The sequence below is a fragment of the Rhinichthys klamathensis genome, unplaced genomic scaffold (assembly GCF_029890125.1).
Source record: "Rhinichthys klamathensis goyatoka isolate OS25496 unplaced genomic scaffold, OSU_Roscu_1.1 h1tg000358l_1, whole genome shotgun sequence".
Taxonomy (NCBI): Eukaryota; Metazoa; Chordata; class Actinopteri; order Cypriniformes; family Leuciscidae; genus Rhinichthys; species Rhinichthys klamathensis.
Window position 1 is genome coordinate 1,776,188 of NW_026606867.1, and position 72,089 is coordinate 1,848,276.

The 72,089-nt window shown below is 38.8% G+C and overlaps 4 protein-coding genes and 1 long non-coding RNA gene across 5 annotated transcripts; all 5 read left to right on the forward strand.

Moving 5' to 3' along the window:
* The first annotated feature begins 10,525 nt into the window (after positions 1 to 10,525).
* Positions 10,526 to 20,110, forward strand: LOC130069237 (interferon-induced GTP-binding protein Mx). Its single transcript, XM_056232998.1, has 11 exons — positions 10,526 to 10,758; positions 11,074 to 11,211; positions 11,351 to 11,505; positions 11,754 to 11,892; positions 12,006 to 12,204; positions 12,520 to 12,598; positions 13,208 to 13,330; positions 13,429 to 13,567; positions 14,173 to 14,331; positions 14,496 to 14,785; positions 19,824 to 20,110. Exons 1-11 carry the CDS (start codon positions 10,536 to 10,538, stop codon positions 20,055 to 20,057), a joined length of 1,878 nt encoding a protein of 625 aa, XP_056088973.1. The 5' UTR covers positions 10,526 to 10,535; the 3' UTR covers positions 20,058 to 20,110.
* A 682-nt stretch (positions 20,111 to 20,792) lies between these two features.
* Positions 20,793 to 26,989, forward strand: gatd3 (glutamine amidotransferase class 1 domain containing 3). The gene is made up of 7 exons (XM_056233013.1): positions 20,793 to 20,920; positions 23,000 to 23,052; positions 23,574 to 23,687; positions 23,842 to 23,961; positions 24,742 to 24,834; positions 26,257 to 26,413; positions 26,760 to 26,989. The coding sequence occupies exons 1-7, from the start codon at positions 20,798 to 20,800 to the stop codon at positions 26,886 to 26,888; spliced, it is 789 nt and encodes a 262-aa protein (XP_056088988.1). The 5' UTR covers positions 20,793 to 20,797; the 3' UTR covers positions 26,889 to 26,989.
* An 18,064-nt stretch (positions 26,990 to 45,053) lies between these two features.
* LOC130069250 (uncharacterized) lies at positions 45,054 to 49,578 on the forward strand. Its single transcript, XR_008803745.1, has 3 exons — positions 45,054 to 45,216; positions 47,462 to 47,799; positions 49,375 to 49,578. It is a non-coding gene; the product is annotated as an uncharacterized LOC130069250 (long non-coding RNA).
* Positions 49,579 to 53,563: 3,985 nt separating this feature from the next.
* On the forward strand, positions 53,564 to 55,018 carry olig2 (oligodendrocyte lineage transcription factor 2). Its single transcript, XM_056232975.1, has 2 exons — positions 53,564 to 53,674; positions 54,162 to 55,018. Exon 2 carries the CDS (start codon positions 54,202 to 54,204, stop codon positions 55,015 to 55,017), a length of 816 nt encoding a protein of 271 aa, XP_056088950.1. The 5' UTR covers positions 53,564 to 53,674; positions 54,162 to 54,201; the 3' UTR covers position 55,018.
* Positions 55,019 to 69,945: 14,927 nt separating this feature from the next.
* On the forward strand, positions 69,946 to 71,306 carry olig1 (oligodendrocyte transcription factor 1). Its single transcript, XM_056232976.1, has 2 exons — positions 69,946 to 70,034; positions 70,453 to 71,306. The coding sequence occupies exon 2, from the start codon at positions 70,454 to 70,456 to the stop codon at positions 71,159 to 71,161; it is 708 nt and encodes a 235-aa protein (XP_056088951.1). The 5' UTR covers positions 69,946 to 70,034; position 70,453; the 3' UTR covers positions 71,162 to 71,306.
* The last annotated feature ends 783 nt before the right edge of the window (positions 71,307 to 72,089 follow it).

Here is a 72,089-nt window from a genome sequence, read left to right on the forward strand (position 1 = left end):
GCCTCAAGAGTAACTCACGGGCTCTGCCACGTGAGGATGGCGTGGACCTTGGGCCGACGTCAGCGCCTCAACAGAACCCGCGAATGGAGATCTCTGCCGTCTCCCGGTCCGCGGCTCGAAGGCGGCAGACTGGGGAGAGGCAGGAGACACAAGGTCGTCGCTACGTGTAACGGCCAGCCTTGCACGAAGGATCTGATGGGAAGCTCCTCACAGGCGGGACATCCCGATCCCTCGAGTGCCGCCTCTGCGTGGTCCCGACCCAGGCACAGCACACAAGTTGTGTGCGTCCGGGGATTCAAAGGGTCCACCACACGGGCGACAAAGAGACATAATATAATCCACCGGAACGCGAGAGGGGAATTAAAACTCCTTAATATACTCCGCTCTGAATGCGTACATCAACGGTGAAAACAGACTCGAGTGAAGAAAAAAGATTCTGAGGTTTTTGGCGCCCTCCGTCACCTATATTGAGCAGTGTCAGCCAATCAGGTGATGGCGGGACCGCCATTGGCTATTTGCAAGCAAAAGAGTTATTCTATCAGACTTCATGATTCGAGGAAAATGGATTTCCCCATACGTAATGTCGAGAGACCGACTCGATAAGGGAACTATATTAATGGAGTAATGTAGGGAATGGTGAATGGGGGATAGCCAGGGGCGATTTCGAACACAGCATTTAAGTCTATTCCTCACAGTCACATTATAACCGTTACCCCTTTTTGGCTTAAGTTATATATCAGAGTAGGAATGGTAAGACTTGATATTGGCTTAGGTATAGATAAAAAAACTAGTTTGCTTTGGTTTACACAGCTATATTTCTGAAGAATCAGACACAAACTTTACGCTTATAATGTATTCACTAACCCAAAATCTCAAAGGTTTACATCATACAAAAACAAAACAAAACCCAATAATAAACAAGGTAGAAAACAGTAAAACACCAGTTACACCAGTCATCACACAAGAAAAGTTAAGGGTTGAGGGAATCTGGACTGGAAAAGTAACTGATTAACTTTTCTTATGGTGGAGACGACAAGGCTTGGTAATGGAGGAAATGTCCTTGCAAAGGTCAGTACTGTTAATTTGATAATCCCAATATTGTAGATAGAAAAGGTGTCCTCCTGCCCTCCACAAGTGCAATCCAAACCCTCCAGTGTTCACGTTAAACGTCCAAGCGTCATAATCCAGTCACCAAACCACCAAGCAGAAAGTTAGGTGAAGCAAGTACTTTCACCCATACAAGATTGCACCGGAATAAAAAGGTCCATTGATTGACCAAAAAGGAAACACATTCCTCAATCATAGGACCTTATAAATTCAAACGGAATAGCCCAAGAAAGCCATTGCTTCCAAGGGGGTAATCCATCGACCGGAAGTTGAAGCCGGCCGGGTGCCGCCATGTTGTAGCAGAACTTCACTTGCGTTAGCATTTCCATTGACTCCCATTCATTTTGGCGTCACTTTGACAGCGAATAACTTTACATCTGAGGCGTTTAAAGAGTCCATTTGTCCATTATTTATTTCTAAAGAAACACGACGATGTATAAAGTGCTCCATTACCTTCTATGTTACATTATGGCCCGGTAGAAACAGTTTTAGTAAAAATAGGCTAACGATTGCGTCATAACCACTCGACTCTCTGTCGTGCTTTACAGAAATTACCGTACAGACAGGAGGAGAAGCTCGCAGGCAATCGGGGGGACGTCCCGTCAAGAGAGAAGCCCATAGATAATGAGTCCATAAAAGCAACGGAATACTTACTCCTGCTCACTCACGCCAAAGAACTCTTTGCTCAAGTTCCCCGTCTCTGCAAGATTAACGTTGGCAATTTTCACGCACAGCTACTAGAAGAGTAACGTCTGTCAGACAGGTTGCTCACGTCATCAAGCTTAGTTTGAGTCGGTTTGAGTCTGCGCGTCAGGAACGGAGGTGCTCAGAAATCGCTAAAAATGGGCTTCAACTGTCTCAACTGAGTTCCAATGAGATGGCTCTGTCCATTTCTTATACTGTCTATGGGTGCTTCTCATTTCTTATTTGTGCATCCTCGTTTCCTTTCCTCGCTTCCTTTCCTCGCGTCTCAGCTCCACCCCCTGTAGGACGCGAGGGAAGGCTGCAAGGAAAAAATATGAGGACTGAGGAATTGAATGAAAGCTTTTTTATACATTGGAATACTTGATCACTCGAACGTCACTTCACTGCGTCATCAGCAGCGCTCAAAGGATCTGCCCTTATGTTCTTTAAGTTTGTTTATTTAAGAAATTAATAATAAATAATAATAAAGCAAGATACCTTGTTGAAATATGTGAGTTGTGTGGTTTATGTAAACTACAAAAGTAAAGTATAAATTCAAATGATTGTGACAGATGTGAAGGGGGAGGAGAATTGATACGTGCGTCATGTTTAGTCGATAAAACTCTTCCGCAAAGGGTACACCTGTGTATCCTCGCTCATAGCTCCTCTGGAAGCCTCCTCACTCCTCGATCCTCGCCTCCTCGCGGTGCAATTAGAGAATTGAGATGTCCTTCAAGATGGCTGAGCTCGATCGGTTTCCGGGTCATAGGATGGAGGACGGAGGAGCGAGGAGACGAGGAGGGATATTGAGAAGCACCCTATGATTGCTTCCTCTATCCACATGCTTGCCTACTTCTTCAGGTATAGCACCTGGTTAAATACTCATCTATGAAGATGCTTAGCGCCCCCTAATGGAGTGGAGAAACATAACCGCTAAGGTAACAGAGTTAAAAACTCTTTTTCATCTGCTTTAAATTCAATATGGCTTCTAACCTGACTGGTCTATGACTAGTCTCTACAGACAGTGTGTGAATAATAACGTATAATGGATATAACGTTAGGTAGATAATGTTTAGCTCTAATAATGCAATTAACACAAACACATGTATGAACACATTCAGCCCGGACCGGAGAAGGACCGAGCGACAGAGATAGCCTAACATAACGCCGCCTTCACACTGGCAGTTGAAATCATCTCCGATACGGCTCCGAAACGACCGGAAGTCATTCATTTCCTATGGAGATTCGCAGACCGCATGCGAATGGGTCCGAAACGGGTCCGACCGAGTGCGAAAAAATTGACCCCAAAAAATTGAACTATTGCGAAAAGCTACGGACGGTTCCTATCCGACAATTCCAGCGGAAGTTAGCGTTGCTATGATACTGATAAACAAACCTGAATTCTTATCGTTATAAAATCATTATTTATTTTATTAAAAGTTAAGTTGTCATGTAATTTTTTATTTTCATGATTTGCTAACGTTATTAGGGCAGTTAATACAATTAAATTGTAGGCAGACATCGAACTAAATATGATATAGTGGTATAAATTATACCACTATATCACATTTTTAGCCGACCTGACATGTCAACGTCCTGAGCAACTTTCCTCACGCAGCAGCCTTCCTATTAATATCTCTATAACCCTCATCAGAGAGATCATACAGAACTGACAGAATCAAACTTTCTAATCTCTCCGCCATTTTTGTTCTACCCGCTTCCGACGCTTTTCACTGTGTAGTACGACGTCCGTTGGGGGCGTATTGCGTATTACGGAGCTGATTTCAACTGCCAGTTGAAACGTTAGTTTAGACGGTGGGCCGAGGCCCCGTATCTGCTTTACTTTTCGAAATGAATGATCCCCATGGAGGGAGAACCTGAATTTGTAAAGTTGGGACGGTTGTTTTATCCTCAACGATATGAAAAGTGTTGCCACTCCCATTTGTTGCACATTTTCCCCCGAAATCATAATGCACGACCGTAAATATGCAGGCAAACGCGGTTGCCTACTATATCAGTCGAGCCAATAGCGTGGCAAGATACTGACATAGGATTATTATTAACCAATCAGATGTAGCTTATTTAGAACAGTTGTTACGCGGATGATTCAGCTGTCAGACACGAACAGCATCTGCGGCGGCAGCACAGTGACAATCGCCAAGGACATTGTTTTTGTGATTGTAAGTATTCATTTAATTAGAATATGATATCTATGACAAATGTTTGTTTTGTACACTGTGTTGTTCAAACGTATGTAAGCGTCTCGTTAGTGTCGTTTTAAGTAGGGTAGTTTCAGCTGGCTAACTGACATAGTAGCTAGCATGTCTAACGTTAGGTCACAGCTCTGAACCAAAACTACAACATTACTAGTAGATTAATGCATCCTTCATTTTAATTCCAAAATCTAAACCAAGCTAATCTCCTGCATACGATCTCTTGCGATCGTATGCATGAGATTAGCTTGGTTTAGATTTTGGAATTAAAATGGATGTAAGCGTCTCGTTAGTGTCTTTTTAAGTAGGGTAGTTTCAGCTGGCTAACTAGCAGTAGCTAGCATCATGCGATTACATATTTGATTTGGTGTAAAGTTTTAAGTACTTAATTCTAACGGTAACACTTCGTCCAACTCACATAGGCTACAGCTCCACTGTATGTCCCCGGATAATTACCTCAGACTGTTTTGCAAACGTTCGCCAAAAACTCAAGGTAAACATGAACCTCTTGATATATAAAATAAAACATATTTAATTATCAGTTATATCTGGCATAACATTAAAGGGTCAGCAAGCAGCCAATATTATAACCAGAGAGCTAAGAGCTCAAGAAGAACGGCATGTAATAGAAATAAGATTAGACTATCAAAGAACATATGCTATCAAACAGAGCAGAGTTATAATGTACATAAACATCGTACAGATTTACTTCTGACTCTGTTCTCTCATTTTTTTGTGTGGTCAGGTACCGGGTATAATCTCGATAGCAGGTGAAGTGATACCGTGCTTCACTAGCCACCAAGTCCCTGCCTTGGATATGGAGAAGGAGAGACTCATCCCTTCTCCCTTCAGCGGCGAGAAGCAATTTCCCGGCATGGAGTGTTTCACACTGTGTTAGTTTTTCTTTTACCCTTTTCCTGGTGTGTTTCTGAACCTTGTACTTCTCATGTTTGCAAATAATGCATTGTACTGGAAGGAGGTGTGGGGCTTGCTTGGATGTGTAGAGATCACGGGCATTAGACCTCAGAGCCCGTGTTTTTACTGGAGTTGCCTCACCATCCTCTGCCTCTACCACTAAAAAAAGTGTAAAACAATAGATTGAGGTTCTGCACCCTTCCCCACATCACTGAATTAAGAAATGGTTTGAAACTTTAGGCAGGGGAAAACTCATCCTTCATATATTGGTTTCACCTGTTCCCTTAACATGGTTAATAAACCAGTTTCACAGCGTTCAGGTGTCTGGCCTTGTTGATGTTAATAATGCCATAATTGGAAGGGTACATTTTTGCAGGATGTTTTTATTATATACAGTGTATTAACAGTAATATATTTATATTATTTGTACTATTATACTGTTACTGCTATTACACTGCACATAACTGTATGTGTTTGATCGTACTGGAAATCCATATCTATTACACTCTTATAAGGCTACTGCTAATACATTGCACATTTATATTTAATTAATATTACTGTAAAACATACTACTTTCTTAAATGTATACTACTGTACCGAATGTCTTATACTGCGCCACCTATCTATACAATATAATACTGCACTGTAATATACTGCGCCACCTGTCTATACAATATAATACTGCACTGTATGTCTTTTACTGCACCTCCTGTCTGTACAATATAATACCAACCTTCATTTGCAGTTTCTTCAACTAATACTGCCTTCTCTCTTCTCCTTTGTGCTTGTTCTATCTTCGTGATATTTGTGAAATGGCTGTAGCACTCCCTGTGGTAGCCAATGTTAGCTGGTTTGACTAACTGGTTTGTAGGTTCCTGGCTTTGTAATTTGTATGCCTGTACTGCCTCTTCTGCTATAATACTTTCTCTGCATTCAAGGTCTTTCCACAGAAACACAGATTTAATAAATTTCTCCCAACTTATGTCTGTGAAGGGAATGGTGGGTCTATTTCCCTCACATATATGCATGCAGCACTTCATGTTTTTGCGATTTCATCCATAGTAAAAATGTGCGGGAAAAAGAGAAATGTGCGTTTTTATCATAGACATAATCAATACATAGACGCCCAATTGCCCGCTGGAGCGTACGTCAACGGTGCGGCCATATTGCGGAGGGCAACTTTCCCATAGATTTCATACCGGGAATTGAGAAAAATGTGTTTCGTGTGCTGCTTGGGGCTGTACAAATCGCCACACAATTGAAAACAGGTCTCGAGCAATTACTTTTCACAAGCAAGACTGAAAATTTGTTTCTGGTTGTATTTGGCCATTATATAATTAGAAATTTCAAAATACTACTGTTATTGTGTCACGAAATGTAGTTTTAATAGTTTTTCAGTCGACAATGTAGTTGTCTAAAGCTCAAATCTATGGTTTATTCGTAAAGATAGAGCCTATTTAAAAATTTTATCTGACGTTTTTGGAGTGAGAGATCCGGGCGCTCATGTACCCCACCTGGAACAGCCTTACCTCGGCTATAGTGCTTCTGACGTTTGCCGCTGGCTCTGATGTCTAGTGGTTAAACATGATATATAATTCGACTTGTGTATATCTAACAGGTAATCTTTGGTCTCATTAATCTATAATTTGTTCCTTGGCAAATCGTTTTGGCTGAGGGCAAAGTAAAGTTTCATAACTTTATATTTAGGCTATTTTAACGTTGTATCCTGCTGTAGATGTCTATGGTTTTCATGATGTTGTGTTTCCAAGCAATACCATGGATTAAATGTGTGAAATCAGAACGGTATATTTATTAAAGATTACAACGAAATGACAGGACATCGTATGACAAAAGATGGTTACATAAAATAAAAACAGTGACAATGCATAACGTTACCTCTACATTCACATTTTGTGTCAAACTGAATACGTAGCATAAGTGGGCAAAATTAGTTAACAAGTTCAATCTTTCCTGGGCTAAAATCACTTCTCGAAAAGATGTGCACAGAGCATAGACTGTAGGTCAGACAGCAACTTCATATCAGCGCGCCCGTGTGTTGACAAACGCGTCACCAACACCGACACTTTCCCACGCACGCTATTCACCTTATTCCGCCCCGCCCACTTTTAATACTTCGCGCTTCCGCATTTTGTCATCCGACTTCCGCTAAACTGGCACGGCACATCCGGTAGCTATTTCAGTTGTTAGAAGATTGTTTTTTAGCTAGCCAAAACTTTAGCAAAATGTCAAATAACGTTAATACCATAAATGTTTTAAACTGGGAGCACGGAGAAAACTTCATAGGACGATCAGTTGGTCTCACATTGTCTCATCCATCGTCATTGTTAACGTGGCCAGAGGTAACAGTTAACCTATGTGGACATATTTAACTACTTCGTCCTGTTAGGAGTTGATGGAGCAGCAATAACAAATTATGTGTAAATAAGAAGGAATGAGAATATTTAGTTAAGGATAGGAGATGAGGTAATTGGTTAAATATAAATGATTAAATAAGTTGTATAAAATCAGTTGTAAGAAGTGTTTGATGTTTTCAGGAAGCTAGAGACACCTTCTACTGACCTTCATGTAGATACATTTCACCATTTAAATGTCTTAAGTAATAAACCAAGATGGTATTCATTTGCAAACTTGACGTGACTTATTCCTTCTAACTAGAAGACTTAATTCATTTAAGTTTTAAAGGGAATCTACAGAGCTCACATATGGTTTAATAATAAATGACTGACAGGTGAAATCTGGTCACATTGTAAAGGTTTATAAAAATAACTTCATAACAGGTAAAATCTGGTCACATTGTAAAGGTTTATAAAAATAACTTCATAACAGGTCAAATCTGGTCACATTGTAAAAGTTTATAAAAATAACTTCATAACAGGTAAAATCTAGTCACATTGTAAAGGTTTATAAAAATAACTTCATAACAGGTAAAATCTGGTCACATTGTAAAGGTTTATAAAAATAACTTCATAACAGGTAAAATATGGGCACATTGTAAAAGTTTACAGGAAGGACAAGTTTCACCTTCCTTTCATAGAGGAGATCGGTAATGGTGAAGCCTCTGTCTGCCATTACTTCATCGCCTGGACGAAGTTATTAAGTGCACGATATTGAAGAAAAAATTTGATTACTCATTAAACAATGCGATATTCGATACGATTGTGCTTAAAATTGATAAAATTAACTTAATTTAGATTTAAACTTATATAACCTACATACGTGTTTCAAATTTTTTTGTGACAAGAAAACATCCCTTCAACTTGTGAAAGTGAACAGCAGTGTTTTACTGTAGCATAAGAAGTGTTATTTTAACATCAGTGTAAACCACGGGGTTAAGGGGTTCAGGTTATCCTACATTAGGTCTATTTAACAACAGAAACTGAATAATCAAATGTAAAAATAAAACACTGCTTAGTTTTCACTGTATGAATTAAATATATATATATATATATACACTGATTCTTATTAAAGCTAAAAAAGTTATGCATATTGCAATATATTCATTTGTTATATTTAGATATATTGTGCAGCCCTACATGTTGTGTTTGGAAACACTTCTCCTCCATGATGTCAAGCCAACGCGAAATCACCTTGCTTACAATGGACTGAGAAACACCAAACCTTACAGCAAGATCACCCTGCAATAAATTAAGACGCAGCTTCATTAGGAGCTGATCTCAAGTGTGTAGCTGAAAGCTGTTGGTGTATGAACTGGTGAGGTGCTCGGCTACTGAATGGAATGCATCCAATGTCGACCCGCTGACAAAGGTGGTCGTTTCTCAGCAGAGTTATGTACTATAGCACTGGCTCAACGCATTGTGTTCCCATTTCAAATGTAGGTGGCTTCAGGTTGAGTTGAGATATTGTAGCATAGTTGTGGTCAGAGACAGATGGATCCTCCCATTGTGTTTCTGCATCACAGGTCTGGGGCATGTGGCTGTGATCCTCCTATCCTCCTCACAGTTGTCCACTGCAACACTGACGCTCATTGATGATCTAAGGAAATAATATAACCATAAACATTTTTACATTAGTAACAGTTACTTAACATAGATCATGAGAATTAATTTATGATGGCATTCATACTTAGAACAGTGTGAAAAAGAGAGATGCATTAAAAACGAGACAGTATACACACAATCTCTACGTAGATCAATATCTGAAAGAGAGATGAGAGCTAGCTGGCCTCCTTACAGGAAGAATGTGAGCTATTGTAAGGCTGTAATGTACCATAATATATTGTACTATCGTGAATATTCATTCATTCATTCTTTACTTCAGACCCTTAGGTCCATATCACAAAGTAAACGAAATATAAGAAATATGACTGTTATAGGTGGCCAATGGTAATCATGCAAGATTCGTTGTATTTTGTTAACGGCTCGTTACTAATCTTAAATGTATTCATAGAACGGACTTCACGAATCTAACGTTAGGCTAACAAGCACATAGATAGGTAAGTTAGGTAACAACAGTTATGCAAGTTAGCTTACCTGAATCTGACAACCTGTTCAGCACCCGGCGATGATCTTTACCAGAACATCGTAGCCGAGCCTTTACTCGGGCTAAAAGGGTGTTCGTCAGTCGGCTTCCCGTCCATAAAATGGTACAAACGAACACACTTAAGAGCGCTTGGGTGGGCACTTCAAGCTTATCGCCTTCCGCCATGGCCTCAGGTGCTCCTCGTCTTTAGGTGGTGGTGGGTGTAAATCGTAGTACACCACAACATTCCGATCGCTTTACATTGTGTTCGTAACACCGTTTTTTTCTATCCTCTTAATTCAATTGTTATGGCAGCCCCTAACTGAGCATATAATACATTACATATTTTACCGTTACAAATATAGAATTACGTCTAGAAACTAGCGTAGGTCCTTTCAGCCGGAAGTTGAAGTCCCTCTCAGCCGGAAGTAAGATGACAAAACGAACGTAATGGCGTCACCCTTGTTGTCGTGGAAAATAAGGTGAATTGGATGAAGGCAACAAATACGTCACGCATGTCGGACCCAACACGTAGCCGCCTGCTCTATTCGCCGGGAAAATAACCTGGACAAAGTTACCGATATTATAGTAATGTGCAAAGTATGTGAGTGGCAACAATTTTTATTTGCTTTGTTGAAAAGTGTAGTGGTTATATATAAAAAACTGGGTTATCCATCCCCAGAGATCGTCTGAAAACACGAAATCCCCCCTCGGCCCACCGTCTAGTTGTAACGTTACATGTAATAAAACTCTCCGTGCCAGCGCGTGACGTCTAGTACTGCAGCCGTCGATGAATCCAGTGCGTATTAGTTTTCTCTTCGTTCAGTGATATGGAAAAGCTATAAAGTCATGGAAAGTTTTAAGGAAACAGTTGAATGTTTATTTTTTTGTCGACTTTCACGTTGAATTGTGTTTAATAACAGTTCTAAAACGGATTGTGTAAAAAACACTGCATTCGACTCGAGGTTCAAATTCAGAGTTATTCGCCCAACAACGCCATAACACGTGCTTTATCCATATGTATTCAACCTTTAACAACTTTTGAAGAAAACGCTGACCACGTAATACTCTGGCTGAACTACTATCTGTTTTTCTCTTTGCAGACAGAGTTTAGACATGTCTCCACGCGTTTCTTCAAAGGGAGGAAATACGATTAATGGTCTTAACCAGCACTATGAAGAGAAGGTCCGCCCATGCATTGACCTAGTGGACTCTCTCAGGTCATTAGGTGTTGAAAAGGACCTGAACCTGCCAGCTATTGCTGTCATAGGTGACCAGAGCTCAGGAAAAAGTTCTGTGTTGGAAGCCCTGTCTGGAGTGCCGCTGCCTAGGGGAACAGGTAATATGAGTATCTATCTATCTATCTATCTATCTATCTATCTATCTATCTATCTATCTATCTATCTATCTATCTATCTATCTATCTATCTATCTATCTATCTATCTATCTATCTATCTATCTATCTATCTATCTATCTATCTATCTATCTATCTATCTATCTATCATGTCTGAATCATAGGTCTGAATTTATTTACTGTATTATACTGTATTACTTAAGTGTTTGAATTACTTTTCTCTTATTTGTAATTAGAACATTACAATTGTAAGGAAGTCTATACAAATAAGAAGCTGACTATCTAGTATTTAAAACAGGTATTGTGACACGCTGTCCTCTGGTACTGAAACTGAAGAAAATTAAAAAGGACAACAACTGGCATGGATTGCTGTCATATAAGGATCAAATAAAGCAACTGAAGGATCCTGCTGAAATAGAGAATGCTGTCTTAAATGGTCTGTATACTTAGCCTACACATTTAAGAGTATACAGATACAGTTTATTGAGAACTTTAATTCCCTGTGAGTCTTTAAAATGCTTGAATTCATTGTTTTGTCATCTGTGGGATGTTTGTGACATGGTATTGTTTTATAGCTCAGACAGTATTGGCTGGAGAGGGAGAAGGGATCAGTCATGAGATGATCACTCTGGAGATCCAGTCCAGTGATGTCCCTGACCTCACTCTCATTGATCTGCCAGGCATTGCTAGAGTTGCCACTGGAAACCAGCCAAAAGACATCGAGAAACAAGTAAGACACTATTTGTACGGTATATGTAAATGTTTAGAAATGTTTACAGCATTCCAATATTTTGGTTAACAGCTCCTTTAAACATAAATGCTGGAGCAGGTGGTTATAGGAATTTCAAATAAAATTACAGGTTAGACTGTACCATTTATAATGAACGTGTGTAAAAATACAAACCAAAAACCTATATTGTTTTATTCAGGAATAAAGTATATCCCTTCAACATTACTAATGTTGTTTTTCTGTAACAGATAAAAGATGTCATTGAAAAGTTCATTAAAAGACAAGAAACCATCAGCTTGGTTGTGGTGCCTGCAAACATTGACATCGCCACCACTGAGGCACTGCAGATGGCATTCAAAGTAGATTCAACCGGACAAAGGACCCTGGGTACGTAACATTTCACTGAATAAGTGAAGTATTGTCAAATACATTGTTCCTGTTTTCTTGATAGTAAAATAAAACACTGATAAGAGTGTATAGACAAATATTCATATCTGCAGGTATTCTGACTAAACCGGACTTAGTGGACAAAGGCATGGAGGAGACGGTGGTCAGAACAGTCAATAATCAAGTGATACAACTGAAGAAGGGCTACATGATCGTAAAGTGCCGAGGCCAGCAAGACATCAATGAGAAGCTTGATCTGGTCAAAGCGCTGGAAAAAGAAAGACTTTTTTTTGATGAACATGCTCATTTCAGGCAAGGCTTTTCTCTCACAATTGAAGCATGACCCATTTCATGTCTGTGGAGGAAAAACAATGGTGTGATTTATATGCAGGCAAGATGTTTGTGAAATATAATCTAATATATATAATGTTCATGACATTCATCTCATGTTATATTTTAGTAATATTTTTCTGTATGTGTTGTTGCTGTTGTTTCACAACAACGACACTGTTTATATATTTATACATGTTTCACATAACCCACTTATAAAAAGTATGCAAAATGCTGTAGCTATGCTGCAGTCCTCAATTTCCTTGTCATTATTTTAAATTCATTCTTTCCTTTCAGGTCTCTTCTTGAGGAAGGAAAAGCTACAGTACCCCTTCTTGCAGAAAGACTCACAAAAGAATTGGTTGAACACATTACTGTGCGTATAAAGAGAAAGGCTGCTCGATTATGGCAAAAATCATAATCACGGTTATTTTGATCAATATTGAAATCACGATTATTTATCATAATTAGGATAGGGTGATATTATGGACAAAATCCTATGTAAATCTCTTCTCTTTTTTTTCACAAGGAAATTATGTTGCTATGATATCAAAAGTTTAGATGCCACTGAAATGTCACAATTCTCTATACCAATTTCGATACCAAAGCGGAAACTAATACTAGACTAATACTAAACTAATGCAAGTTTAAAAAGTCCTCAAATAATTATTGAAGACAATGAGACAGTCAGTAATACAATTAAAACAGATTGAAATTACAGATAGAACAAATATAATATATCAAAAATGAAATAATGCTTTAAGTTTTAATTGTAAGTCTATATAACAGTATAATATTCAGCTAATAAATCAAAACTAAAATTTGATTAATCACTCAGCCTTAACAAAAAGTTACAGCAGAGACATTGACTGAAAAGAGTAAATGACTTAAAGCATCGAAGACTAAAATCAGAATACGATACAAAATTCTAGATTGCCTTTAGCTTTCTAATGTCTCTATTTCCATGTCATTTCTTTACCTTTAGAAAACGCTGCCACAGTTGCAGAAACGACTTGAGATGAAATTAGAGAAGACGACTGCGGATCTTAGAGCACTGGGAGATGGAGTTCCAACTGATGAACACGAGAAGAGCAATTTTCTGATTACGGTAAAAATCTTAACAGAATAATTGTACATGTTTCACCCCATATGTTTTTATGTGGCCTTTTTTAAATCTCATAACCTCATGAGATTTGCACTCTGCAGAAAATTCGCCAGTTCAATGATGCCCTTGAAGGAGTAAAAAGGGCAGAAGAAGATCTAAGCTCAGACATGAGGGTCTTCACCAAAATCAGGAAGGAATTTGGAAGATGGAAACGCGTTCTGGATGACAAAACCATAAAGAGTGTGTTTATAAATAATATTTTGTTTACATTGTAGCATTGTAGCATACATTTTAAATGATCAGTGACAGTAATGCTACTTTGTGCAGTTTATATTGCTTTAATATTATTATCTTTATTTTGCATTTTCTCTGATACAATAATGTATTATTTATATCTTTAATTTACAGAAAGTTTAAATCTGGCACACTACAGGTAGTTTATAAGGTTATAAGGGTTAGTGGTAGTCATTTAAATTTTTAATAAATCAGTAAACATTTGACCATGACATAAATGAGAGGGAAGATTGGATTCTTGAATGGAACTCTGTTCTACAATCATCATTACAGGAAAGCAGTTCACCCAGTTACGGCTCCTTGTGTCTTTACACTACCAAGCCACTGTAGAATTTAAAGGACAATCAGTGTGTCTTGTTGTCTCTCGACAATTAATGTCAATCAACCATCAAGCTTGTGAGATTGTTTCTTGAGTTCCTTCATAAATTAATTTAAGCCACTTCTGTGCAGCATCAAAACATCTCTGGGCATGCAATACATGGTGTTTGAGTTTAACCCTTTGTGCTGCAGGGGTGTGTACTTAATGATTTTCTTTCATCTTTTCTCTCTAGCGGAGGAAACCCTCAGAGATGAGGTAGAAGAGTATGTTAGGAGTCTTAGAGGAAAGGAGCTTCCTGGATTTGTGAACTACAGAACTTTCGAAAACATTGTCAAGAAACACATTGAGGAGCTGGAGGAACCTGCTTTAAAGCTGCTCAAAGATGTCGCAGGTGAATGGCAGTATTTCAAGAGATGGTTTGCAGTGTTGCATGCTTGAAAAAAAAATCAAATGCATAAAATCGGTGACGGATATCAAGTATGCATATATACTCTGTAGTGTCTTACTGTAACTCCTTTGATTGGCTGTTTTGTTTTCTTGTGTCCTTTAATACAGACATTGTTCATTCCTGTGTGAACCACCTTGTTAGCTCTCAATTCAAGGCCTTCTCTCACCTATTAAGGGCCACCAAAGATCCAATTGAAGATTTTCTCGATGAGCAGTTTCAGAAAGCTGAGGAGAAAATACAGTCTCAATTTAAGATGGAGAGGATTGTCTACTCCCAAGACCATCTGTACAGCAATCAGCTTGACACTGTAAAACAAAGTCTAACAGTTCTTGCGCAAAGGCAGTTCATCAGTGCAGATGTACGCGAGATGACACATCATCTCACTGCCTATTTTACGGTAATCATTTGAAACATTTATGCATCGGTTCACATACCTGAAGATTTAGAAGTCTTTGTTCTTTAAACTCTGTGCGTATTCTTTTTGCCACTATTGAACTTAGCAATTGCAAGAATAATGATTGTTTTCCAAAAACGTATGGTTGGTTTCAGGGGCGTGTCTAGGGGGAGGCTGGGGGAGGCAGTGCCTCCCCTAGGATAAGCCCTGCCTCCCCTGAGAAATTATCTGTCCATCTGATGATAAATTAAGATAAAAGTGGATTGTTTTGTGCATATTTTCCCATCGCTAGCGGAAGGGTCTGACCCAACAAAAATCCAGTTTGGCGCTGTTTGACAGTGTGCGCGTGCTTCGGACGTATATTACGCACTCAGAAAAAGTGCATAATAATGTGAGAACAGAACGCCAATGAAATGTTTACCTGTCAAAGCTTTAAAGCACGAGCAAATAATGAACTTTTGTGATTGCGAATAAGTGCAGTGTCCTGTGAGTTTAACTCTACCGCTGCATTAACATGTGATGTGAATGTACGTCGAGTATTGGGACTGCAGCTGATAGAATGTGCGCTGTAGCACGAGACTATCATATTATACTATATCATATTTTAGTTTCCATGCGCTTAATGTGTTTCCACAACAATGTTAGTGAGTAAATCTACTGAAATGGCCAAATGATGAATGAGAGAAAGCCGTGTGCAGATATGCTATATATAGAATATATTTAGTTGCTCAAGCAAGTGGTAAAATATTTAACCATGTATTTATATTAAAATCTGATTCACAAACATTTTAAATTAAAACCTAAAATTGACAAAAACAGCAGGCTCATACCTTTTCTTTTGCATTTAATTTTAATACAATAAATCCTGCATTTCACAAAGAACTTGTTTTTCCACCTCCACGAATGAGACTAGTATCGTTCATTATGTCGCCTTGTTGAGGTAAATTGTAGTCTTCCTTGCTTTACCCCGGTCTTAAAGTAAAAAGATGACTGTGAAAAATATAAGTATGCAATTAAATACATTTATCTAAGTCTATTATTTTGACTATAGATCTCAAAACTCCTCCAGTAGCCCCTTAAATAAAAAACGAACAGTCCTAACCAGAACGTTCATTAAAATTTTTTTTAACCTATTGCTTTTCTATTGGCCGTTATTGGGGGTGTGTCAGTCTGCTGCCGGATCACTTTAACAACCAGAGAGCGCAGCAGTCACAGACAGTCACTCTGCACACAGACGATATAGATTTTGAATCTGTTGGCAGCTCGTGTTAAAAGTCTCACTGATCACAACTTTGTTCTTTTCTCATGTAATGCTAGTGTGCACTTTTTTGTCATTTTAGCAGGCTATTAATTTGTTGGGTAGCTCAGGCTGCTTAGCTAGCTGCTAGTCACTCACTTAAGTTGCTAGTCTCTAGTCACTGAAGTTGGCACTGACTGACTGAAGTAAATGAACTAGGCTTTTGGATTTAATAATTAGACCAGTTTTTATTAAACATAAAAAATGCATAAGTGGCTCATTAAAAAACAGGCACCTTGTCCTTCGCCCTCCATACAAGCTGTCTCTGTTGAGCTCAGCTCACCTGCTAGCAACAGTGAACATGCTGCCTCTGACAAGCCCAGTACCTCTGCTTCCGACACCGAGCAGAGCCTTGTTGCATCCACAACGGTAAATCCTCCAAACGCATGTCCTCCCCAAAATCCACATGCACCATCCTCCAGCTCTGCATCTGTGTCGGAGCCAGCAACATTCTGCCCTCCCCAAAACAGACAATCCTCCTCCAGCTCTAGCGTGTCTGTTCCCCCTGACTTAGATTTGTATAGCCCATCCCAGCCCAAGCTAAGTAGCTATCCTAAGTGCCCATTTGGACAGGCTCTCAGGTGTTTCAATGCGGGCTGGTATCAGTCTCGACCATGGCTCGAATATTCTCTCTTACGTGATGCCAGCTTTTGCTTTCCCTGCCGTAAATTTAGTGTCTCCAATTCAGAAAGAGATGACGCATTCACAAAAGTAGGCTACACCAATTGGAAAAAAGCGCTGATAAAAAACAGTGGTTTTCAGAAACATGCCTCCGGCACTGCGCATGTCAGAGCCATGTCTGCGTGGCAGGAATACCAGTGCCGGACAGAGACCGATAATTCCATTGTTCACCAGCTTGGTCAAACTCACATAGAAATAAACAGATATTATGTAAAAAGTATTGGGGAAGTTATTCAGTTTCTGGCGGTTAATGAACTTGCTCTACGTGGGCACCATCACGGGGGTGGGGATGAGGAAGGTCTTTTAATTCGGCTATTTGATTACACCCTCCAAAAAGACCCTAAAGTCGCAGAGATTGCAAAAAGCATTCCCGAAAACGCGAAATACACGTCCAATTTGATTCAGAACGAGATAATTCAAACTCTTGCCAAAATGGTACTAAAAGACATCCAGACCAAATATGAGGAGGCCGACTCTCCTGGCCTTTGTATTAAAAGTGATGGTACCAGGGATCGGTGAAACATTGAGAATTTGTCAGTCATCATTAGATTTGTCCGCAACTCAATCCCAGAGGAACACCTAATCGGCCTCATTGAATTGAATCAGCTTGATGCTGAGTATGTGTGTGACCAAATTCTGTCTAATCTGTCTGACCTGGGTTTACAATGGTGACAATTTAGTGTCTCAGTGTTATGATGGTGCTTCTGTCATGTCAGGAGTGAGGGGCGGTGTGCAGGCTTTGCTGCAAAACAAAGTGGGTAAAGATATCCCATATGTGCACTGCTACAACCACCAACTCCATTTGGCAGTGGTACATGCAATGCATGCAGAACCTGTGGCAAAGAAGTTCTTTGACTGGTCCAGTTCACTAAACACATTTTGTCACAGACATTATGTTGCAAATAGATACAGTACACCCACACTGAAAAGACTATTAGAAATTCGCTGGACCAGTCATTATGATGTCACCAAGTCTATTGTTCACAATGAGGATGTCATCAGGAGGCTTCTGTATGAGATAGCAGAGGATGACAGTGCTCCATTTGACATTAACACAGAGGCATGTAGTCTTTTGACCCAGCTTAACAGACAGAACTTCTTTGACACTGGCAAATTTCTTCTGCATGTGCTTGGTGCGCTGAAGCCAGCCAATTCAATTCTGCAGTCCCAAACAGTGGATTTATGCACTGCAGGGGAAGTGGTGACAGCTTCCCTGGGCACACTGAAGGAGATGCGATGCGACTCATTCTGGGAGGAGCATTTCTCTCAGTGTGGAAGTAGGCCTACCAACCCACCTAAAAGAAGACGGATAGTTAATTCACAACTTGTCAGTAGTGTTATCTTGTCTACACTAGGGCATGGTGGTGACTCTGATGACCAAACTGCTCCTAATCAGACTTTTAAAAGGGCTATGTTCAACATCCTTGATAGGGCTATTGTGGAGATGGAGACGAGATTCTCTCAAAGAAATGTTGATTTAATGAGGGGGCAACATCATTTCTCCTACCAAAATCAGCGTCTTTCCTTGACCCTTCTCTCCTGAAGCCACTTCAAGTGCTTGCAGGCACAGAGCAAAATAGTATGACCTTGCAAAATGAAATTGCTGTGGCAAAAGCAATGTTGCTCAATAAACTGTCCACTGATGCTAACCTCTCTGAAGTATGCAAGTGCATTCAGCAGTACAAAGAGGCCTTCCCCATTTTGCATAAGCTGTATGTCACAGCACTCATCATAGGTGTGTCCTCAGATGCATGTGAAAGTTCTTTTTCTACCTTGAGCCGCATTCTCACCCCTCTCCGAAGATCAATGCTGCATTCAAGGAAGAGAGATTTGGTCATTTTGGCACACGAAAAGAAAATCACAAAAGGTCTGGACATGAATCGATTTGTTTCTGAATTTGCCAAGACTAGCCGCAGACTGGTCCTGTAGATAGGATACACTGGATGTATCAGGGACCTGATTAAATCCACCACTAAAAAAAAAAAATATATATATATATATATATATATATATATATATATATATATTTACAAAAAAAAGTTATGTTGCCTCTGCTAATCATATCATAATTTCAATTCTTATAGTTTCACAAAAAATAGCTTTTATTTCAACTCTCTAGGTCTCCTGACCCCCTGCATGTAGCCTAATATGTTTCCTTTTATCTAGGCCTACATTTTTACATTTATTCATTTAGCAGACACTTTTATCCAAAGCCACCAGAGAATAACATTCAAATACTGTTCTCATACTGTTCAAATGAGCATATCAAAATTGTTTACCTGGGGCCGCATTCACAAAGAATCTTATAAGAGGCTACAAGTAGCTCCTAACTGGCGAAACTCCTAAAAATAATGGGTGTGTGACTCATAACTTTAGACTCCTAATGTGTTTTTAGACTTCTAAAGTACTCCTAAAAGTACTTCACGAAACATTTAAGCCCTAAAAGTAGCACCTACGTCTGGGACAGTTTAGAAGAAGAAACAAATTAATTTACCTCTTGTCTACAAACGTGACTTCAGATTCATTTAAAAAACTCTCATCCTTCTCGGTAGCCTACTCGTGTAGCACGTCTTCTCACTAGCAAACACAGGCAATCACCGTGATCTGATATATATGAATCTGTCAAGAATAATAATATCATCATCATATTATTAATGTTGACCTGGTTTGATTAACTTTTATGTGATAGCCCTATAGTCTAATAGGGGCCCTGTGCCTATCTCTGGGTTCCTGGCTTAGAAAAAGATCTGCACTAAAACAGATTGTGTGTAGTATAGCTTAATTTTGCGCCGATTTTTTCAATTGTTTATGTTGCCCCCCCAAACAAGCCAAATGCCCCCCCAAACATGACATCCTGGTACCCCCTCTGGTTGGTTTTCTTGTAGTTGTCTCTGTCTTCCATCTTGGGATAGCAGAACGATTTTAACATCAAAAACAAATCACCTTCTCCTGTCACATATGCAAGGAGAGGCTAAATTATTGGCGGCAGAGTCTTGAAATAAATATTAATTTAGCTTATTATGGTTTAGAATGTATTTGAATGTACTTTGTATGTATTTGTAGATTACTTCTGACCGTCTGGCTAATCAAGTTCCACTGATAGTCCAGTATCACATGCTGGACCAGTACATCTCTCAGCTTCAGAATGCAATGCTTGCCATGATTGGAGGGAACAATCCAGGAATGCTGCTCCAAGAAGATTCCGGTGTTGCACGTAAAAGGAAAGAACTGAAAGAGCGACTGGAGCGCCTAAAGAGTGCAGGCAAAGTCCTGTCCAAGTTTGTGCATTCTGTATAATTGTTAAGTGTCTGTTGTTCATTAGTATATTTTTGCTGCACCATTCCCAGATGTTTTGCTCAGAATTGAAAAAAGGGTGTCATTGGAGTTTATTTAGTTCATGTAGATAGTTAACACCAAATAGTTAAAATGGTGTTTGTGGTAATTCCCTGTTAAAATTCCATGTAGGGACTTGTTTTGGAAAGTGTCCCACAGTTTGTTTTACACTTATAAGAAATATATTTTCTACGTTATGTTATGTGTGCATCCGGTTTCCTAATTGTTCGTTTAGTGGTCCCTAATTTAATATTAATAAGGTAATAATAAGAACCACATACATCTAGAAATAATAACTTCAAACTTTTAGTCAAGATGTTATGATGCTGTTCTTTGATAAATGGAAATTAAGTACACCTTTAAAGACAACTTATCACTTGACAAAATATTAAGCTTGCACTTTTGTATTTGGAATATTTTTTTCATGTATCTAAGAATTCACTTTATAACTTAAAAATAAAAAATGGTGAAAGGTTGTTATGGTGATTAAGACACACACGCACACACACATATATATAGCATTTTTATATATAAAGTTAAGCTAATTTATATAATTACGTTGTCATGTTATTGTTATTCATTAAACTCTGATGCAGCACATTTTTAAGGTCTAGATTGTGGGTTGGTACAGTAAACTGTAGGTGGCGATATGTTTCTGTTTTTCCATCCGTCAGTAACGCCGAAGAAGGCAAAATTTGTCCTCCATGTCCTCCTTGCCCCGCACCATGTTTGCTCTGAGCTCGCTGTTCCGTACTGCGCACTTCAGATATGCGGCTGCTGCTCAGTTTCATGCATCTTTAAACTGCAGTAGCGCAAAAATCGCTGTTGTAAGTAGTTATGCAGACCCAAACTGGCATTGCACGTGACTGTTGTTGGCGCTCGATGTCAAAATGCCTAACGTTATACGTTTTAGTGTCCCATTTTAGAGCTGTATTGTGTGAAATTAATAGATTTTATAAACATCTGCATTTCAGTGGGGGTTTTTACTGTGTTCTGAAAGTAGTTCTTTCTCAATTCTGGTAGAGGCGCTTCATGTCACCCTGTCTAAGTTGCTCATTTGCATAAAACTGTAGAAATCAGTGAAATTACGAGAAAATAGTCACTCAGGTAGTGATTATCTCAGAATAAACCCCGACGGGCAGCGGAGTATGAACACAGCAACAATATTACAGTAATATTCATACTGAAGTTCTTGTTTAACCTTCACTAATCGATAAATGAGACGAAGATTGCGCCAGTTGTGTTTGTAATACATGCAAAAGCGAGAAAACCCATTGTAACGGTATGAGAGTTTCACAGTATGATAACTGTCTCAGAAAATATCACGGTTTATAAACTGTATTATTAAATTATGATTATTATTATCATCAGTTAAAATGACAATTAAATAAATGTGTTCAATAAAACATAATCAAGTAATTTCAATAATTGATTATGAATTAGATTAACAACTTATTATTATAATTAATAACTTAATAAAATGTTTTAAAACAATTGAGTTCTATGAAATGTTTTTTTATTACTTTTTATGATTTAACACAAATATGATCAAAAACGGTGGTAATCAAATAAAAGTTTAGCAAACGTTTTATCCTTCTAGTTTTTGGCAAAGTGCTGCAAAACAGATTTACTCAATTAAACCGCGGACAAACAATATATTATTCCTTAAATAATGTTTAAATAAATTGTAGTATTATTATTGTTGTTGTTGTTGTTAATATTATTATGAGAAGTACATTCTATTGTAGGCCTAAAATAGTAATCATTTCTTCTAGTAAAACCGAACTTTTATTTTGACGGGTTGTTAAGTCCTGTTTCAGAGTGTATTTGACAATGTTTTTTCTCAAATAAAATTATGAAAATCTCTCATTAGGCGTTCTCTCAGAGCAGCTCTGGAAATGTTCATGTATTCATGTGCTGTATTTGTGAGACGCTGAAAACACCATGAGCGCGTCGCGTAGGCGACTTGAAGTAGACGAAATTCAGCACAGCTCATTCACACAAAAACACGCAGAACAAGTAGACTATATTTACATAGCAGTCTTTTGTGCTTTAATATTCACAGATCGTGTCGCGATTTGATTTATTGTACAGCTTTACTTTCGATTTATTCATCCATACATCTACCAGTTTGCGTGTGTTACGCTTTTTTACAGTCTATGGCTTTACGTGACATCTGCATATTAGGCTACTGTAAATTCCATTTTTTCTATATCCAAAGTATTCCCATACTGGCCAGGGCTTCACATATGACATGTGTGCATGTGAAGAATTCGAGAGCATTTCGCTTTCAGCTGGGTCTGCATCTGGCGTCTGTCTTGTCCGTCACCTTCTCCATATTTTTTTTTTTTTTTTGTGATTTTAGCGTGTCTGTTCTCCTGTCTTTCAATCTGCTTTCAATCAATTAATGCTGTAGTTCCCGGAACGCGATGTTTTCACAAAAAGTATTTTATTTTCTTAGCGATATTTTTTTAGTAATGTAGATGATTTAAAATGTAGCGAACAAAACATACTTAAGTAAAAGTAAAATTACAGATTTTAAAAACTACTTAAAAAAGTAGAAGTAGCAGAAGAAGTTGATGGCACCGATTGACTTCCAGAGTATTTTTTTTCCTATGGAAGTCAATGGGTGCCGTCAACTGTCTGGTTACCAACATTCTTCAAAATATATTCTTTTGTGTTCAACAGAAGAAAGAACCCCATACAGGGTTGGAACAACATGAGGTAGTAATGACAACATTTTCATTTTTGGGTGAACTATCCCTTTAAGACAGATGCCCATTGATCTATCGGTTTTAAGTAATCCGGACGGCTTTTAATATGTTTTTGTTTACTGCTCTCCAGCTCGTCACAAAACACACGCGACAAGAGTTCTGTGTTCTAACTTTTAATCTTTTATTCATTAGGTGTTATCTGGATGTGGTGTTTATGATGGCACTGAAATCCACGAGGCATCAGCGTAAGTAACTTACTAGTTTTTTTTTTTTTAAATCTAAGTCTCTATAATATTTTTCTTTCTTTAGTTATTCAGCGGATTCACAAAAATCTGGTTCTATAAGGAACAGAAGATCTCTTTGTTGCATTGGATTTCATGCCAAGTTTGACTTTAGGGCCTAGGACAGGCAAACAAGGTGGTGGAGGGCCACTGTCTGGCATGCAGAGTTTAGCATCAATTTACATAACACACCTGCCTGAAAGTTTCTAATATGCCTAGTAAGACCTTATTAAGCTGGTTCTGTTGTGTTTAATTGGGGTCGGAGCTTAACTCAGCAGGACAGTGGCCTTCCAGGAGCAGTATTGGACACCCCTGCTTTAGGAGTTCGCTACTACTGTAAAATATGTATGTCAGAATTAATGTCCTATTTCAGATTTTTTCTCTCTCAGTGAAACCCAAATGTGTGTCTTTATGCATCAGAGCTATTGCTTGAACTCTTTTCTTTTGAGTGAATACTCGTTTATGCTGTATGTTTGTGTATGTAGAATCCTTGTGCATCTAAGTCGGGGAGGTGCAGAGGTTCAGATGTTTGCTCCCGATGTGTCTCAGATGCATGTGATAGACCACGGCAAAGGTCAGCCAGTGGAGACAGAGTCAAGGTGAAGTGTCCTCTCAGAAATTCTGTGTAAAGATTACACTGTCAAAACAATTCCTTATATACCTTAGCATACCTGTACACTTTTGTGTTTTTGTTACTGTAGGAGTTCAATTATTAACACATTATTAATTCGCTCAACTTTTCTTTTTATATAGGAACGTCTTATCAGAATCAGCGCGTATCGCAAGGGGCAACATCATTGACCTGGCAAAACTGAGTGCCAGTAATCATGATGCGGTCATCTTCCCTGGTGGTTTCGGTGCAGCTAAAAACCTGTGAGTGCGTTGACTAAATGTGTTAAACTGGACTTGCCTTTTAAAGAAAGTTTTGAAGATAAAACCAATGCTAAAAACTTTTTGATAAACATTTTTGCATTTAGATATATTTTAATTTGCCACTAACATTCCTGTTGTAATTAATTAATAATAAATCATTACATTTATAATATATAGCGCTTTTCTCAGCATTTAAAGCGCTTTACAAAGAAAGGGGGATCTCCTCAACCACCACCAATGTGCAGCATCCACCTGGATGATGCGACGGCAGCCATAGTGCGCCAGAACGCCCACCACACACCAGCTTACTGGTGGAGAGGAGACAGTGATGAAGCCAATTGATATATATGTATGGGGATGATAAGGAGGCCATGATGGACAGAGGCCACTGGGCAAATTTGGCCAGTTGGGTTACACCCCTACTCTTTCGAAAGACATCCTGGGATTTTTTGTGACCACAGAGAGTCAGGACCTCGGTTTAATGTCTTATCCGAAGGACGGTGCTCTTTGACAGTATAGTGTCCCCATCACTTTACTGGGGCGTTAGGACCCACACAGACCACAGGGTGAGCGCCCCCTGCTGGCCTCACTAACACCTCTTCCAGCGTCAACCTGGTTTTCCCAGAAGGTCTCCCATCCAGGTACTAACCAGGCTCAATCCTGCTTAGCTTCAGTGGGCAACCAGTCTTGGGCTACAGTGTGATATGGCTGCTGGCTGCTGGCTGCTGGCTGCTGTTGTAGTCCTCATCTCTCTGTATATTGTCTTCTGCACATCATCAGGTCAACATTTGCTATTGATGGGAAGGACTGTAAAGTGAATGAGGAAGTGGAGCGGGTTTTAAAGGACTTCCATAAAGCAGGAAAGCCAATTGGGTAAGTCGTTATAAATTACTATCTATATTCACCTTATTTTACAATGCAGAAGTAAGAGAATATGAATGTGAGACTTCGAATTCTTTAGCCCCTATAGATAAATAACTACAAGAATAACAAAGTGCTGTAAACGGTAAAACTATTTGCGCAACAAACCAGTGTGTTTATAATTACAAAAAATTCAAGTGCTATGATAAGTAAGGCCCTGTCTCAAATTTCAGTTCACAGTTATTTTGTATAGCGCTTTTCACAATACATATCATTTCAAAGCAGTCTTTCAGAAAAATGCATGCGTCTACAATACAATTAAGAGTGATCTGTTATCAGAGATGACTGTGTCCAAGTACATATACAAATCACACAGTTAGCTAACAATGTATTCATTTAAGGCAGAAACAATTAGCTTATTTAAGTCATTATTACAAGTTGTAAACATAATGATTAGAAATTTAGCATTGGTGCATGTTGATTCAGAGCTTGCATCATCTGAAGTCCTCGCAGGAGATGACGTCATCTCTTCACAGGTATTAGGGCATCTGAAGTCTTCGTAAGAGGCTGGATCCAAACTGGAGCTGATGTACTCTCTAGTTACCTCAGGATGGGCATCCTGAGATAAAACAGAGAAGCAAATAGAAAATAAATAGCATAGCTGCTGTTCATTACATTAAGTGTAATCATCTGCATTTGATCTGATATGACTGGTGTACATGGTTATGAGATGTATTATGTGAATGCTTGGCTAAAAAGATGTCTCTTTAATCTAGATTTAAACTTGGAGAGTGAGTCTGGTTCCCAAACATTATCAGGAAGGCTATTCAAGAGTTTAGGAGCCAAATGTTAAAACGCTCTCCCTCCTTTAGTGAACTCGGATATTCTAGGTACAACCAAAAGTCCAAAGTTTTGTGACCTTAAAGAGCGTGATGGATTGTAAGGCGATAGAAGATCGGTTAAATACATAGAAGCTGAACCATTTAGGGCCTTAAAGGCCAGTAGCAAAACGTTGTAATCGATGCGGAACTTAATAGGTAACTAAATGGCACATTTATGTGGACTTACAGTGGCAACTGCGAGCATGTCTATACAAGACTGTAGGGTGTCCCGTTTTTCATTTTATGTTTCAGAAGGGTGCTTGCGAGCAGCCCCTTCGCAGCCGATATGCGCCCTTGTTGCACACTTTTACCGAGCTCGCACTGACCCAAGCTCCGCAGACTTCTACCTGACAGTCAAAGTGGCATTAACGTATATCGCGTTAAGTGTTGACTCGGAGGAAGACCGCAAGATCTTAGGGTTACATTTAGGACAGGGCCTAAAAGTTATGATGTGCTTTGAAATAAAAAGATTATATTTGTCAAATCTGACTTTATATGCATGCTTTTTAATTTATTTTTATAAATCACTGACTCCTTGTCTTCTGGTCTTAAGGTTGTGCTGTATATCTCCAGTGCTGGCAGCAAGAGTTCTTCCTGGTGTGGATGTGACGGTGGGTCATGAGGAGGAGGAAGGTGGGAAGTGGCCATATGCTAGTACTACACAAGCCATCACTGCACTGGGAGCCAAACATACTGTTAAAGAAGTCACCATATCCTACCTGTACAGAGTACTTCTCTTCTCTTCTCTTCTCTTCTCTTCTCTTCTCTTCTCTTCTCTTCTCTTCTCTTCTCTTCTCTTCTCTTCTCTTCTCTAATCTTCTCTTCTCTCTTCTCTTCTCTTCTCTTCTCTAATCTTCTCTTCTCTTCTCCATGGAAGTCAAAATTATGACATACTGTAAGATAAAAAGTCATAATCATTACATACCAAGTCATAATTATGAGATAAAAATGTAAACATTTTATTGTCATGATTTCAACTTGTCTTATTTAATTTACTTCTCATTAATGTTATGAGAGCTTTGTTTTTCTGAATTAACCTTAACCTTCCATCCTTACGAAGCTCATGTGGACCAGAAGAATAAGGTGGTGACCACACCTGCATTCATGTGTGAAACAAAGTTGCACTTGATTTTTGATGGGATTGGTGCTATGGTGAGAGACGTCCTAAAGCTCAGCGGGAAGTAAAAGTTCAACCAGTATATCAGTATCTTCATCATTATCACTCATATAGGATCTGTATCAGACTGCATAAATGAAAAAGAGTAGGCTATTTATTGCTGTGATTTGCAAAACAAGACTGTGAAAGACTTGACAGACATTACTAATCAAACATGTATCTGCCTGACAGTGTTAAATGGTATTTTGGTGAATGTCCAGCAGAGGGCACTCTCTGTTTTTGAAAAAAGTAAATGTGAACTAAATGTAGATGTAGATGTAAATGTAAATGTAACCTGCCATGTAAAGGAAAGAGTATCATGTCAGAGTATCAACTTAATACAGTGCACCTATAAAAGCTTAACATGTCTGTGTTCTTTAAATATATTAGACACCATGTGTTCAAATATGAAGTTTGAAATTTTTGAAATTGAAAATAAAGTAAATAATTTTCTAAAATATATAAAAAATGACAGTGTCTAGTCATTTAGTCAGCACTTAATGTAATGCAGTAATGTGCTAACTGAAAATCAAGTTATTTCAAACTCAAAATATTTTCTTTAATAGTTGACAAAGTCACCTATAACTGTATGACGGGTTGTGTGCCATTTTGAATTAAGTTGAGAATGCCTTTTAAATTACACTTCAATTCTGAATTTGAATTGAGTTAACAAACACGATGCAGAATTGCATTTCCAATGTGAATGTACACTACCATTCACAAGTTTGGGATCGGTAAGGTTTTTTTAATGTTTTTGAACATTTCTTGTTCATTGATTTTCGGTGCTTAATGTAATTTAATAGCAGACAATCTGTAATAATTGTATTTCTCTTTGCCTAGAGTCTGATGTAAAAAGTGTCATAGCTTAACCCATTCTCTCCTACCCTAAAGAGAAGAAACCAAATATTATAATAACATTTAATACATTTGCTCCGTCTGACATACATATGTTCAAATGTTCATGGCTAATTTTTAAAGTGAAAGTGATTGTCTATGGTCAGGAAATCAGGTGCTGAAGGGAGAAGTGTGACCTGGAAACTGAAGAGAGGCAGAAAGACAGTGAGATAAAAGGAAACGGGTGTGTTTAGACTAACAGGATTATGGCATCACGCACCTCAAAGAGACCTGCGGTCCGTCCACACACTCATTTCCTGAGCACCCACCCGCATCTTATTGAGGTATGAGTTTATAGGCTGTGAACACAAACACAATCCTATTATAAATGCTTATATTTGTTTATAAAATATGCCATGACTTAAAAATCTGTGTGTAGACATTGGGTTAAGTTGTAACACTTTTAACATCAATATCTGTTCAGAAGATATTTTACTTAAAGCCTATATGTATAATGCATTATAAAGGTATTCATAATGTCATATTTTATAATGCATTATAATGTTTGCAGATTCCTTGTTACGTCTGAAATTGGTTGTTTGTCGTGTTTTAATGCATTATGCGTTATAAAGGTTTAACATAAGTATTATAATGTATTGTAACTGGTTACAATTATTCATGAGACCATACCATGCATTATAAGGTGCATTACAAGGCATAATTAATGCATTAAAAATGATTGTTATAAATCGTTTATTTTTTATTTTTCTTTACCTGTAATGGTAAAGCTGAATTTTCAGCAGTCATTACTCCAGTCTTCAGTGTCAAATGATCCTTCAGAAATCATTCTAATATGCTGATTTAGAACTCAAGAAACTTTTCTTATTATTATCTGTGTTGGAAACCGTTGTGCTGCTTAATATTTTTGTGGAAGCATACTTTTTTTTTTCAGGATTATTTGATGAATATAAAGTTTAAAAGAACTGCATTTATTTAAAATAGAAATCTTTTGTAACATTTATAAAGGGTTTCACAGTCACTTTTGATTAAATTAATGTGTTAATGAAAAATTATCTAATTTTTCATATACATTTTTAATCATAATATAATTTTCCTTTCCTTTCCCACTGCTGCCTCTGCTGTTGTGTGATCTGATAATGTCAAATTCTGGACTGGTTTTGCTCTTTTCAGTTGTATTTGGGTCAGGTCAGGCAGATGAGTCTCCCCACTGGTTACTTTAGACTTCACTCTTTCTGATGGAGGCCAGTTCTCAGACCAGGGCATCTAGTTCTTCTGTTCCCAGGCACGGCACTCTTTGATGGGGATTTCTCCCACCCACTTCTCATCAGCCCTACCCACTTCCCACAGCCGGCCAAAGAGGCTGGGCAAACAAGACCCCGTGCTCTGCCAATTTGTTCGTACAAAACGTGGGGATTTGGGGGCCTGCAGATGCTCTTACACAGACAAATGATAAGTATTTGCCTGGCAGTCTGAGATTCCTCACCCCCACCCCCTTCTACTCATAAACACACACTCGCTTGGTGCTTTCTCTACACGCTTGGTGCTTTCTCTACACTCTTGGACGACGGGTTTTTTTATGCTGACTGTCAAAAAATGGTTGTAAAAAGATGGTCGAAACGTTGAAAGAACGTTTTCCCCAAATCATAACTAATTCTACCTTTCCTCCCATTCTTAAGCTGTAGTAGGGTAGTAATCATCTCAAATAATGTTTTTGTACTACATGGAACTAATCTACTTGATTTTAGTTGAGGGATTTTTTTTTTCATATGCTTGTGTTTGTGTTGCTGTTTGTTTTAACACTAGTTTGAATATTTAAGCATAAATCACACATGGTGTGATCTAAATCAATCAGCTCACATGTGTAAAATTTGGGTTGTGGTCACGTCTGCATCTTGACTATTATTTTTTTTTTTTTGGCATTTCAGTTGGACATCATCTGTACTCCTAGTATGCTACGCGTAGTTGCATTGTTTAGTATAAACACACTACTTACACTACACAATTATGTGGAATATTACAGAAACAAGTTACTTTTCTTCTGTAGACTTTTGAGCCAATGACTTTCTGTACTGAGATCAAATGTGTGGACCGTGTGAGCGGTTCTGACAGCCTGTGGGATGTAAATGGGCTGAGGTCTCAGTGTATTATTGTGAGTGGGACAGTCTATCAGGGGCCGGACTGAGGCCTGAGGCCCCGCAGTCCTCCTGGCATCCTGATCAGAGGATTAGCAGCATACAGCCACAGGTCAAGAGCATGCCAGTCTCACACACTCTCTTTAACACACACACCCACACTTATCATTTCGCTTTCTCACACAAACACCTTTCGCTTTCACACACGTCCGCCCGGAGAGAGCATTTCTCAACCGCTCACACTTGTGCAGAAGAGGCCTGTTTGATAGCAGGCTGCGGATTAGGTTCTGTGTTCTCTTTTATTCTTATTCTGATTGGCTTATGTCCTTGAGAGGCTTTTTTACTACAGTGAGGTCGTACTAGTCCATACAATGAAAGGTTTTTTTTTCTCATGACATCATATTCCCCTGTCCTACTCCATTTAAAAGGTTTTTAAGTTATTTATTTTATTCACTTTAAGATGCAAGAAGGATAATTGTTTGGATTTATGGCACTTGCATAAAAGATCACAACATGATGAACACAACCCACATTTGTATGAAATAATTGTGTTTGATCCATGAACGAGTTGTTTGTAAAAATGTTGCCTGGTTTATAATTATTAAAATGATCATTTAATGATAAATCATTACATATATTTTATATGTCTGTTCTCAAGTAATAAATATTAATGTTCTTATTTCAGATATGAACCCACAATTCTACTCCATACTTTAACCACAACCGCTTTATAAATATGACAGCTGGTCAATGTCAGGCCGAACCTTTCCAGCTCCAGAATATAAGGGTGGGCTGGTGTTTGACCAGAGAAGTGTGTCCTGTCTGTTAGTGTACCCCTGCACTGACCCCTGTCCATCCCTCAATAGTACAACGCCTTGTTGCCCCCAGCATGAGGTCCCAGCATCCCCTAGTTGTGATAGTGGGGGGCACACAGCAAGGGGCCTTAGAGGGGATGCAGAGTTAGCAGCTAAAATGGAGACTCACATTTCCATATGCATGCCACTGACAAGTGTTCTACTGAAAAACCCGGTACCAATACGTGTACAAGGTTGCCCAATCCAGCCAAGATGGGGGGGGATGGGGGGGGGGAGAAGGGGGAGCCTGGGGGGTTGGGCTTTAAAGGGGACTGTAATATTGTACTAATTCGTGCAAGAGACTCTCTATCAAAGCGAAAGACATACGGTAATTAACGGGGGGGAGGAAAGAAAGAGGAAAGAAAGAGCAGGAAGAATGAGTTTGGGAGCAAGAGGGACAGGGATGCTGATTTTGACATGAAAATGCTTTGGTGATTAGCATATGATGGTTTGTCCAGACCCAGTATTTATCGGCAGAATTGAATGCGTGTGCGGCATGGATGTGACTTTGTCCCCCGCAAATTTCCACAGCCACCTTTTCAGATACACAACCCCCCCTCCCCTCCCCTCACCTCCCCTTTCAATTTCTTTTCTTACCTCTTTTCTATGGCCATTGCCTTTTTCTGCCCTCTTTCTCAATGGTGTGCATGTATAATAAAAAAGGTTGTTAACAATAGCCAGGCCGATTATTATTATTAATTTTGAAAGATCTATCTTGCTCAGCAATGAATGATGTGATCAGCTGGCACTTATTTTTAATCTTGACAAGTATTGTTACTGAAAACCGATTTAAAGAAAAAGTTAACAGGTTCACTAAACAACCTATTAACTATGAAAACTGAATTAGAACATTTTAAATTTTAATAATTCAATTTTTTATAAAGTCACAAAACAAATTTAGTTATTGTTGGTTTTGGCTACAGTTTAATAAAGTATTAATTACAAATATAATTCATTATCAATTATAATTTAATATTATATTTAAATTATATATATCTTTTATTACTTATTACTAAATTATTTGTTGTTATTTTATTATTATTAATACTGAAATGGTCTTTTACATGATCAGGCATCTGTGCCTCTGTCCTCTCGCAGTAAGGTAAAGTATCTTGCACTTTTCTCTGGGACTGAAAAAGAGCAGAGCAGGTCGCCCAGTGTGGTGCCTCTCATCTTTTGTGTGCTGGTTTCCCCGTGCCAGCTTTCTGCTGTCACATTAGTGCACATCAAATACACAAGCTCACATGCAAATATACTTTTGGACTTTTAGCTTTTTAGCTTGCTTCCTCTGCAAACAGGAAGTATTTTTGGTCTTTCAAACAGATTTGGTAAGTGTCATCATGTTTGTCTTGCCTTTCTAAAGCGTCTCTCTGGGATGTTAAGTGGGAGCAAGAATCCTTCATCTAATGATCAGTTGGCAGACCCTCACCACTGAAATTTTCCCTCTTGCCAGAGGAATAGCCAGGATATACATTAGTACGAACTGTGTGCGATTGTGTATTTTGTGAGTGTATCTCTCAGACGGTCAGTGCAAGTGGTCAGCCTGTTCCAGGTTAAAGTTCATGGTCATCAATGGTTGAGGTGGACGGCTCTCCATCTGGTGGGGACTCGGCCTCCGAGGGTCAGGGCTAAAAAGTCTCTGCAAGTGTGGAGCTCGTCTTCAAAAGTTTAGTTTGTGTTTGGCAGAACAAGTGTGTGAATCACATGTCCATGTGTGTCCTGTGTGAGGTCCAAAGGCCTCTCCAGTTTACAGTGTGTTTAGAGGCAAATTTAGCCCAAGGCTGTACTGAATGCTCCAATCACACACAACAATACCTGTCAAGCCATTTAACCATTAACAAAAACACTGCACTTCTCTCTCTCTCTCTCTCTCTCTCTCTCTCTCTCTCTCTCTCTCTCTCTCTCTCTCTCTCTCTCTCTCTCTCTCTCTCTCTCTCTCTCTCTCTCTCTCTCTCTCTCTCTCTCTCTCTCTCTTTCTCTCTCTCTCTCTCTCTCTCTCTTTCTCTCTCTGGCAGGTAGATCTTTGGTGCTGCAGCTGCATGTCATGAATTGAATGAAAGCAGGCACTTGAGCAACTGTGTGCAGCCAGTACAAAGGTGAAAAAGCCTATTAATCCTTTCCACGATCATTGCACTAGCATTGCCCAATTGCATCCAGCTCAGTAATAAGTTGAATCGGTGATCAAATAAATTTTGGCTCTTAAAAGCCGTATCATTTGCTCAACACAGCACATTTGGTTGCAAACAGTACGTCTAACTTATAAATCTTTTTTTTTTTTCAGGCTTTGAAATGTCATTTCATTGTCATTCTTTACATTTAAGTTGTAATATTTCGCAAGACATGGAATTATGATGATGGCTTACAGCTTATGAAAACCCCAAATACAAAATTAGAATATTGTGAAAAGTTTTCATAAGCTGTAAGCCGTAATAATCAAAATTAGAACAAATAAAGGCTTGAAATATCTCACTTTGCATGTAATGAGTCTATATAATATATTAGTTTCACCTTTTAAGTTGAATTACTGAAATAAATTAACTTTTGCACGATATTCTAATTTTTCGAGTTTCACCTGTAGTTTGATAATATGCATGATTTAGTCAGATTAACAAATCTAAATATATCCTTTTTTAGTAATTGTAAAAAATTGGTTAATCATAACATCTCTGTCTCCATTCCGCCCACTTTATCCCTCAATTCTCTCTCTCTCTCTCTCTGGCTGTCACTGCAGCACAATGTAGGAGCATTAGTATGCTAATGAGGTGCAGGGCGACAGGTGGCCCGCTAGACAGCTCAATTAAGCAGCTCGTTAAAGGCCAAGCTAACGAAGCGGCCTGCACTGCAAGCCTCAACAAACAATGTGACTGTGCAGGCTACAAATTGGTGTGTCAGTGTGTGTGTGTTTGTGGCGAAGAGTTGGAGATAGAGACTGTTTTAGTGTGTGTGTGTATGTGCATGTGAGTGAATGTGTAGGGGCAGTGAGTTGAAGGGAGAGACAGATTCAGTTTGTGTCTCTGTGTGTGTGTAAGGTAAATGTTTAGCAGTTAGCAGGGCTTTGTGGTGGACACAACCAATAATGGCTAATAAGAGGGGTTCTTGCTTTCACTCCTCAGGAAATTAAAAGGAAGTGGAAAAAATGGAAATCACTTGCACACAAACCTTCCCATTTTTTCAATAATTTCACTACATTCTCACTTTTTTTCTACGTATATACACTGACATCGATTTTTATTCATTTATTTATTTAATTAATTATTGTATTTATTTAATACATTCTGACATTATGGCTAATTTAAAAATGAAAGCTTTGATATGGAATTTAAATGAAAAATAAACTGTTAAATGTATAGTAGAAAAAACGATTTGGTGTTTTAAGCAGAGGTGGGTAGAGTATCCAAAAACTGTACTCAAGTAAAAGTACAAGTACTTATAGAAATATTTACTCAAAGTAAAAGTAAAAGTAATAATCTTAAAAGTTACTTGAGTAAGAGTAAAAAAGTATCCAATGAAAAAACTACTCAAGTAGTTAGTTACTAGTTACTTTACACATAGGCATATATATATATATATATATATATATATATATATATATATATATATATATATATATATATACTGTATATGTAACATGATATTATTTAGATTTTTTTTTTCATTTAAATGACTATTATTATCATAATTAGATAAGCTATCTTTGCAACAAAAACAGAAGAGACAAACATTATTTCTGTATATCTATAGCCTGAAAACCATTGGCTGTCCTTTGGTTTGTATAATAGTATAGTAACTTATACAACTACATTTGGATTATTAGACAATGTAGGAATAAAGTGACTCTATGGAGTTTTGCATTCAAGGGATGGGAACCATTGACAGATTAGAAAGTGTTAAAACTCTGCACATGTGCTCGCAGTCATGTCATGCCCAACATAAACAACGATCAAATGCACGGATCTTCTTCTGTCTGTTCTCCAAAATGTATTTAAATGTAGGCTATATTTATGAAAGCATCTTTAAACTGGTTAACTGAGTCTAATAAGGCAGGCAAAGGCATTCGTTTTCAAGTCGAGTTCGCACGCCACTGCGCAATACCGACACTACAACACCGAGAATACATTGTGTGTGTACACACCATGGGCGTAGGTTTGGTCTAAGCTTTGGTGGGGACATCTACTTTATCTCTTTATATTCTATCCTGACCCCGATACACCATCCTGTATACTGTCAATAAAGAGCTAGTATAACTGTATAATCTCAAAAATGCACTCTTAAAAAATAAAAACCTGAGACTGTGTAATGCTGAACAACCAAACATTTTATTTAACATAAATTCTGTGGCTGATATCCTATGGCTAGCAAGTTTAACCCTCCTACCAGATATTGTTATTTGGATATTATCAATCAAATAATGATTCATTATATTTGAATAACCAACAGTGTTAACTTTTGCCTTTTTAACATTGCCAACATGTTTTTCCAGCACATGTGTCTAGCAAGCTACACTCACAAATACATTAGCTACATAAACAGAATGTAGAAACGAAAAATGTCTCAGATGATCCACTGTTTATGACTGCAAGATTCTAAGTTAAGGTAGGCTAATTAACATTCAGTGACTTGCTAAGGTAGCATTCTATCATGACTTCTATGAGTCTATCCGTGCTGCACACCCCTAATTAATGCTCCTAACCTTGAAAGATTGCAGAAGCTAGGTTTAACTGTAACAATATCCTGGGTAACCAGGATCACCAGTTTTCCACAGTAGAATCTGCATTTGAAAGCCTGGTCAGTCTACTGCTAGTTATTTGTGTGGCTAGTTATTTTTGCCTACTTACACTCTGCTTTATGAAAAAGCTTCGTATGTCCCCTTTCTTCTTCTTGGGTGACATAGCTGATCTACAAAGTACAAAAAGGGGCAAAAAAACGAAATATTAAAATATTTTACTCTGGCCTTTATATATGGCAGGCAGAGAGACAGCCCTGGTAACTTACCGTCGGCGTCGTCACGCGCACACAGCACACACACACCACCCGCTCGCTGCCAGTGAGTGCAAGCACAAAAAGTAGTCCCGGCCCGCGCGTGTAGCCTGCCTGTCAGATACCCCGCCGCCAATCAAATTACGGCGTATCTTGTACCGTCGTCGTCCTGGCCGTTGGAATCGATCCAAATAGGAGCGCAAAGATCCAAATGCAGCGCAAATATCAAAATAGCAGTTCAAAGGAGCTTGCTAAATATTGGTGGGGACAAATTTGTCATCTCAAAATATTGATTGGGACTAGTACCTAGCGTCCCCCCCTAAACCTACGCCCTTGGTACACACATTCATAAACTGGACGATGATAGCTTATTTAATGTATAAAGTAATGTATATGTCCAAAAAAAGGGTAATGCCATACTTTGTAGTAGTGCTATATGGCGTAATAATGTGTTTGGTTGTAAAATGTATTACCTGAATGAAATCGAATGTATCGTCATGTGGAATAATTCATTCACAGACAGCTTACGAAGTATACGAAGATGTTCAAGTTCAACTAATAAAGATCTTCATCGCTGGCAAAAAATATGATGCATTTGCAGATTTACTTTCTAGACTGTACTGTAGACTATGGACCGCCACACAATGTTCTTGATGTTCTTAAATCTTCCTGTTACGACTCCGAGACGATTCAGTGCGTGCAGGAAACTGAACAGATCATTCAAACTGATTCGCGAACCGATTTAGACAGATCTGCCCAACTTGTTTGATGAAGTCTTTGAACAGAATCGACTCAAAAGAGTGATTCATTTGTGAATTGAGCATCGCTCATGCCCAGAAAAAAGAGAGAGCGCGCGCTTAGAATAAACTACGCTTTTAACAACATATTGCATTAAAATAAAGGAACGAGAGGAACGTCGCCAAACGTAACGAAGTAAAAGTACAGTTTTTTCATTAGAAATCTACTCGAGTTAAAGTAAAAGTACCCACAATTAAATCTACTCTTAAAAGTACAAATTTTCCAAAAAAATACTCAAGTAAATGTAACGAAGTAAATGTACTTCGTTACTACCCACCTCTGGTTTTAAGAAACCCTTTAACAGAAGAATATGTTTGAATTGGAAGAAAATAAATAAGCCCTGATCTTATCATATCCCAAGATCGGTCTAAATAACCGAAAGAAAACATTATTGGACGATACAGATGTGGTCACTAATAGCTTGTGTCCACAATATTAATGTTAATTGCTAATAATTTTGTTATCTATCATGTTACAACTGTAAACTTTTGTTTGAGATTATTGACTGTTGTATATAAATCAAATTAGGGATTCACCAACGTTAATTTTATTTGCTATAAATGGCCGCTAATTATTGGCTTATTCTATACTAATTTGTCGCCAGGGCCGTCGCTAGCGGGGCAAAAGGGGCCCACAATTTCAACTGGAACACATTTTTAAGGTCCTGCTATGGCCCTGTTTGTCTTAATACTGTTCATTCAAAATAAAACACTAAAAAAATCAAACATTTGAAAAGCTACAAGTGAATGAGGCATCACAGACAATGTACAGTATGAAAAATGGATATTCATTTTGAGATTTGTTAATGATTACATTTAACAGTGTTATAAAATGATTAGAGTTTTTACCATGAACTTTAGATGATGAGAAATGTGATTTAGAGAGCAAATAAGCATATAGCCAATACTGACAAATAAATAGAAAAACTTTGATATTGACCGATAACTGATATAGTACTGATTTACTGTGCATCCTTGCATACTAAGATTAAACTGCAGATTAAGCATCAGGGATTTTTAGGTTAAGTTTGCTGTGAAGAATTAGTTCATATTTGTAGTAATCATTTTGAACATTCCTTTTTAATAATGTCTGGGATTAAATGCTTGTTAATGACGCTTTATGTTCCTGCATACGATAAACAAATAAACATTTCTTTGTGTGATCACCCAGCAAAATAACCAGGGCTGGGAACATTTGGGCAGTTCTGGGACAATATCAAAAGCTGCCGCAGTTTCTCGTGGAGGAGCATTGTTTATTGTGGCTAGATAAAGTTGTAACACAGACATTTTAATCAGTTTGTAACACTTAGCAATTGAGCCTTATTATCTAGGGTGTGTTCACTGGTGCGTGAAACAGCAGCGTTTGGGTTCATAACCCGACCCTCCTGTCTGAGTCTCGCTGGCATAAAGGGATCATGAGCTTTAATGGTTCAGGGATCTGCCCAGCAAACGAGGTTAGGTATGGAGAAAGACAAAAACACAGGGGCTAAACAGAGCCGCCCCATTCGCGAGCAAGCTGCTGCAAAGCTGGCCGACTCATGAATATGTTAATCCGAATAAGTATGTAGAGAGGGAGAGAGGGAAAAAAACAACAGCACTCATTAATTAATAAGGACAATGTGCCTTTAATGACAGTGTTGACACTGTTGGCGAACAAGTGATTGGGGCCTGAGAACGAGAGGTCATCAGAATGAGAGGAAGTGAGACAGTGATGGCCATTACTGTCAGAAGGACAGGCTTTCTGTCCTAGGAGGGCAGAAAAGGTGATCGAATATGGACATGCAGAGAATAACGCTGACAGTATGAGCCGTGAGAGAGAGAGAGACAAACAAGCCGGTGAGACAAGTAGACAGTGCAGAGGTCAGGAAAGTGAACTTTACGTAAACACTGAATTAGAGAATCTGGACACTTGAAGGATATTCGTGCAATCAGAAACTTTTCATGTCACAATCTTTTCTGTCATTGAGTGATGTCTGTGCCTCTAACAGCAGCAAACTGAAATGCGAAAGTAATGGATTGTTTTCAAACAGGTTTCCTGAAAACTTTCCCTGACTGCCGGTTGTAATACAGATTCCACAGGGATGTTGTGTTAGGCTGATCAGGATGCAGAGCAATGTTTCAATGGCACCACACGAGTCCACCAAAGTCAGTACGTTTACATACAGTTACAATAGGTTTTTGTATAAGAAGATATTTTGAAGAATGTTGGGGAACAAAAAAGATTGGACTTTAATTGTAAGCAATTTTTTTTTTTTTTTATATATATTTTTTCAAAATATCCCATTTTATGTTCCACAGAAGAAATTAAGTCATTCAGGTTTTGGAACGTGGGAATTTGTCCGACAACGTCTATTGTGCAGTTATGCAGTAATGTGTTATGTATATAAATAACCACTTGGTTTCATATAGCAAAAATAGCATTTATTTGACTAAAATTCCTTAATCGTCAGAATCGTATCTAGATGCAGTGAATGTATACAATATCTCAGGTAATGTTTATATGGTTACCAATGAATGGAACATTTATTAAAAATTAATTGGATATTGACTAAATATCAGCCATACATTTCGACTTTAATAAGATTTCCCCAAGAAATAAGCAAGAATGAACTCGTCATCCTACATATTTCCTACTGTTTCTGACAACAAAACTCTTGAACCAAAAAGGATTACGATATCACATGAAGGCTGCATTATAATGTGTGAGATATCTCAATCTCACACATCTTTGCCATCTTTGCTCCTCAAATTTGGAAAACAAATCTGACATATTAGAGTTTAGAATATAGATATTAAACAAGATGCTAATGGCGGTCACTAGCGGCACTTCAACGTTTTTGTGCAAATCCACCAGGCCTTAAAAGGATAGTAAACACACAATTTTTTTTAATTCTGTCGTCATTTACTCACCCTCAAGTTGTTCCAAACCTGTATGAATTTATTTCTTCTGCTGAACAAAAAGGACGATATTTTGAAAAGTGTCAGTAACCAAACTGTTGATGGGCCCCACTGACTTACATATATGGAAATAAATACTATGGAAGTCAATGGTGCCCAGCACAACTGTTTGGTTACAAACATTCTTTTATGTTCCACATAACAATGAAATTCATATATGTTTGGAACAACTTGAGGGTGAGTAAATTATGACAGAATTTTCATTTCTGGGTGAACTATCCCTTTAAGGTGTTTTATTCAACAGAAAAAACAGACTTGCATTCAAACACAGAATCTCTCAAGTTCGGCGTAGTTGGTGCAACAAATTTAGGTGTTTGAAGTCGAGGCCTGAAAGAACGACAATGGCTCTATCTTTTCAATCGCTAGAGCAGCGCCACACACATAGAGATCAGAGTAAGTTTATGAAGTAATCTCTCTTTCTCTCGCTCTTCTCTCTCGCTATCACTCCAAACCCCTCCCTCTCTCCCTCCCTCTGTGTTATGACATAGTAATCTGTGTCTCTAGCAGCTTGACTGAATAGGCGTATGAATGGCTGTTTTCTGCCTACATGAACCTATTGGAGGTGGATCAACCATATGCCCATGGACATACACACTCAATGACAAAGGCGGATACCAACAGGTCCTCTCTGACACAAAGCGCCATAGGGCTGAGGTAGGCGGGCGAGACGAGGGGTGCATCTTAACTTGGGACGTCCACACACACACACACGCATATATTCTCACACACACCCCACTGCATGCCACCCACACAGCAATATGGAGATGCGATATTGATACAAACCCAGCCTGAGGAGTTTGTGAAGATGATGCCGTGTTGTGTGGTTTTTCTGAAAGGTCTTGGTGTGTGTGGGTTATGCTATTATGTATGAAAAATGTTTAGAGGAAGAGGGAGGGACAGTAAGAAAGACAAGCACTTTTTTGGAGGGGGCCAATCTGTTGCAGCTCTGGATGAAGCCTTGTGATGGAGAGACAGTGTGTTAAGCGACATATGTGACACAGAGGGACAATAGGATTATGGTCCTCTTCTCGTTATCCGTGCCTTTGGACAGTGGGATTATCATCCGGGGAGTGAAGATCTCGGGCCGCTAAGCTTCAGTGCGGCCCGGTCCCTCGTCTCTTGTGTGGGGTGGGAAAGCAGGGGTGAAGGGGGTCCCCTGGAGAGCAAGCCGCTATCAGGATTTACATATTCATCAGAGATCAGAGCTATGTTCTCTTTCTCTCGCTTTTCTCTCTTCTCTTTCTCTGTGTCCTGCATACACATGCTCAAACATGCTGAGATGTCTTACTTTACTGTGTCTCTGAATTAGACGGGCCCTGTTTCATTGCATATTCAGCACCCCCAAATGCAAAGAGGTTCAATGTCCACTTATGAAAATGCTTCTATTTTTTCCACATGTTATGTTTCCTTAAAGTGTAATAATTTAAGTCAGAAGTTTACCTTAAAGAAAGTAATTTCTAAATATTATGATCATGTTCTCCAGCATGATTTGAGAATGATCCAAAGAGGATCTTGTGCTTAAATGTAAGCAAGAACATTATGACCTTTTGTTAAAAGTTAACATGGTCAGATCAGAAATGTATTTATTTGATTAGGGACCTTGAAATAGTGTAGAGTCTTAAATATTTCTAATTTTATGTCATAACATTTCTTTATTTTTTTTTATTACCTGATTTTGTTTATCTCCTGGTTAAAATGTGATTTTTTAATCATATTTTCAATGTGGACTTTTGAACCCGACTGTCTCCACAAATAAATGTATCACTCGGACATGGAGAGAAATAGATATCATTTTGTTTTTGAAAAAAATTACAGAAGGAATGTAACGGAGGAACTACTGTAATGGAGGGCAAATGAAGTTCAACTGAGGTGAAGGGGTGAGACAATGTCAAAGAAGGGACAACAGGGACAGAGATCACGAGAGATGTGTCTAATGAAGGAATGCTCACAGAGAGATGGAAACTAATGGAGACAAAGGATGTACAGAGTGAGCAAGAGTGGGAGAAAGATGGCGATGGGGTGGCTTGCTGCTGTTGAACTCATCGTCATCTTAATTGATGAGGTCAGCCTGGGGACTATCCCAAAACCAGCGTGTCCCTGGGAGGTCGTCGCCAGGTCACCCAAAAGTCAAAGAGCATCGGAGAGAGATGACGTAGTGTGTAACTTTACTTCATGTTTTTTTTTTCTTTGTCTATGGCCTTTTTGTCATTAATTAAAAAGACAGACATTAAAGTGGAGAGAGAGATAGGAAGTGGGATCAGGAAAAGATGCAAGCTGGATTGGAACCTGTGTCCCAATAAGCACAAAATACATTTATATATCCCGACTCTGCATGACTCGTCCAACTGTGACAAAGTGTAAATGGTACAAAACAACATATATATATATATATATACAGCGGGGGAAATAAGTATTGAACACGTCACTATTTTTCTCAGTAAATATATTTCCAAAGGTGCTACTGACATGAAATTTTCACCAGATGTTGATAACAACACAATGAATCAGTACATACAAAGAAACCAAAACAAATAAGCTCAGAAATTAAGTTATGTGTAATAATGTGAAATGACACAGGGAAAAAGTATTGAACACATGAAGAAAGGGAGGTGCAAAAAGGCATGGAAAGCCAAGACAACAGCTTAAAACTATTAGTAATTAAAAAGCAATCCAACCCCCTGTCCGTGCACATTAATAACAGCTGGTTCAGTCCCAACGGATGGCCTACAAAAAGGTCTCATTGCCAAGGTGTCACACAAGACACATCTCATGATGGGTAAAAGCAAAGAGCTGTCTCAAGACCTTCGCAACCTAATTGTTCCAACACATAATGATGGCATTGGTTATAGGCACCATTCTAAGCTTCTGAATGTTCCAGTGAGCGCTGTTGGGGCCATAATACGGAAGTGGAAAGACAATCATTTCACCATAAATTTGCCTCAACCACTGCTCCTCGCAAGATTTCAGATAGAGGAGTTAAAAGAATAATCAGAAGAGTTGTCCAAGAGCTAAGGATCACTTGTGGAGAGCTTCAAAAAGACCTGCAGATAGCAGGTACTGTGTTCTCAAAGAAAACAGTAAGTAATGCACTCCACCACCATGGCCCGTATGCACGCTCACCACGCAAGACTCCATTACTGAAGAAAAAAAGCATGTTGAAGCTCGTTTAAAGTTTGCTGCACAACATTTGGAAAAGCCAGGGAAATACTGGGAGAATTTAGTGTGGTCACATGAGAGCAAAATTGAATTGTTTGGATGCCATAATACACACCATGTTTGGAGGAGAAATGGCACTGCACATTACCCTAAAAACGCCATACACCTTGGTGTTAGCTCTTGGACAACTCTTCTGATTATTCTTTTCACTCCTCTATCTGAAATCTTGCGAGGAGCAGTGGTTGAGGCAAATTTATGGTGAAATGATTGTCTTTCCACTTCCGTATTATGGCCCCAACAGCGCTCACTGGAACATTCAGAAGCTTAGAATGGTGCCTATAACCAATGCCATCATTATGTTTTGGAACAATTAGGTTGCGAAGGTCTTGAGACAGCTCTTTGCTTTTACCCATCATGAGATGTGTCTTGTGTGACACCTTGGCAATGAGACCTTTTTGTAGGCCATCCGTTGGGACTGAACCAGCTGTTATTAATGTGCACGGACAGGGGGTTGGATTGCTTTTTAATTACTAATAGTTTTAAGCTGTTGTCTTGGCTTTCCATGCCTTTTTGCACCTCCCTTTCTTCATGTGTTCAATACTTTTTCCCTGTGTCATTTCATATTATTACACATAACTTAATTTCTGAGCTTATTTGTTTTGGTTTCTTTGTATGTACTGATTCATTGGGTTGTTATCAACATCTGGTGAAAATTTCATGTCAGTAGCACCTTTGGAAATATATTTACTGAGAAAAATGGTGACGTGTTCAATACTTATTTCCCCCGCTGTATATACATTATTTATTTTATTATAATAATAATTAAATATAGTATTTTTATATATTATTATTATTAGGAAACATGTATATATATATATATATATATATTAGTAATTTTAAAGACAGACAAAATGGATTATATTAAATGACAATTTTTCTCTTTAATGCCCACACAACCATGCACGCAACAGTTGGTTTTAAAATAGGATCTGTGTCTTTGAAATGCTGTCAGTCAAATGTTCTCTGCTGGAATTGCTAGAGAGTAGATGTCAAAGTAACCTTTGCAACACGGACATGCAAACACACACACACATATACCGAAACACAAATAGACTCGCTCAATGACAACACACTCAGTAATTGCTGCCTATTAAGGTCTTCGCTTCTCTCTCACACCTCATTACAGGCCTAAACACACACTGCCCCCTCATTACAGATTGCTTGCTAAACACACACACACATATACAATTCCCTCATTCCCACCTGTCAGTTAAACACTCAACCTGGCAAGCGTGACCACTGAGAGTTGGGTGTTAACTCGCTGATGACAGTGTGTGAGGTGTTGGCTCTGAAAACCAATCCAAAACATGGTAGAAAACTGTGATGCGTGCTGACCTTGTGTCTGTGTGTGTGTTGTGGGAAGAATAACGAGAGGCATTTTTTGGGTTTGTGTGCTTTACTTGCTGGATAAGGGTTGACTTGAACACTATGAAGAAAATTGACTCCCCTTTAGGAATCCAATTAGAGCTTGTATCTGTACACATACAGGTTGACACTTCAGAGACTGTCTAGTGTGTTTGCATGTTTTAGAGCAACAGGTCCAAATCCATTGGGCATGTACATATAATATAATTAATATTATATATATATATATTATTAATAACCGCCATCCCTTACCTGTTATTCTCCGCAGTGGAGTAATGTGCAGCCATTGGCAATGGGGGGTTTTGTTTATCGTAATTGTTGCAATTCACTAGAGCCTGATGCTTTTCGCACTCTCTTTCTCAAGGTGAAATGTAACTGAATGTGCCAAGAAGAGCAGATGGGTTGGTGAGAGAAGAGAATAAAGGATGTTGCTGCAAAAGAGCCCTGAGAGTATAATTTTGGGTGTACCAGGGTATGTGTCAGATCTATCTTTGTGTAAAGGGTATGAAAAAGTTTGTCATGATATATATCAGATCTATTTATGCAAGATAACTTAGTGTACAACACTTACTGTATTGCAGGTACAATGCTCCTAAGAGTAACCTGGGATCAAGTGTCTTATGGACACAGCTCTTTCCCTTGAAAGACCAGCAACTTTCCTGTTCCAGACATTAATGGCGTCATTTTTGTTTGATATTTTCTAAATACAATTTGAAGGAGGTTCAGAACATCAGAACAAAACATGGAAACTTCAAAATTAGGAATGGAAAAAGGTAAGATCAGTCCAAGGGGATTGGTGATGTCCATCTTAATTAAAGTGATGTCATTTTCTCTTTTTTTTATATATATTTTTTTGTATTTCTTATTTTTTACTCAAATATACAAAAAAGAGAAGGCCTTTATTTTGACATAAAAATGGTCAGATTTTCAGAGTTCTGACTCTGATTGTTAAAGACTGTGTTGTCAGTTTACTGCGCCAAGAAACAAAAGCTAGTAATTTCTAGTAAATAAGGTAGTAAAAGCTAGTAAATAAGGAACAGCTTGTGTGTTGGGCATACTGTACCTATGAATGTATGTCCTAATGTGTTGTTTGCCCGTGTCCCTGCTTGCGATAGTTTGCAGATCCTCTTCAGAGTACTTCAGATGACAAGGGACCCCTCTTAAAAACACAAGCCTGAACTCTTCAGTTTAAGAGCCCTGCTGGTTGTGTGTGTATGTGTGTGTGTTTCTGACTCAGGAAACTGACAGTTGCCCATAAATTATTTGCCTTTATTTTAAAAGCACTGCTCATTTACATCAATTTGTAGAGGGCGGGGGAAAGTAGTGAGGGGTGTGTAACTTTAGGTATGTATATGCGAGTGTGTGAGGGGGGTCATCTTAGGTGGTCAGCATAGCCATTCTTTCGCCCAAATATCCTGTCGTATTCCTTCTACCCCTGCATACTTGCCATTTCCATACACCCACAGTACACAGAGCTCAGATGCCTCCCCGCTAATTAGCAACAAGTCAGAGCCGCCCACTTCTGCGGGGCAGTAAATATTCCCACACACTCTCACACTCGCACAGACGTCCCTAACTCGGATACAAGACCCTCGTTCCCTCTCCATTCTTTCCCCTCTTTTCTGATTTTTATCACCTCCCCTTGTTTTGTTCCCACTTCTGCAGCCATCAATCATCCCATTGACCTATCTTGTTAGGGGAAACTCACAGACACGCCCCCTCGCCTCTTCTAGGCCTCAATCTCATCCCACGCTTTCTTTCTTTCTATAAACGTACGCATCGGAGCCCCAATGTCCATCCCTGACTTATACCTTCACAGTCCATCCCGCTCTCCTGTGCGGGTAGTGGTCAGGGCGGGGTTGTGGCCGCGGGCCGGACAGGGTCGTGGGGAGGTGTTTGGGGGGATTAGATTTAGGGAACACTCTGGGTGGTACGGTAGCCCCTGCGACGAGCACAATGCCTCCTGTGTCCCCGTGTGACACACACCCTTGTTTTACAACAGGGGAGGAGACACCTTCAATGCCCCAATGATGTGAACCACCCTGAGCCTATTCACGGTGACAAACGGCCACTGCTGGCCCCTGCGACCAACACATGCAGACAGACCATGAAGATCACAAGCATAAACATGATTTTTGCTTCATGTGTGCATTTGCTAAACCATTTTAGCAAAAAACACTACTACTAAATGCACAATGGAAGACACATTTAGACTACCTAGACAACATTAAATATCTGCACTCAAATCTGAGACAAGAGGGAATAAAAGGCTTTCCTCTACCTTCCTCGCTTTCTCCCTCTCCTTTCTCTCTGAAAGAACCTTCTTGGCTGGCTCTCAGTGGAGTTGAATTGGTATGGCTTTAATTGAATCAACTAGCTCTTTTCTTCTGCCGCACTTATGAGGCCAGAGCAGCCAAATGGCTTGATGACAACGTAATGGCAAAAGAATTGAATGAGCGACGCTGCCAGAGGGGTGAGAAAACCCAAAGGCATTCCTTCGTATCTGCAGCGAAACACAGTCGCACACAGACACATCAAAACACTATTATGATCACTGAGCTCTGCCAAAATAAAGGAAGAATTATGTTTTAGCGGAATTTGGGAATGTTTATGAACTTGTGGATTTTTGGCGAACATTGTATATAGAATATTCTATTCGAATGAGTGTACTAGAGTGAGTTTTCCATAATCAGATTCTATTCCATTTTTATATTTCATCTTTTTTTTATTACTTCATTTTAATTTCATGATGCATTCAACATTATGCCATTTATCAGTATAGAGCCGTTTCTACCTTATATAAGCTATACATTTAATTTTGTTGGCATAGCCTACGGGTATTGAAAAGTTTTCCAAACGGGTTTGCTTACCCCTGAGGGTTCGTGAGGGAACTGCAGGGTTTGAGTAGTTGAAAAGCTTTAATTAAATCATGAAAATATAAAATTTTAATAAACAGTTTAAAAATAAATACAGTGAAAATTAAACATTTGAAAAACACTTAAGAAATATTGAAATATATTATTAATTTAAAATATTTTATGTTGGTTAGGGTTAGGTTAGGACATTTATATTGATTCAGTGCTGTAAAATATTGTTAGACTTGAATATAGATGTTACCTCAAGAAAAGTTACCTTGTTTTTTTTTTTAGGTAGATTTTTTTCAGGGTGTGTTTCCTGAACCAATGAATGTGCTGTTGCAGGAACACATTTATATTAAATATCAGGCCATTTTAAACAGGTCATTTCCAGGCCTGGAAAGTCTTAGATTTTAATAAAGTCTTTAAAAAGTAATGGAGATTTTCATGCAGCGTTTTCTTTCTTTCTTTCTTTCTTTCTTTCTTTCTTTCTTTCTTTCTTTCTTTCTTTCTTTCTTTCTTTCTTTCTTTCTTTCTTTCTTTCTTTCTTTCTTTCTTTCTTTCTTTCTTTCTTTCTTTCTTTCTTTCTGCAGAATATCCACAGGAAGTGCCACCCATTCTTTGAAGATGCTCAGGTTTTTGGTGAACATTCAGTGTAATGCTGACATAGATGATCTCGACCCCTGGCTGCTGTGAAAGTTCGGGATGCAGAGGAGGGATGGAGAGATGTATACCTACTAAAGAATCTGGGCAGAGACAATAGAACAGCACACAGGCACTTGGGGAACAGAAGGGTGACACAGAGGGCAGCTCTCACCACAACAACTCTCCTCCTTTGAAAACAAAACCCCAACCTGTTACTGCTTCAGCCTGCCTGTGGGAGGGGATGCTCGTAATAAAGCTGCCAGCCCCCTCGTTAGACATCACGAGGGTAAGTGCATGTGTTTGAGTGAAGGACCAGGAACCAATAGTACAGGAATGCTCTCTTTCAAGTGACTTTTGGGAGCGAGAGCTCTGTCTCAGTTTTTCATATGCAGTCTTTTTGGTTCCTTCCTATTTTTATCTCTTAGTGATTACCGCGTAAGTTGTCCAAAAAACATGGCAAATACATGCTTATAAACAGTGCACAGGGTCATACCAAAAAAGACAAAACACCATCAGGGTAACACACATGGCACTAAAATAATGCAATAACAGAAAATATAAAACAAAAAACACATCATGCAGGGACTTCTGGGAATGTCCTTTTACTGTTTGTTTTTTTTACCGTAAATTTTACATTATTTTGTGTATGTGATGTTAAAGCATTTACAATGTTTAACTGATAAATGGTAAGGTAACCCACATTTAACCAATTAACAAGCTCTTACTGTAGCATTTTTACACACAAAAAAAGGAATTTAATGAAAAAGGTTTCAGTATCATTGGCACTGTACAACTCCAAAAGCACAATTAAATGTTTGAAATACTGACTTTTGCCATCACTCACTTTCATGTCTTACCAATCCTGTATGACTTTCTTCTGTGGAACACAATAGAATATATTTTGAAAAATGTTTAGACTGTTTTTCTTCCTACAAAACACACTGGACCACTTCCATTTTCATTTTCTGGACATTAAAAAATGTCAAATGATTTATTTATTTTTCATTATGAGAGTGAGTAAATGATGGGGAAAAAATTGATTTGATTTTTTGGTGTGTTTCTTTAGGTGCAGATTCCATAAGATACAAAAATGTTTTTCTTGATTAATATCCATACTGACATCATCTCATTTTCAGGGTCCATCTCAGCATCCCCCCTGCTTCACACAAGAACACACCCCTCCTTTTTTTTCTTTCCCTCTTGCAGGATCAGGGGAGCAGGTTGTGGTAACATTTGTAGCATTTGGCTGCAGCAAATCCCACAGCTTTTTCCTGAAAAGAAGCAGCACCTTAAAAAGGGAGGGGGGGCTCTTCTCCAGTGAAGCCCCTGGTCTTTCTCCTGCTCTCAGCCTGAGCACAGCGGTCTGCATGCCCCTCACCACCGCTTGCAAATCCCCCTTTATCCGCTGGCAGCCAGATGGGGTGGCAGGAATAATAGGCAGAGCCTGATGAGCACCATTCAATTTGTCCAGCCGTGTAAAGGAGCTTGTAAGCCGTTCCATTTGAGCAGGGTGTAATAGTAGCCAGGGGAGCAGAGGCTATGTTAAGACTTAATTACCTACTAATGGCTGTTGTAGGGACAAAAGACTTGTGTAGACCCCAACAACTTACACTCCTGTAATAGAGGAGAAAAGCAGGGAGAGGAAGAGGTGGGGGGAACTGTTTATTGAGCCAGAAATTTGTGATGTCCATATGTTAAAAATGCCATCAACACTTATATTCACTATGTATATGAGGTGTATGGATGAGAAGAAAGAAAGGAAAGAAGATGCATGTTTTGATTTTCTTTAGAAAGCCATTTGGGCTCAGAAACTTGAGAGAAAAGGTTTTCTTTTTTTCATTCTTTTTTCTTTCTTTTTCAGTTGGAGGGAAGATTAGCAGGATTAAGACTAGCTCACATATGCTGCTCTTCACTATTGGCATTCAACACAACATAAGCCCAACTGCCACCCAGACGGAGGGAGAAAGAGAGATGTAGAGGGTGAGAGTGAAAGTTTTCTTCTGATATTAAAGCAATGCTACACTGAATCAAAACTGTTTGGAATAATTGTGGAAGAAAAAAGGCTGTTTAGTGAGAAAAGAAACTGTTGGATGCATGGTGAGGGGAAGGAATCAAGATGAGGGTGCAGAAGTTAATTCAATTGAACTGTAAGTTACGATGGGAAAAAATATTTAATATTGAGCACTATTTCACCTATCAATATTATACAAATCTGTGACTGATCATTTGAACTTCTTTACCATGACCAGCTTTAAGTTGTGGAGTTCATGCAGTTCGACTGTAAAAGGAGGACAAAAATACTATTAAATTATTAAATTTATGTTAGTTTTTCAATTCAATTTTTCACTTTCAATGCTGATAACATAATTTAATGATTTTTTAATGGACCCTTTTCACAATGCGTTTCAACAGTTATATTGCAATTCTATCAATTTTTTTATATTTTAATAAAAAAATAAATGTAATGTACATCTATAACACAATACTTTGTATTATATTACCTTGGCAATACATTTCAGAAAACTAGGTAACACCACTGTGTGGATGTTTCCAATACAATGGCAGAAAGAGTGACAGCAAATTTGACTCTTCTGTAATACTGTAACTGATTAATATATCGGGTCACAATATATTGCAATACAAAAATGCAACAATATATTTAGTGGATAGTGACAATATGTATTGTGGATAGTTCACCCAAAATAAAAATTACTGTGTGAGAAAAAAATTCAAGTTTTCAGAGTTTTAGTGTCAGTATACATTAAACTACTATATAATGTTGAATATAATGATGCTATGGGGGAATATTTATGGGTCCTGATAATGCCAAATGTCTTATGTTACCAGTAAAAAGTGGCCTACATTATTTTAAATATATCTAGTCAGTGACAGAGTGCAAGCATATTTCTGTATTTTCAGAATCATGAATATTTTTATTCTGGTGTCACTATTGTCCTGTGCATTGGGTCACCAGCACCAAGTCCAAGCCTATTCAGTACACCCCCAATGTAATAGCATTTTAATTACCAGTAATTTTTTTTGTGAACCTTTTATCATATGTCTTGGAGTATCGCAATACTATAGTGAGTTCAGTATCGTGATATGTATCGAATCATGACATGAGGGTATCGTCGTTACACCCCTTATTTATTTTTAATTTTTTTGTGCTATTGGGAGAAAATTGAGTTGTAGTTTCCATTCACCATAGACCTTTACACAACTATGACGACTTACACTTCTGAGAACCCCGGAAATGTGAAAAGGATCCATTAAAAAAATAATGCAAAATAGAATCATTTTCACATTTAAACTTTAGACCCCATTTTAATTTATTTTGCAAAACAAACAGACACAGGATAAAAAAAAGAAGACCTCTGTTTAACAGAACAGCAGAAAATGTTGAAGAAGTAAAAAGTGCCGTGATATAACAGTAAAGTACTACTGTGCTTATGTTGAGTTTTGGGTTTTGCAGAAAAAAGCTGAAAGTGAACTCCAGCTGGATTCATTAACTTAAGTATGACTGCAGTTACAGCACTGGCTAATTTAGCTCTTGGGGTTAACAGTTTTTACACATATACACACCCTCTGCCCACCTCATTATTGGAATGCACACGCAAACACATCATTATCTCATAAAGGTAATGAGAAAAGAAGAGGATTTGCCAACAGGCGGAAATTAGCACTCAGTCTCCCTCCACACTCAACAGCCAGGCTAACATTCATTCACCCTGAGGTGGCAAAAGCTCTTGTATCTAACGTTTCTCTCTCTCTCCCTCTTTCTCTGAGGCAGGGAAGGTTTGTGTTAAACAAATAGCTTTTAATTAAACGACTGAACGACATAAAATGTAGCCAGTTCTGTATTTCTGTCATTTCAGTTGATTTAATTCTCTGCACCTGAACTGTGAAGTTTGAATAAGCTGTAAAATGCTGCCTGGAAACCGACATTAATGCAAATATGTCAAAACTCGGGAAAATGGTTAATTGAAATGTTTTGCGATATAAAACTGAAAAAGACATGCCAAACCTGAATAAAGCATCACTTTGCATCAGAGTAAATTTTATGCATATTACATTCAATAATCACAATTGCAACAATGACAATGTGCATTATGAACTGATCCACAGAAACTTACAATTAAGAACATTGCTCTTTTACATGGCTGCTTATAATCACTCTGTAATGTGGCCAGTGTTAATGCCTTAAGTATTGTTTAAGCAGGTCTGTAAGAAGGAGTGTACATCGTTTTCATTGCCTCAATGTAATCTAAATCAAGAGTTAATGACGTCAGTCATGGATGCTCTTAATTAGTCTTAATTGGCAACATTCTCGGCGGACTACAGTTACCAAAGTTGGGATGAATGGAGGGCAGACCAACCCCTGTCTTTCTCTCTCTGTAATTGCTCCCAAGACAGTTGTCAGTCAGTGTGTGTCGTGTGGGTGTGTGTGAATTTGTGTGCATTGCATTCTTCCCCGGGTGACATTTCAGATAATTATATGCGCGAGGAATAAACTGCAGCTCCGACAATAGGGCTCTTTCTGTCCCCCCGTTTCTAATCCAGACAGTCGCGGCATATATTACCATTTTGGTACACTTAACAAGTGAGATTACCGGAATTCATAATGAAGGAACTGAACTGCAACTTCTCTCCGACACCGACGGTTTAAACCAACTCATTTGCATAAGCGTATTTAACGAGAGTAAACAAGCAAACAGACAGACGGGACTGTGCGCACGGGGAAAACAACCTAACAACAACAGCTCATAGATGCTTCAGTGAAAATATGTTAAAGACCTTGATCTGGTGATGTCTCTCCTAAACTCACTGATGCGTCTGTTAAAACTGCACCTGTGGAGTCAGATAGATGAACAAACACATTTCCAGACTCTTTTGAAGATCTATCTATCTATCTATCTATCTATCTATCTATCTATCTATCTATCTATCTATCTATCTATCTATCTATCTATCTATCTATCTATCTATCTATCTATCTATCTATCTATCTATCTATCTATCTATCTATCTATCTATCTATCTATCATCATCATCTAAATACGTTAGTATAGCAGCCTATAGCGCCAAATATGTGTTTATGCATGGATATGTTCAATTAATTTCCAAAGTAGGCTATAAGAGAAATTTCTCATAAATATTAGCACTATAGCTGTTTATACATGTTTATGTCCTCCTCTTCTACCCCAAACAAAAACTTTTGTTCGTCCATATTGGCCTAATTGAAATGTTTCAGATCATAACCGTTAAAAACATTTTGCACGGCTCGTTTCCTACCGTTTTAAATGCGTTTAACGGCTGAAATCCGTCAGCTGCCAGGCGCCCGCATGGGGTCACCGGGTTAAAACAATATGAGCGCATTCAAACCGCAAAACAGTGTCTGCAACTGACCGCGCTCAATCCTGCGCGGGAAATACACACGATCACGAAGAAAAACTTGCATCGGCATCCATCTTCACACCACACATTGCCTATAATGGCTGAAGAGTTAACCATACCTTAGGCTACTATAAAAAATATGTAGGCCTATAATTATTTTTTAATACCAATTTATTACAAATAGTCTAATTGGTGAAAATATTAATTTGTTGAGTGCATTTTATTTTATTTTATTTTTTTATTGCCATTTAATTTCCCAACAGTGTACAGTGCATTTGGAGTTAGGACAGGACTTGAAACACAATACAAAATTGTCAAACAAAGTTCCCTGAAGTTTTACCATCTTGTGGACGCATGCACCACCTGACTTAACTAACTCAACTCAATAGCAGATTGCACAGTTTGTTCAACCGACTCACTGTAATCTAAACCCGACGATGTTCTGTGACTGTGAGGATGCACCATATGCGAAGTGTGTCTAATGCAGTTAATGAAGCCTCAGGTTTTTTTTTCTTTTTTTTTTTTCTTTTTTTTTTCTAATGACATCAGATTTTCGGACCCCCACCCACTGGAGCTCATTGGTTCTTGACGGGCTGTCGGAAAAGCGTTGACATTGTCCCGGTGACTTGCCCCCGGGTGATGGGGAGGAGGGACCTACTATAAAATAACCCTCGTCACTCTCGGGCGTGCCAAACACAAACAGTCCACGAGTGAACTGGAATAACACACCAACAATACACACCAACACGCGCGTGCACCTGCTACCGGTAAGTTTGAATATATAGAAAATAAATGCAATGATTTGATGACTTTTATAAAAAAAAAAAAAAGTATAAAAACAATGTAGCCAACAATTAGTAAACGCCTAGCATGATTTAAATGATTAAATTAAGTTCTCCTTCCAATTATTCAGTTGAGTATTTTTTATATGCTACTATTATATGATTTAGCTATTAGATAATCTCTAAATGTTTTTATAATAATATTTTTATAGGCCTAGTTTGCTTTTTCGCCACTAAACTCGCAAACTGTGTAACAAACTTCAACAGCTTTACTTTAGGGAACTTGGAGTTGGAGAGTTTATATGAATTTCTAGAACATAGGCTAGGCTACTCTTAATTTGCTCTATTGCATTTAATTAAACCATATTAATACTTTTTTTTTTACTTTTAGTTTTTAATTTCTTAACACATTTATTTCATTGTAAAAAAAAATTGTTTTGTTTTTGTTTTTAATCATTACCTTCTTTTAAAGGAATTGACATCTGTGAGAAGCTGCGAGGGCACTGAACATCATGGACTCCGACACGAGCCGAGTGTCCAGTAGACCTTCTTCTCCTGAAGGCGATGATCTCTTCCTGTCCGCAGTCAAGAAGTCCGTGGGTTTCTCCGGCGCCGTCTCCTCCACGCAGAGCGATTCTCCTCCGGAGTTAAGAGGCGCAGATCTGCATGGCAGCTCCAGCGCCGATGAGGACTCAATGGCTCTGAAGATGCTCTCCAAAAAGGACCGTAAACTTCTATCCGAGAACGAACTGCAGAGTATGCGCCTCAAGATCAACAGCCGCGAGAGGAAGCGCATGCACGACCTCAATATCGCCATGGACGGGCTCCGGGAGGTCATGCCCTATGCCCACGGGCCATCCGTGCGCAAGCTCTCCAAAATAGCCACCTTGCTGCTCGCGCGCAACTACATCCTTATGCTGAGCAACTCGCTGGAGGAGATGAAACGGCTCGTGAGCGAGATCTACGGTGGAGGGAGCGGGGCCCATCACGCCGGTTTCCACCCGTCCGGTTGCGGCACCCTTGCACACGCGGCCGCTCCGTTAGCTGGTCACCCTGCTGCTGTCTCGCATTCCTCTCACCCGGTACATCATCCTCTGCTACCACCAGCAGTTTCCAGTGCCGCATCTCTCTCCGGCCCGGGTCTCTCAGCCGTCAGACCGCATCACGGACTCCTCAAGGCACCATCCACCTCAGGGCCACTCGGCGCTGGTTTCCAGCACTGGGGTCCCGGGATCCCGTGTCCGTGTAGCATGTGCCAGGTGCCTCCGCCTCATGTGTCCGGTATGAGCACCGTCAGCATGCCACGACTGACCAGTGACTCAAAATAAAGTACTGAACTTTGATAACAGAACTCTGAGAACGAACCATAGACTTTTATATATATAAAAAAAATGTATTATCTCGTGTTTATCATGACTGAACAATTTGGAAAGCACGAGATCTAAAGCGAAGCGAAGAAGAATGAATCAAAGCCACTAACATAGAGTTTTCTAACACTTTAGAGATAATCCATGTGCATTTCTGTGTATGAAGTTTGTGAAAATGGTATACCGTACTCTTCTTAGCCTTCAATCCTGAGATTGCTATAAAGAAAGAAGTTTAATGTGAAATAGAGTTAATAAAATAAATCCGGCCAATTCATGCCTCAGTTAAAGAGGGCTAAATAGTTTCATGGGCCATTAGCCTACTATTAGACGAAACGAAATTATACATTCAAATGTCATAAGGTTTTGAAAAACATAATAGGATAAATGTTGTGTAAATATGTAGATAGCGTTTGTACAGTTTGAGAGATTTTATATTACCTTCCTAGTTTATATTCGGGGTCAGAATGCATTTGCCAAGCGCTGTCTGTAACAGGAAAGATGCACCTCTCTCTCTCTCTCTCTCTCTCTCTCTCTCTCTCTCTCTCTCTCTCTCTCTCTCTCTCTCTCTCTCTCTCTCTCTCTCTCTCTCTCTCTCTCTCTCTCTCTCTCTCTCTCTCTCTCTCTCTCTCTCTCTCTCTCTCTCTCTCTCTCTCTCTCTCTCTTTTTCTTCTTCTCAGTTTTCTGGCTTTCCATCTTTGTTGGTTTTATTTAGGCTAGGCCTACTTCTTTCTGCACAAACTTACCCATCATTGCCGATGCGAAAAATTATCAACTTTTATTTTTTATAATAAAGTGCAAAATGATATTTATTTACTTATTTTGATGGTATTTTCAAATTAATGTGCGGTGAATGTTTGTCATAACTGTAAAATAAATGTTTTAAATTGATGCATTTATTTACTTGTTTGTGCTTGATCAATTAACCCAAATATTTTTTTCAGTAGGGAAGCTCAAATATATTCTACAAAGTACTTTCAAAATGAAAGGAAACATGAACACTATATCTATCTATCTATCTATCTATCTATCTATCTATCTATCTATCTATCTATCTATCTATCTATCTATCTATCTATCTATCTATCTATCTATCTATCTATCTATCACTTAAAATGTAAAAAAAAAGAAAATTAAAAAGATAAAGTTCAGCGCAGTTATTTTGACGAAAAAAGTTCAAAACTTTTCTTTTACATTTTTAGATAACGGTATGCATTTTTTCGGAAACAAATAACCACTTATTCGCTCGTGATAAGAACAAACCGAGAGTGCTCAGACCGACACCATTTATTTATTGTAAACTAGAACAAAGATGTTCTAAAAAGAGTGAGAATGTTTAATAACTTGAGCCGAGATTATTGACAGACGGTAAACCACAGTCTCTGTGTGGCAGAAGTTATTTTAAATACCACAGGTTACAATTTAATAGTTTATAAAGTAATACATTTTCTATAAAAAGTTATGTATGATTTACGCATTATCTATCAGAATGTATACAGGCAAACTAGAAAAGTTTCTTTTTTTTAACCAAATATCAGTAATAATACAAAAGAGAGAGAGAATATGAATGTATTGTGCATTCTAATTAACGAAATTAAACAAATGTATGCTCAACTTTTGCGCACTTAAAATGCTTTCTTCACTGTCCATTTGCGTTCAAATGAAAATTATTTGTATCTTAACCCGGTAACGTGAACACTAATCATTGATAAACAGACAGACTGAGGCTAAATATAAATATAAATACAGTCATATAGAAAACAAGTTGATTGAGATAGAAGGAATGTGTCACAATGACTTTTCCGTAATTTGGCTCATCCATGACATCGTGCTGTGGAATTCGCCTTTATTTCCTCACTTCTCATGTCACCTGTGAACACCTGTCAAAGCAAACAATTTTGGGCAGCTTTCCAAATGAGACCTTGTAGATTTTCTTATTAACTTTTATGAAGCGCATAATTCTGGGAAAAATAAGATTACCCTCATGTTTTTAAGCCTCAAGGAGACGATCATTTATTTAGAATGCAAAAAACGCATTTGCTGTCTTGCACTACACAAAATACACAGAAAAAGAAGATGCGAGATGGAGGGAATAAATAAAGGAGTATTAGGTGGAATGCATAACTAAACGCCAGCAGCTGGATGGCAGATTGCTCTTTCTGTTGCAATGTTTTCCAAGGGATTTTTGAGCTGGAACGATACGGAGTGAAGCTGGCTTTTGAATATTTATATTTGCTACTTGTTTATTTGTTTTAAAATGCATTTTATTATATTATTATAATAATTCACCATATTAATTTTGAATTAGGCATTCAAAAGGCATTTTTTATTTTATATGGACACACGTTAACTGATTATTTTATGAGATATTTTATTTATGTATACTGTTTCATTTGCACATTTTATTTGCCGATTTATCCTAGATGAATTTTGGGCATTTCAAAAACATCTTCATTACACAACTAAATAGTCTAAATTCAACAAAAAAGGGCTCATGAACAAAAACAAATCTTTACGTATAAGTTTCCAAGCTTCAAAGAAAAAAAGTTTCAGTAGCAGTCAGTGTAATAGTAATTTCGACTCCAGATTGAGCTCCATGAAAGCAAACAGGCTGCTGATGTCTTGTCTTCCTTCACTAACATCTGCTTGTTAGTAATCTTCAGCCGCCTCGCCCATTTGCTCCGCGTAAAATGCAATTACTTCGAAAGGTAATGAGAATTACACGCTATCACGTTTCCAAATTAATCAGAGCAGCACCTCCCCCGCGGAGCCACTGAACAGAGAACAACTTAACGAAGGTCTCCTCTCACTCACTGATTACTGACACATTGGACTGTATTTACAGATACTAATAGGCATCACTAATAATTCACGGACAAATACTTCAAAGCAAATCAGGGTAGGCTACTATATATATATATAAGCCAAGGGTACTTTATTATGCCACTGAATAATGATTCGCAGATCAGTTCACTTAAACAAAATGACAAAGACAATAAACTGAATGTACATAATCTGTTGCATTATAATGTAACAATTTTGTTACAATTAGAAAAAGTTATTTTATAGGCTAAATTAAACTTTTTGAATAATATGTATCCATGCCAAACTACAGCAGCCTCATGCATAGCATTTCCACAGATTGTGTTTAGTGTTTAATATTTATGTGTGTGTGTGATGGCTTTAAACTCAGATCTTAAAACATTCTTAAATCCTCTGATTCAGCACAGATGTTGGGCCATTCAGAGGCAAACACTGGGCCTTGTTAGTCCAAAGGATTAGACGGAGAGGATTGAAGTGATGCATCAAAGGTGGTGGAAAAACACAAATAATGTAAATAAAGAAACAGCCAAAATAAGCAAATAAACGAAGTGTAGCATTGTGGGACAAAAGAAAGTAACAAGAAAGAGAGATGGGGAGAGAAGTAAAGTTCCTCTCGGTCTCCTTCAATTCTAAAATGTGTTTCTTGGCCTCTCAGTTTCATTGATCCATCATCGTTATTGCAAGTGTCAGTCATTTATCACATAATCATTCCAAGAAGTGCATTTTAGAGGAGAAGCAGACGGATGATTTGAGGAACCTGTACAGTGGCCATATGAGACCACACGTCCCCTGGGACAAGTGTTTATCTCACCCTCCATCATCTGTTCTTCCTTATGTAACACACCCCATGGAGCCGAGGACGTCCTCATGTAAAAGACATTTTTATTTTAGTTCATTGAGATTCATTAGGAAAGTGTCATGTGATGATTGCATAATTAATCAGCCTGATTAGTAAAAATTTGATTGGAACTATACGGGGATAAATGGGCAATAAATTCTGCTGCATAAACTTTATTTCTCATACACTTGTGATTTACCTCCCCCTTTTTTTTGGTCAAAACTGGCCAACAAGACAGGAAACAGAAATGCAAATCCTTTATCAGAACTGTATAGCTAAAACAGCAACTTTAAACTGTCTAACTTTTTACTTTTTTTGTGTGTAATGGTTTTAGTTGTTTTTTTACATTAATTAATTAATTTAGATGTTAATTTGATTTAATTTAGACAACGCTTGTAGCACTTTTTCAGTGTAGAATGAGAATAAATGTGTTAAGCAGTCTTTTGCTGTTAAAACATGAATATCACACTGGTGTGATGTACATTATATTTTTAACATTATACCCAGCACCTGGGTAAACATAATAAAAAAGAACCCAGCAAAATGACCCAACAGACTAAACCGAACATTTGGGTAAAAAAAAGAAAGAAACGTGGTAACGCTTTAGATTACAGCCCGGAAAGTACTGCGTAATTAAAGTGATTTTACAGCGTAACCTTTGGTAATTATAGTGTACCTATAACGTACTTACAATATTAGTATAAGGGAACAATATTTTAAGCTTGGGGAATAAAGGGGTAACAACCAGGAGAATTAAACAATTATTTATACTGTAAGTATTAAAGAACTAAAGGGTGCTTATTCTACTATTATGATATAACAATCTTACATTTGAGAGCAATTTAGCAAGAACATACCTTTTTGAAATAATGGTGAACCAGTACATAATGTTTAGGCTTTTTAAAAATTACAGGGTACATATCTATGCATTTATAAAGTAATCTTTTTAACAAAAGTGCACTGAAAACGAAAACTATTGCAACTTTTGCTTAAATATTGGGGAAAGATACTCTTGTTTCATGTAGTGGTGCTTGTTACCCTCTTGTTCCATGTAGTTACAGGATAAGTGTGACGTTGCGGGCTGTAAATTAAAGTGGTGCTTGTTACCCTCTTGTTCCATGTAGTTACAGGGTAAGTACAATAAAAATGCATACACACAATCTTATATCACTGACTCGGAAACCTTTATTTATTATACAAGCACCACTTACCCTGTAACCACATCTGCACTTTTGCTATATATATAAAAAAAATATATATATATATATATATTTTAAAAATAAATGCATAGATATGTACCCTGTCATTTTTAAAAAGCCTATGTATTGCCTTGGTACACAATTATTACAAAAAGGTACGCAGTGTATGTTCTTGCTAAATTGCTCCCAAATGTAAGATTGTTGTATCATAATAGTAGAATAAGTACCCTTAGTTCTATGATACTTACAGTATAAATATTTTTTTTATTTCTCCTGGTTGTTATACTTACATCTAAGTACTTTATATGTACACAATAATTACAGAAAGTTACACTGTAAATTCCTCTTAATTACACAGTATACTTTCAGGGCTGTAATCCAAAGCGTTACCAGAAACGTTTTTGAAATTGTCTCTGTTGCAACTAGTACTATTGGGCTTTTGGGAGTGAGAGTGAGAGAGACAGCCAGTGCAGAGCGCCTGTGTGTTGTGTTTGCAGGTCATGAGCTGGGGTGCTGTGTGCACCTACAAGTCTATGATTTAAAGCCAATGCACTCTCATACAGCCTGGATCAATGTGTTTACTGAAAGAGTCAATGTGTTTACTGAAAGAGACTAAGACAGATGGAGCAGAGAAATAGAGAGAAAGAAAAGAGACTCAAAGGAGTGTAAGATAGATAGAAAGATGTGCATTAGGAATGTTTGAGCGGTTAAAGAAAGAGGGGATAATCCTGTAAGGGGCTGAACTCTTGGATATTCATGACTGGCCAAGTGTGGATGCGCTGTGAAAAGAGGACAGGGCCAGGACAACTTAACATCAAAGAGCACCATGGGAGCTCTGCAGGCCAATGAGGGTTTGTGGCTGCTGGACCTTTTGTTTGTGGCTTTGTTGCTGTCCAGCTGAACTCTTTCAGAGACATGATCTTATGAGCAGTGTTCCTCCTTTCAGAAAAAAAAAAACTGTGTGTGTACCCGATAAACTCTAAATGACTTTGTCCTGCAATCTGATCCTGTTCTGGCATATGTCTATCCGTTTCAATCCACTGGGAACACACTCTTGTTCTCTCTCCTTCTGCAAAATCATATTAGTAACTTTATGGAGTGAGAAACTTTCTCTGCCCACTTCTGTCGCCACACACACACTTTCACGTGCACGCTCTGTCTTGTATTGCTGCATTTAGATGGTGTGTGTGTTGTGTGTGCTCATGTGTCAGGGCGGTTGATGGATGGTTGGGTGATAGAGGTGTTCCGCTCTCGGTTTGCATGGGTCGCCTGACTCTTCTTTTCTCTCATTTATCTTCACTCGTTTTCAGCCTCCTTGACAAGCATCTGAGAATCCATCCTTCATCAGGCCTGAATGGACGGCAGACCGGCACTATAGTTAAGTTTCAACACCGAAAAGCTAAATTAGCTCTGAAATTGACTCTGTACGCATGCTCAGTATCAAACAATGGAACATCACAAAGCTTTGTTGCCTATATCGTGAATTTTGTTTGGTTAATTATTTTTTTCCTATTAACTTTTACTCCAGTGACTTTCTGTCCTTTAGCCTATGATCTTGACAGTGGGTGTGTGTGCTTCCGTTTTTTTTTTTTTTTTTTTTTTGTCCCTCTGGCTTATTGCTTTTCATGTTGTTTCGTTTGTTCAGCTAGTCACTGAGTTATTCCTTGTCTTCTCTTCAAACCCAGAGGTGGGTAGAGTATCCAAAAACTGTACTCAAGTAAAAGTACAAGTACTTATAGAAATATTTACTCAAAGTAAAAGTAAAAGTAATAATCTTAAAAGTTACTTGAGTAAGAGTAAAAAAGTATCCAATGAAAAAACTACTCAAGTAGTTAGTTACTAGTTACTTTACACATAGGCATATATATATATATATATATATATATATATATATACTGTATATGTAACATGATATTATTTAGATTTTTTTTTTCATTTAAATGACTATTATTATCATAATTAGATAAGCTATCTTTGCAACAAAAACAGAAGAGACAAACATTATTTCTGTATATCTATAGCCTGAAAACCATTGGCTGTCCTTTGGTTTGTATAATAGTATAGTAACTTATACAACTACATTTGGATTATTAGACAATGTAGGAATAAAGTGACTCTATGGAGTTTTGCATTCAAGGGATGGGAACCATTGACAGATTAGAAAGTGTTAAAACTCTGCACATGTGCTCGCAGTCATGTCATGCCCAACATAAACAACGATCAAATGCACGGATCTTCTTCTGTCTGTTCTCCAAAATGTATTTAAATGTAGGCTATATTTATGAAAGCATCTTTAAACTGGTTAACTGAGTCTAATAAGGCAGGCAAAGGCATTCGTTTTCAAGTCGAGTTCGCACGCCACTGCGCAATACCGACACTACAACACCGAGAATACATTGTGTGTGTACACACCATGGGCGTAGGTTTGGTCTAAGCTTTGGTGGGGACATCTACTTTATCTCTTTATATTCTATCCTGACCCCGATACACCATCCTGTATACTGTCAATAAAGAGCTAGTATAACTGTATAATCTCAAAAATGCACTCTTAAAAAATAAAAACCTGAGACTGTGTAATGCTGAACAACCAAACATTTTATTTAACATAAATTCTGTGGCTGATATCCTATGGCTAGCAAGTTTAACCCTCCTACCAGATATTGTTATTTGGATATTATCAATCAAATAATGATTCATTATATTTGAATAACCAACAGTGTTAACTTTTGCCTTTTTAACATTGCCAACATGTTTTTCCAGCACATGTGTCTAGCAAGCTACACTCACAAATACATTAGCTACATAAACAGAATGTAGAAACGAAAAATGTCTCAGATGATCCACTGTTTATGACTGCAAGATTCTAAGTTAAGGTAGGCTAATTAACATTCAGTGACTTGCTAAGGTAGCATTCTATCATGACTTCTATGAGTCTATCCGTGCTGCACACCCCTAATTAATGCTCCTAACCTTGAAAGATTGCAGAAGCTAGGTTTAACTGTAACAATATCCTGGGTAACCAGGATCACCAGTTTTCCACAGTAGAATCTGCATTTGAAAGCCTGGTCAGCTACTACTGCTAGTTATTTGTGTGGCTAGTTATTTTTGCCTACTTACACTCTGCTTTATGAAAAAGCTTCGTATGTCCCCTTTCTTCTTCTTGGGTGACATAGCTGATCTACAAAGTACAAAAAGGGGCAAAAAAACGAAATATTAAAATATTTTACTCTGGCCTTTATATATGGCAGGCAGAGAGACAGCCCTGGTAACTTACCGTCGGCGTCGTCACGCGCACACAGCACACACACACCACCCGCTCGCTGCCAGTGAGTGCAAGCACAAAAAGTAGTCCCGGCCCGCGCGTGTAGCCTGCCTGTCAGATACCCCGCCGCCAATCAAATTACGGCGTATCTTGTACCGTCGTCGTCCTGGCCGTTGGAATCGATCCAAATAGGAGCGCAAAGATCCAAATGCAGCGCAAATATCAAAATAGCAGTTCAAAGGAGCTTGCTAAATATTGGTGGGGACAAATTTGTCATCTCAAAATATTGATTGGGACTACCTAGCGTCCCCCCCTAAACCTACGCCCTTGGTACACACATTCATAAACTGGACGATGATAGCTTATTTAATGTATAAAGTAATGTATATGTCCAAAAAAAGGGTAATGCCATACTTTGTAGTAGTGCTATATGGCGTAATAATGTGTTTGGTTGTAAAATGTATTACCTGAATGAAATCGAATGTATCGTCATGTGGAATAATTCATTCACAGACAGCTTACGAAGTATACGAAGATGTTCAAGTTCAACTAATAAAGATCTTCATCGCTGGCAAAAAATATGATGCATTTGCAGATTTACTTTCTAGACTGTACTGTAGACTATGGACCGCCACACAATGTTCTTGATGTTCTTAAATCTTCCTGTTACGACTCCGAGACGATTCAGTGCGTGCAGGAAACTGAACAGATCATTCAAACTGATTCGCGAACCGATTTAGACAGATCTGCCCAACTTGTTTGATGAAGTCTTTGAACAGAATCGACTCAAAAGAGTGATTCATTTGTGAATTGAGCATCGCTCATGCCCAGAAAAAAGAGAGAGCGCGCGCTTAGAATAAACTACGCTTTTAACAACATATTGCATTAAAATAAAGGAACGAGAGGAACGTCGCCAAACGTAACGAAGTAAAAGTACAGTTTTTTCATTAGAAATCTACTCGAGTTAAAGTAAAAGTACCCACAATTAAATCTACTCTTAAAAGTACAAATTTTCCAAAAAAATACTCAAGTAAATGTAACGAAGTAAATGTACTTCGTTACTACCCACCTCTGTTCAAACCTAATGTGATGTCAACTCATCTATCACATCCCATGAGCCTTCAAGTTCCCTTATGGAAGGGAAGTTCAATCCAAAGTCTTTTTTAAAGCAAATGAGCCCATCTTGTCAGCCGTCTTGGTAATGGCCCTGGCCTGACATTGACTTAGAAAAAGAATGAAATTGACCAGAAGTGTTTATAATCCTTAAGTTTCAATAACATCGAATCGCCAACATTGGCAACCAAACCATTTTTTGGGGAATATTTAAAGGGATTAAGGGAATGAAGAGTAGAATTCATTGTAAAGTAATTAATTTGAATTATTTGCAAATAATATTTTTATTTTAAAATATGAAGATGGCTCAGTTAATGTTTCTTGTATTGTCACATTAAATGATGAATTAGTTAAAAGAATTTTCAATTAAAAAATGGCAAAACTTCGAAGTAGTTTGCATCACTGGATATACTTGGGGTCGTTTAACATTTCTGTCCCAAAACATTAGGACAAATATTAAATGTTTATCTACATCTTACCTTGCCCTCTTTCACTGTCAAAACTGAAGTGCTGTTAGAGGCCTCTGAAGCAGACCTTCATAAAAAATGTTCTTAAGAATAAGAGCATGCGTACTGAAGTGTAGCAGAGCAGCTTCAAAAAGATCAAATATTGGGGAGACAATAAGGCCATATGTGATTATTGGGAGGGACCCTTCAAAGTCTATGGTGGTTATAGCCCTGGCACTGTTTTCATTTTAATTTAATTTAAATTAACACTCACACATTTTGTGCAACAATAACACATAGAAACTAAAATTGCCTGATGAATGAGAATATCAATTTATACAGAAGCTTTGTAACACACAGCTATAATGGTGGATTGGAGATACAGTGTTCGTAGAAAGCTCAAAACGGACATTGGGTGGGAATTGATCTAGAAATTGTTACCACTGAATTTACATGTCAATATCGATAAAGAAGTGAATGATGAGGCGAACTGACAAAACTCAACGGTCTTTGCATTTATTCCTGTAAAGAGATCAACAAAAAGGTGAGAGAAAAAACTTTAAAAACCATGAAATGGAAATCTGCCTCACAAAAGGTTTACTTTTTGTTGTTGTTGCATGAATCCTTTTGGCACGGCGTTCTGCAATGCATATGTTCAATGTGACGTGTCAGAGTGAGTGCTCTTATTAGTGAAATGTGACACACATGGCAGCTGGCACTGAGTAGCCCGTGACAGCTATAATCAGTGTGTCCTCAGCAGGACCGCTTCAGAGCGTGTGTTTAAAGAACGATTCCCAACACTCTCTGGACGTCACTGACTGTGTATGATTTTGAAACAGTGTCAACTGTTCTTCGGGCAACTTGACAAAAGGCCCATGGGGTGACTCTTCTCCTGGCTTCATCCATCTGAGAAGCCAACCGTTCTGTCCAGGCCAACCTTTCCCAGAGCATGCTGGGAGTCACAATACCCAGCCTTCAGCTCATTGGTTCCGCCCTATTAACAGCTTGTAATCTTCTCATATCCATGGCCGCCGGCCCACAGCAACACGTCAAGCAGGGTTCGCAGTGCTCTGAAGCTCTAGACAGCTCACCTCCCCCATGTCAACTGTTTTACAGCATCTCCACCAGATACACACTCTTTTTTAGAAGCTACTTTGTGGAGAACGTGAAACGTCTGATGGAGGTTTAGGCCCTCCAGCCTCGCCCTCCACACCTGCTTCCCTCCAGGGGAGAGAAAGAGAGAATAAAGTTGTGACATCTGTTAATTTCTCATTAGAACTTTTCTTTATGCAGGTTTGTTGGTGTGCGAGACAGCTCCGCAGTACGTGCAGTACGGACACAAGCTGGCGAAGGGCTGGCCAGCCGGCGGTTGAAATATCACGCTCGGCATTTAGCAGACGTTTCTCGGCGTCCATGGTCTGGTAATGAATATGGAAGCAGACCTTCTCCATTTCAATGTTGCGGATTTTATGCATCAGCTTGTGTTGTGACCTTCCACATCATGAAAAACAGTTAGCAGTGCAAGCTGTCAAAGTTAGCACAGGTAGTTCAACTTCTTTATGCCCAATGTTTCCTTGTTGTTTGTGTTTTTGTTTCTGTCACAGAGGTATTGTGATGTTTCTGCTGGTGCACAGATTTATTTTTGGTCTTCCGTCTTGCCTTTGTGCTGCACGATCCTTCACCTAAACACAAGAAATAAGGAAATGGATCGGGAAATTTGTTACAAAATGAAATGTCGATTACAATGTACTGTATATTATTGGCTCACAAAATTAAATATCTGTCATTTACTCACCAATATACTCTGTTCTGTAGAACATAAAGGGCAAAATGTTCAGAATTGTCCTGCCATCTCTTTTCCATACAAAGAAAGTGAATGGAGCTATAGCTCATATGACTTGCCAAACTTCAGAGGGTATCTGTATGTTTAAGGGAAATAAATGTAAAAAAATATAAGACCCTTTAATGTAAATAATAAAATAATTAAAAATAATTTAAGACCATATTTGTAACGATTCATAAGTAGTAAAGGTTTCAACACTACATACGTTTTTTATATAAATTAGTAATAAAGGTATACAGTATACACACCTGTTCAACTGCTCATCTATTCAGCCAATCACATGGAAGCAACTCAATGCATTTAGGCTTGTAGATATGGTCAAGACGATCTGCAGAAAGGTGATTCTAGTGACTTTAAATGTTTGTTGGCTAGTCGGAGTATTTCGGAAAATGTGAATCTACTGGGATTTTCAGGCACAACTATCTCTATAGAGAATGGTCAGAAAAAGAGAAACTATCCAGTGAGCGGCAGTTCTGTGGGCAAATATGCCTTATTTGATGCAAGAGGTCAGAGGAGAATGGCCAGACTGGTTCGAGCTGATAGAAATGCAACAGGAACTTAAATAAGCACTCATTACAACCTAGGTGTGCAGAAGAGTATCTCTGAATGCACAACACGTCAACCTTAAAGCAGGTGGGATACAGCAGCAGAAGAACACACCGGGTGTCACTCCTGTCAACTAAGAAAGGGAAACTGAGGCTACAATTAGTACGGGCTCACCAAATTTGGTCAATAGAAGATCGGAAAAGAGTTGCCTGGTCTGATGAGTCTCGATTTCTGCTGCAACATACAGATGGTAGGGTCAGAATTTGGTGTAAACAACATGAAAGCATGGATCCATCCTGCCTTGAGTCAACAGTTCAGTGGTGTGAGAGATATTTTCTAGGCACATTTCGGGCCCCTTAGTACCAACCAAGCATTATTGCCAGCAGCCATATCACTCTGTAGCCTAAGACTGGTTGCCCACTGAAGCTAAGCAGGGCTGAGCCTGGTTAGTACCTGGATGGGAGACCTCCTGAGAAAACCAGGTTGCTGCTGGAAGAGGTGTTAGTGAGGCTCACCCTGTGGTCCGTGTGGGTCCTAATGCCCCAGTATAGTGACGGGGAAACAATACTGTCAAAGAGCACCGTCCTTGGGATGAGACGTTAAACCGAGGTCCTGACTCTCTGTGGTCATTAAAAAAATCCCAGGATGTCCTTTAAAAAAGAGTAGGGGTGTAACCCCAGCATCCTGGCCAAATTTGCCCCTTGGCCTCTGTCCATCATGGCCTCCTAATCATCCCTATATACTGATTGGCTTCATCACTGTCTCCTCTCCACCAGTAAGCTGGTGTGTGGTGGGCGTTCTGGCGCACTATGGCTGCCATCGCATCATCCAGGTGGATGCTGCACATTGGTGGTGGTTGAGGAGATTCCCCCTTCCATGTAAAGTGCTTTGAGTACCCAGAAAAGCGCTATATAAATGTAACAAATTATTATTATTATTATTATTTAAACACCACAGCCTAACTGAGTATTGTTGCTGACCATGTCCATCCCTTTATAACCACAGTGTTCCCATCTTCTGATTCCAGCAGTATAACGTGCATGTCACAAAGCTCAAATAATTTCAAACTTGTTTCTTGAACATGACAGTGAGCTCACCATACTTAAATGGCCTCCACAGTCACAGCCGAATCTGCAGCAACTCCATGATGCTATAATGCCAATATGAACCACAATCTCTGAGAACTGTTTCTAGCACCTTGTTGAATTTATGCCTGAAGATTAAGGCAGTTCTGAAGGCATGAAGGGGGGTTCAACAAGATACTACCAAAGTGTACCTAATAAAGTGGCCGGTGAATGTGTGTGTATATTTTTTTTATATATGCAGCTCCAGAGACCCAGCCCAAGCTTTTTATTACTAGCATAATTAAGCTATCGTACGTGTGTGTGTGTGTGTGTGTGTCTCAGAGATGGGAACCCCAGCGGTGCCAAGTGGACACCACCTCAGCCAGGCGTTTTACTGGTAACTACAGGAAACAGGCTTGGTGTGAATGAGCTGATTGAACCCCCAGGTGCAGCTCCAGAGACCCAGCCCAAGCTCGCCGGCTTGGCCCACATGGAAAACACTCTGGCCCCCACAAAGACAGCCCTGATCTCCCCCGCTGCCTGGCTCCACCGGTCCCTGACCTGCTCCAGCCTCGCTATGAAACCCACGGAGGCAATGGGCTCTGGGGGCAGGGGATACGGATGTGAGCCCCCCGGCACCGCGCCACCCCATTCAACCCCCCACAAGCTGGAAGGAAGGACGGAGTGAGCGGGAGGGGGGCGGTGTTGCGGGTGGACACCAGGTTCTTTCTTTCCCTCTCTTTTTCATCTCTTCTCTCTGTCTCTGTGTCAGAGCAGGTGTCCCTTTCGGCCCTCTCTTCTCGCCCTCCCTCCTTTCGGTTGCCGTTTCTTTTCACACACACGTTCACAGACATACAGCTGACGAACATCCCAGCTCTAATCCATCACAGGCTGTCTTTTATAGGTCAGCTAGAAGCACACACAATTCCACACACACCAACACACTGGCAGGTTGTGTTCTGTTGCCCTGCAGGTGCCTGGCGTTGCGATTGCTCTTTTAAATTCTCTTTCCTGTCTGAGCCTATGAGTATGTGCGCATGGATGCCATGATACCATTCACCGGGACCGGGTGCCGCAACCTTCTTACCCTCCTCTCACCCCTGCGAGACAAACAGGAGATTCTATGTTCTCACCTCCCGCTCTCAACGTGAACAACATGCTTTCTGTTTACGTCTCTTCCTTCCTCTCACAGTTAGAGGGAGGCTAAATGAAAGTGTGTCAATAGTTTGGTAAAAGAGACAATTGCACCGCTTATATGTTTTACAATCAGTCTTGCCCTGGCTATGTCCGGTGTGCCACCTGTGACGAGAATCATTAGGCCTTCTGTTTGTTGGCTCACTTGTTCATTTGCTTCCCCATTCAGTAGCTAAAAATCAATGTCACAATGTATCCTATGCATGCAAGAAAATCTCACAGTATTGCATTGAGATGAAGACATCATCATATCCCATTCAACAAACATGAGGCATGTGCTCCCGATCAGGGTTTTTAACCATTGGAAATGATGATCAAATCATTAGCATGGAGGGCAGATGAGGGGGCGTCAGGGACAGAAAGAGAGAGAGAGAGAGTGACAGAGTAACTCATTAGCTCATTATAGCAGTACTTCTCTCATATTCTTCCAATAGTTAGGAGCGTGTTAGTTAGCCGCAGTTTAAAGATCTCTATAAAGGACAACTACAGTACGTGAACAAGAGAGCAAACTATCTAATTGAGCATTTAACAATTATTGTTTTTAAGGAAGATTAACTCATGACTAGAATATGGACTTGAAGAAGTGAACTGCTTTAATATTATTTGAGGAATCCCGGAAGAAGATCTGGAGTGTGTGGATCAAGAGCTTGAAGGTAAAGTCTTTGCCTACTAGAAAGACTGAGCAATATGACAACTGAACTTTAAAGAGATTATTCACCCAAAGATAAAAATTTTGTCATAATTTACTCACTCTGTGGAACACAAAATAATATATATTTTGAAAAATGTCCCAGTGTTTTGTGTTTTTTTTTTTTTTTTTGACAAAGGAGTCCAGTGTTGTTTTGGGCCCCATTGATTTTAATTATTTGGAAAAAAATAGTTCTTCACATTCTTCACAAAAGAAATAGTCATACACGATTGGAACGACACGAGGTTGAGTAAATAATGCTGGAATTTAAAAAAAAATGTAGTGAACTGTAACTTTAATACATACATCCCAAAGATATTTGCAAATCCCTCAATTTGTATCAATTACTTATCTTACTTATGTTTTCTCAATATCTTCTTCAGAATGCAGACTGTGCCTGGTTTTAGGTGCAGAGAGCAGGGCGAAGACTCTTTACAGCAACTCATGCCAAGAATGGTACGGGTAACAGGAGCAGGAGGACCGACCTCCAATGCTGTGGGTCTCCATGGACATCTCAGATCTACGAAACCCCCTCGTGAGCTTAGTGCGGAGGAGCAACAGGAGCTGCGGAGAAAGATCAACAGCCGTGAGAGGAAGAGAATGCAGGACCTCAACGTGGCCATGGATGCTTTAAGGGAAGTAATGGTGCCTTACTCTTCTTCTCCCACTGGTGTAGGGGGAGCACTGCAGCACCCTTACCTCCCGACTGGAGCCCCTCCGACTGGAAGGCGCCTGTCCAAAATCTCCACGCTGGTGCTGGCCCGTAACTACATCCTACTCCTAGGCTCTTCCTTGCAGGAGATGAGGCGTCTGCTGGGCGAGGTCAGCATTGGCATGGGCGTCAGTGGAACTGTACCACGTCTACTGCTGACAGGAGGGTGGCCATTTCTCACCGGGCCGGGACAGCTTCTGCTTTCCTCCTCTGAGCAGCAACTGGCTGTGGCAAAGTGCCCTCTCCTGCCTCAGGGTGCCCAGGAGGAGCCCTTGGCTTGGGGGTCAAGCAGCATGACGGAGAGCCTGGTGTGCCAGTGTGGGGTGTGCCGGACCCCACGGGTGGTGCATGTTAATCCCGCCACACGTTTCCCAAAGTGATTCCAACATGCCTTGGAGAAAGACTAAAAAAGAACAATACAACAACATGCAGTTTTTTAATGTCTGAGGAGGGTGAGGTGTCTGGTTATTAAATTTTTTTGTAACACTATACAATAAGGTCCAATTTGTTAACCTTGGGGATAGTTTACCTAATGATGTCATGATGTTTTTAAACCTGTTTGACTTTCTTTTGTGGAACACAAAATATTAAAATGTCTATTTTCTATCTATAGAAAAAAAGTCACAGGTTTGGAACAACATAATGAATAATGTTCATAAACAAACTTTGAGCAATTCTTTTAAAGCACTTGTCAATCTTGATTAATGTTAATTTCTACATATACTAATACATTTTTAACATTTCAAGTGGTTTAAACTTGAATGTGCAAAAATGCATTAGCTAATGTAAACAAATTGAAACTTTTGTTTTTTCTTTCTGCAAAATCTTCAAGCCTTAACTGTCTCCCATATTGTGTTTGCTTAGAATTAAACTAGTAATACTGAAACAGTGTGTGTGTGCCTGTTGTTTAAAACTAGTGCAAAAGTTAATCTTTAAACACATATCCTGTTTTTTCCTCTTGTTCCATGTCAGAGTAAGCTTGTGCATGCTTGTGTGCTCGGCTGCATCCAAACGGATTGAAATAATTAATTGTGCACCCCTTTTGCAGCACAAGGACGGAGCCTTTCTTTCACCCCAGCCTTGCCTGAACCCACCCCATTCAACTCCCCAAACAAACCCCACATCAGCCCCATAATAATTAGCCCACACTCTTTCTCCAACCTCACCGTCTATAATCCACTCCCTCGTTCGCTGCTTGTCGAGGTAAATGCGTTTACACGGGCCAGTGTGGCGCCATTCATTACTCTCTGTGAACAACACATTCAAACGGCCAGAAAATGTGTTTCTACCAAAGGAGTTCACTTACCT

What these genes read in the sequence shown, in the direction of transcription:
- gatd3 (XM_056233013.1), top strand. Translation starts at nt 20,798, where the DNA reads ATGTCCTCCTTGCCCCGCACCATGTTTGCTCTGAGCTCGCTGTTCCGT. An exon ending in GAAATCCACGAGGCATCAGC is followed by an intron (nt 23,053 to 23,573) that starts GTAAGTAACTTA and finishes TTGTGTATGTAG; the next exon opens with AATCCTTGTGCATCTAAGTC. An exon ending in CCAGTGGAGACAGAGTCAAG is followed by an intron (nt 23,688 to 23,841) that starts GTGAAGTGTCCT and finishes CTTTTTATATAG; the next exon opens with GAACGTCTTATCAGAATCAG.
- LOC130069237 (XM_056232998.1), top strand. Translation starts at nt 10,536, where the DNA reads ATGTCTCCACGCGTTTCTTCAAAGGGAGGAAATACGATTAATGGTCTT. An exon ending in AACCGGACAAAGGACCCTGG is followed by an intron (nt 11,893 to 12,005) that starts GTACGTAACATT and finishes TCATATCTGCAG; the next exon opens with GTATTCTGACTAAACCGGAC. An exon ending in GGATGACAAAACCATAAAGA is followed by an intron (nt 13,568 to 14,172) that starts GTGTGTTTATAA and finishes TTTTCTCTCTAG; the next exon opens with CGGAGGAAACCCTCAGAGAT.
- olig1 (XM_056232976.1), top strand. Translation starts at nt 70,454, where the DNA reads ATGCAGACTGTGCCTGGTTTTAGGTGCAGAGAGCAGGGCGAAGACTCT.
- olig2 (XM_056232975.1), top strand. Translation starts at nt 54,202, where the DNA reads ATGGACTCCGACACGAGCCGAGTGTCCAGTAGACCTTCTTCTCCTGAA.